The sequence below is a fragment of the Antedon mediterranea genome, chromosome 4, assembly GCF_964355755.1.
Source record: "Antedon mediterranea chromosome 4, ecAntMedi1.1, whole genome shotgun sequence".
Lineage (NCBI taxonomy): Eukaryota > Metazoa > Echinodermata > Crinoidea > Comatulida > Antedonidae > Antedon > Antedon mediterranea.
The window spans coordinates 25126242-25198330 of NC_092673.1; the positions used below are offsets into that span (position 1 = coordinate 25126242).

The following is a 72089-nucleotide window of genomic DNA, read 5'->3' on the forward strand; positions in this document are numbered from 1 at the left end:
TCGCCCGGGTCGTTGGGGTCGTCCAATTCGAGGTCGTCGCTTTCTACACACCCTATCGCAGTTGTGTAAATCACTTCTTGTTGCTATACGCTTGGGTGCACACGGAACAACAAATTTAACTGATGAATTATTCATGTTTATTTTGTGACGTTTCATGAGGGGTCCCCAACTTATGTACGAAAAAAAAAAATCGCCTCCCGCCCGCGTAGAGTTAATAACGAGCTTTCGTTGTAGTACGGAAGTAGTTCAGTACGGTAATTTGAACCGAAATGTGATCCACGCATGCGCAGAAATTTGAGACTCACCGTAGCGTTAAATTTGAGAACGGTAGTGAGAAGAAATAGCGTCCTGTCTGAAACGTACGGTACATTCAGCTGTGTATTTTAATTATGGAGGACACGATGGAAGTAGTATCGTCAAGAGTAAAGCAGTTTAATCAGTCGTTATTTTAACTTATTGTAATCAAACATGGACTAGGCTATAGCATATTAAATGAATGTTCATTAATGTCAAGTTTCAAGTTTATTGTTTCACACAATACAATACAATATAATACAGAAACATAAATTAATAAATACAATTGTGTGAGCAGGACGCATTACTAAGCCAAGGCTTTAAGTTTGGTCCTCCAGAGAAGTAAAAATATATTTAATTATTTAATTTAAGCATTACTTACTAACTAACAATGTAGTGCTCTAGATCAGTGATACAAAATATAAAATAAAAAAATTGGCTTAGAGATTCGGCCTAGGCCTAGCCTGAAATAGCCTGAAATAGCTTTTGCATTCATCATCGTTGAATTTATCTAAGTTGAATTGATATTCATCGCTTTTATACTGAAAACTTGGAGAATTCATACTATACAACATAATGAATTCTTCCTCGTCTAGAACATCTGAAATATAGGCAGCAACAAGAGCGCTGCATCTCGTAACCTATGTAGGTTCGCCATGTTGTGTGAGATGCTGAAAGCCGAGACAACTGATGATGATACCTGATCGCACTATGACGTCGCGCACATGTTCCCGTCGCGTGAACAAAACGAAACAAACAGACATGACGGGAGCCTAGTAAATGAGTACGGTCACGGTTGGTTAAACCGGCCGTACTGCACGTTTACCGTCCCGTTAGCGCCCGTTACGAAAGCTCGCTAACGCCACTGGCGCGGAGTAACAGCTCCCTAACGCTAATCCGCGGCATGGTTCAGACACAAAAATAATTAGATTTAATTCGTCACTATGACGAATTATAGGTTATATGCATTGATTTAAATAAAGATAATTGATTTTTAAAAAATATATTGATTGATTGATTTTCTCAGAATCTTTAATTATTTATAATATATGATAGGACCTTGCTAACGCGAACACCATAGCCGGTATCACAATCCGATCAAAGATCCATATGCGTATAATGTCATTAACCACATTTGTTGTTACATAATAATAAAGACATAAGTTAATTTTTATCTAGATTTCATTATAAATCATGTGTATAATCTATACACTAAGAAATAAATTTGAACAAACAATACGGATAATAAAAAAAAACTTATTTTGTTTCGTTTCCCAAGGTGAGACTCGATCTCGGTACTTGAATGCTATAGACACGAGCAAAGACCACCGAGCCATACACAACTGACTAAAAGTTATGGAAAGATTCCTCCGTGTATTTACTATGCAGTAACCACTTTGGTGCAGATAGATTATTACATACCGCAATGAATTATAATGTTTTACTATGATGACATCTTTAAAAATTAAAAAAAATGATGCACTGTCAAACTATATACTTTTAACTTTAATATATGAACTTCTTAAGGAAGAAAGTTAACATTAAGTTTGTTATTTTGGCCTAAGAAAATGTTATAATTTGTTTGATTGTCGAAATTAATTTTGTTAAATTTAATATGCCATTAATGATGACTTAATCAACTTTTGTTCTTCTAATTTCATAATAAATCATACATATGATACATACACTTCAAGAAAATTAAATAAAAAATAGGTGTTCCCGAGCATTCTAACGATATATATTAATTTTAAAATTTAGCATATTTTCACCATTTTGTTAACTTACACGTGCGTAGCCCGTCACTTTTGACGTGCTCGTATAACGCTGTTTCGCGTTGAAAAGTGAATAAAATATGATGATATTATTAAAGAAAGGTTATACAACAGTAATCGGACACAAACAGTGCGCATTAACGTTTGACGCGCAGTGCGCGTGCAAAAATCTGCGCACTCATGGCAATTTTTTAAACGCTTAAAATTGCCTGAAACGTACTCTAATTTCATCGAAAATAAATTCTGACAATTTTCAACATTTTAAGCGCGCGTACGCATGCGTTATATGAGCTACGCACGGAATTGTATTGCCATATGATGAAATATGACCTGAAATTTATGAGTACCAAATTTTGTTTAAAAGTGATTCATGTTTGTGAAGATATGACTACAAACGTGATTTCGTTAAATCGCGCGTAGACCGCGTAATTTTTGATTGCGCATCGTGAAAACATAACCACATCGATTCCTGGCCATAAGGAATATACTCTGAAAAATTGACTTAGATAGATGAAACTGATGCCAAGATAATTCACGGACAAATAGTGCTAAGGAAAGAATAAATAAATAAACTAGATTTAATTCGTCACTATGACGAATTATAGGTTATATGCATTGATTTAAATAAAGATAATTGATTTTTAAAAGATATATTGATTGATTGATTTTCTCAGAATCTTTAATTATTTATAATAAATGATAGGACCTTGCTAACGCGAACACCATAGCCGGTATCACAATCCGATCAAAGATCCTCTGCGTATAATGTCATAAACCGCATTTGTTGTTACATAATAATAAAGACATAAAGTAACTTTTTATCTAGATTTCATTATAAATCATGTGTATAATCTATACACTAAGAAATAAATTTGAACAAACAATACGGATAATAAAAAAAAAAATCTTATTTCGTTTCCCAGGTGAGACTCGAACTCGGTACCTTGAATGGCATAGACACGAGCACAGCCCATCGAGCCATACACAACTGACTAAAAGTTGGAGAAAAATTCCTTCGTGTATTTACTATGCAGTAACCACTTTGGTGCAGATAGATTATTACATACCGCAATGGATTATAATGTTTTACTATGATGACATCTTTAAAAATTGAAAAAAATGATGCACTGTCAAACTATATACTTTTAACTTTAATATATGAACTTCTTAAGGAAGAAAGTTAATGTTAAGTTTGTTATTTTGGCCTAAGAAAATGTTATAATTTGTTTGATTGTCGAAATTAATTTTGTTAAATTTAATATGCCATTAATGATGGCTTAATCAACTTTTGTTCTTCTAATTTCATAATAAATCATACATATGATACATACACTTCAAGAAAATTAAATAAAAAATAGGTGTTCCCGAGCATTCTAACGATATATATTAATTTTAAAATTTAGCATATTTTCACCATTTTGTTAACTTACACGTGCGTAGCCTGTCACTTTTGACGTGCTTGTATAACGCTGTTTCGCATTGAAAAGTGAATAAAATATGATGATATTATTAAAGAAAGGTTATACAACAGTAATCGGACAAAAACAGTGCGCATTAACGTTTGACGCGCAGTGCACGTGCAAAAATCTGCGCACTCATGGCAATTTTTTAAACGCTTAAAATTGCCTGAAACGTATTCTAATTTCATCGAAAATAAATTCTGACAATTGTCAACATTCTAAGCGCGCGTACGCATGCGTTATATGCGCTACGCACGTAATTGTATTGCCATATGATGAAATATGACCTGAAATTTATGAGTACCAAATTTTGTTTAAAAGTGATTCATGCTTGTGAAGATATGATTACAAACGTGATTTCGTTAAATCGCGCGTAGACCGCGTAATGTTTGATTGCGCACCCTGAAAACATAACCACATCGATTCCTGGCCATAAGGAATATACTCTGAAAAATTGACTTAGATAGATGAAACTGATATCAAGATAATTCACGGACAAAATAGTGCTAAGGAAAGAATAAATAAAGAAATAAATAAAGATTCTGACAGAATCAAGAGGTTATATGCATATCATGCATATAACCTAATAAATAAATAAATAAAGATTTTGACAGAATCAAGAGGTTATATGCATATCATGCATATAACCTAATTATGTACGCCGCTTACATAACTCCACCGTAACTCCGTGAGTCTGAACATACCCTTAGTAAATCCTACCGACAGATGTCGATGATGCAATTTTATATTATATTTAAACAAAAAATTATAAATAATCTATTATTTTATTATTTCTGTACGTATAATGTTATAACTATATACATTTATATTCTACACCATATGGCTGTACTTTTTGCGAAAGTGAACCACCTTAGTTGATGATGCTTCAAATGGCAGGTTAAGTTACAATACCACCAGTATAAACAAAAATAAAGTTAATCAAAAGGCTATATAAACGGCGAAAAATATTGATACTTCATTAGTTTTGGGTTGTCAATATCATTGAAGCAGAGAAACATAGATCAAGGTAAGAATAACTCTTTTGATACTTCTAATAAAATATTCTAACTTTGTAAAAGTCGGCTAAACCTTTTGCCTTTCTGGCAGGAAAGGTGTACTTGACATCTTTCACTAGTGCTACTGGATAGTGGTCTGAATTGACTATTGTTGTATCAATAACACTCTTTGTATGTTGATAGCTTAATATAATACCACGACTGTTAGTTATACTAGGTACTATTCAATGGTTCTATTACATGGCAGCATTTTCTAACACTGTGTGTAACGCTAGGCCGTAGAGTACTGCGCGTTTCTAAACCCGTGGTGTGGGCCGTCAATTTACTGTTCTCCGTGGCAAAAAGCCGTAACTTTTAAAATAGCTCAGCCTTTGACATTGATCAATGATGGAACAGACGGTTTCACTTAATAAACATTTATTTTCGACCAGTAGATGACGTGTTAAAAAACGAACAAAAAATGAATGTTTTATATTCGTTAAATAAAAGCCTAACTGAAAACAGTCTATCTTTCAACTCACGAACATTTTCTTCTGATTCAACATTCATTATCTGTATAATATATACATATATATATATTAATAACACTACGTTTTTATAGTATAGGCAATCATTCTGTCACTTAATTATTAGTTTTGTTGAAAAGTATCTATATTGAAAATCGCCATACCCAAAATATACTGTTGATACTTGCGGTACCGTACTTGTCAGACGATAAATGCTATAATTTTCTCGATTTATGCTTGGTTTCCGCTTGGACCCAATGCAACGACGTAGGCACAACGAAACGTGCTTGCGTTGCGTCCAAGTGGGAACCAACTTTTTTGGACAAAACAGAAATGATGATTATAATATACTTTTAATACAATATTCAATTTTTTTTAATCGAACATTAGAGGATGTAGTAGTCAAACATAATTATTGTTTATGAGTGCGATGGTACTAAAAGTATATTCTTGTCATTGTAATCAGATTAAAACGTATGCCTGCTATAATAGGCTAGGATACCTAATTTGTTTTTTATAACATCTAAAGAAGGTATTTATCTGCTTAGTAAATCGCGAAAGAGCAAAACCTGACAGATCAACCGCCTTCCTTCTTTGTTGTTGAGGTCGCGAGTAGTTTCCGGTCTTTAGCTGGTTGATAGTAATTCACCGTGCTCTCGCTGTAGCATGTTCAAAATCGTTGTATCATGAGGAACGTATTGTTGTTATGTTTTGTGCTGTCCGGGCTTTATACGGTAAAAATAAATTGGAATTTACCGCGCTATGTGGAGCGATTGATTGGACACTTACTTTTTATCATGTGACCCACAATCTTCTAATCAAAAGACAGAAATATTCAGGAATATATTTAGGCGTTTCATAATAGTAAATACATTTTATTTAATGCATTTGTAAATTTATTTTCAGAACTATGCCTTGGCTTCGGTTTGCCCTGTTAGCTATTTTAATTGTGTCAGCCGTAAGCGGCGAAACAGTGGAAAATGACGCAGAGAACATTAACTCGGTGTCCCGTCCTGACGCTAATTTGGAGAGTAAATCCGACAGTAGACCTGATATCAGCTTGAGTGAAAAAGAGCAACCATTGGTTGCTTCTCCTCCTCTGAATATAATTACTTCTGAAGGAACTGACAAAGTAAGAGCTTGCTGTAGACGTCGCAGAGTACGTCGATGCAGACGATGCCGCCGCCGATGTCATCGGTGTAGAAGACGACGTTGTCGATGTAGAAAACGAGTAGTACGCCGTCGATGTAGAAGACGAGTAGTACGCCGTCGATGTAGAAAACGAGTAGTACGCCGTCGATGTAGAAGACGAGTAGTACGTCGTCGTAGATGTGGTCGATGTAGAAGACGACGAGTATGCTGTCGTTATCGACTGTTCCGAAAACGAGGCGCCTATTATCTCCGTGTACAATGCGGTAGGCGTGTCCGTGTAGTACGTGTAAAATGCCGAAGACGTGGTGGAAGGTTTTATTATTACTTTGGTGGAAGATGGAGGTTAGCTGGAAGATTTAGAGTACGCACTACGTACAGAGTGTGTTGGAGAAACAATCGTTTCTACCTTCGTATACAATGTGGTAGACGTGTCCGTTATGTCCGTGTAAACTACAGAAGACGTGGTGGTAGATTGTTTTACTTTTACAGAGGAAGATGGATAAGATTCAATCGATTTAGACGAAACGGAAGATGGGTAAGCTATCGTCGTTTTAGAATAAGAGTACGTACCACATACAGAGTTTGTTGGAGACGCAACCGCTTTTACCTTCGTATACGATGTGGCAGACGTGTCCGTTATGTCCGTGTAAACTACAGAAGACGTGGTGGTAGATTGTTTTACCGTTACAGAGGAAGATGGATAAGATTTAATCGCTTTAGACGAAACGGAAGATGGGTGAGCTATCGTCGTTTCAGAATAAGGGTACGTACCACATATAGAGTTTGCTGGAGACGCAACCGTTTCTACCTTCGCATACGCTGTGGTAGACGTGTCCGATACGTCCATGTAAACTACAGAAGACGTGGTGGTAGATTGTTTTACCGTTACAGAGGAAGATGGATAAGATTTAATCGCTTTAGACGAAACGGAAAATGGGTAAGCTATCGTCGTTTTAGAATAAGAGTACGTACCACATACAGAGTTTGTTGGAGACGCAACCGTTTCTATCTTCGTATCCGCTGTGGTAGACGTGTTCGATATGTCCGTGTAAACTACAGAAGACGTGGTGGTAGGTTGTTTTACCGTTACAAAGGAAGATGGATAAGATTTAACCGCTTTAGACGAAATGGAAAATGGGTAAGCTATCGTCGTTTTAGAGTACGTACCACATACAGAGTGTGCTGGAGACGCAACCGTTTCTACCTTCGTATACGCTGTGGTAGACGTGTCCGTTATGTCCGTGTAAACTACAGAAGACGTGGTGGTAGATTGTTTTACCGTTACAGAGGAAGATGGATAAGATTTAATCGCTTTAGACGAAACGGAAAATGGGTAAGCTATCGCCGTTTTAGAGTACGTACAACCTACAGAGTGTGCTGGAGACGCAACCGTTTTTACCTTCGTATACGCTGTGGTAGACGTGTCCGTTATGTCCGTGTAAACTACAGAAGACGTGGTGGTAGATTGTTTTACCGTTACAGAGGAAGATGGATAAGATTTAATCGCTTTAGACGAAACGGAAAATGGGTAAGCTATCGTCGTTTTAGAGTACGTACAACCTACAGAGTGTGCTGGAGACGCAACCGTTTTTACCTTCGTATACGCTGTGGTAGACGTGTCCGTTATGTCCGTGTAAACTACAGAAGACGTGGTGGTAGATTGTTTTACCGTTACAGAGGAAGATGGATAAGATTTAATCGCTTTAGACGAAACGGAAAATGGGTAAGCTATCGTCGTTTTAGAGTACGTACCACCTACAGAGTGTGCTGGAGACGCAACCGTTTCTACCTTCGTATACGCTGTGGTAGACGTGTCCGTTATGTCCGTGTAAACTACAGAAGACGTGGTGGTAGATTGTTTTACCGTTACAGAGGAAGATGGATAAGATTTAATCGCTTTAGACGAAACGGAAAATGGGTAAGCTATCGCCGTTTTAGAGTACGTACCACCTACAGAGTGTGCTGGAGACGCAACCGTTTCTACCTTCGAATACGCTGTGGTAGACGTGTCCGTTATGTCCGTGTAAACTACAGAAGACGTGGTGGTAGATTGTTTTACCGTTACAGAAGAAGATGGATAAGATTTAACCGCTTTAGACGAAACGGAAAATGGGTAAGCTATCGTCGTTTTAGAGTACGTACCACCCACAGAGTGTGCTGGAGACGCAACCGTTTCTACCTTCGTATACGCTGTGGTAGACGTGTCCGTTTTGTCCGTGTAAACTACAGAAGACGTGGTGGTAGATTGTTTTACCGTTACAGAGGAAGATGGATAAGATTTAATCGCTTTAGACGAAACGGAAAATGGGTGAGCTATCGTCGTTTTAAAATAAGAGTACGTACCACATACAGAGTTTGCTGGAGACGCAACCGTTTCTACCTTCGTATACGCTGTGGTAGACGTGTCCGTTATGTCCGTGTAAACTACAGAAGACGTGGTGGTAGATTGTTTTACAGTTACAGAGGAAGATGGATAAGATTTAATCGCTTTAGACGAAACGGAAAATGGGTGAGCTATCGTCGTTTTAAAATAAGAGTACGTACCACATACAGAGTTTGCTGGAGACGCAACCGTTTCTACCTTCGTATACGCTGTGGTAGACGTGTCCGTTATGTCCGTGTAAACTACAGAAGACGTGGTGGTAGATTGTTTTACCGTTACAGAGGAAGATGGATAAGATTTAATCGCTTTAGACGAAACGGAAAATGGGTAAGCTATCGTCGTTTTAGAATAAGAGTACGTACCACATACAGAGTTTGTTGGAGACGCAACCGTTTCTATCTTCGTATCCGCTGTGGTAGACGTGTTCGATATGTCCGTGTAAACTACAGAAGACGTGGTGGTAGATTGTTTTACTTTTACAGAGGGAGATGGATAAGATTCAATCGATTTAGACGAAACGGAAAATGGGTAAGCTATCGTCGTTTTAGAATAAGAGTACGCACCACATACAGAGTATGTTGGAGACACAACCGTTTCTACCTTCGAGTACAATGTGGCAGACGTATCCGTTATGTCCGTATAAACTACAGAAGACGTGGAGGTAGATTGTATTACTATTATGGTGGAAGATGGAGAATATTTTCCCGCTACAGAAGAAACGGAAGGTGGGTAAGCTGTCGGCATTTCAGAATAAGAGTTCGCACCACATATAGCGTATGTAGGAGAAACAACCGTTTCTATCTCCGTGTATGCCGTGGTAAAAGTATTCGTTATGTCCGTGTAAACTATCGTAAACGTGGTGGTATATTGTATTACTACTATGGTGGAAAATGGATAAGGTTTAACCGCTTCAGAAGAAACGGAGGATGGGTGAGCTGCTCGAGCTTCATTTCTAGTTCTTCAGGTGGTTCAAGTTCAAGCGGTGGTAGCTCTTCAGTATCAGGTGGTGGCTCAGTCTCCGGTGGTGGCTCAGTCTCAGGTGGTGGCTCAAGCTCAAGCCACTCTTCAACTTCAACTCACACTGTTAAAACTGCTGGTGGGACGGTAACTACCTATACAAAAACATATTCCTCTGAATCATCTGCTTAAGTGAGACTACCGATATAAATAATTATTAAAAGAAGTCTTTCTGTACATAATTATGTTATAAGCTAATAAATTTCATTAAGAATACTATTAGCAGTAATTTTGTTTTCATTATTTTGACTCGTTTCTGGTTCAGCCCTACCTCCATCGCCTTTGTTAACATAAATGCAATTATTTGTCGTCCTCCTTCTATTACCTAAAAGGCTGGAATACCACGTCGTCTCTTGATACATTGAAATCGTTTTTTTCTTATTCAAGCACCAACCTAACTTCGCTAAACAAATTGAAACAAGGCCATATACATGGCTGCAGTCGCGTGCTCAAGTTAGTGTTTACCAACCAACCGACCGACCGACGAACTGACCGACATAGTGAGCTGTAGAGCAAAACAACAGGCCTACACGCATAGAGGCAGTTTTCCATTAGCATTGTTAGCAAATATATTTTTGCGAATCAAATATTGTTTAGTTCTGATTTGTTGCGTTATTTTTTCACGTCACAAAAATAAGCATGCGCTTTAGTCAACGTTTTTGATTCACTTGAATAAATTCGCCTAATGGAATACAGTCTTTAGATGAGTTATATAAACTATCCTTCGGCAATAAGCCCTCATGATTGAAGTCTCGCTACACTTTATGAGACAGAATAGAAAATAAACTAAATAAAAGTAAAGTAAAACAAAACAAATCTAGACTGAAGTAAATCAAAATACAGATTTGCAAAGCAGTAACGTACTAGGCCTATAAAAAGATCATGGCTGAAGGTGGCTTAAGAACAGAAAACAGAGTTGTGGAATTGTGGCAAACTAACAAATGTATCCATAATAAATCGAACAAGCAAAAGTTATAGAACTACAGCTGTGTAATACTATTTGGTCGATGCAGATAATGTGCTACGGTACTTGTTGTAATGACGGTGTTTCACTTATATTACCTACTATAACGAAATTATAGACCTCAAAATACAAATTCCAATATAGGATATTAAACAAGGTGATAATACAATTAAATGATTACACTGTTGGCTATTCAAATCATATTCAAAATTAAAACACAATACAACAAACAATCACATCAATTAGGCCTAAACGACCAAGAAGCATTGGTCTGAAGTTCGTTCAGACTTAGTCATTATGTTCCTCTGTGGTTACACGTGACACGCGACGGGTTGTGTCGGTGTGTGGTGGTGGTTTTGAAGCATATTGATATACCTATTAGGGTGATTATGCCAAGCCTCCTAGGCCTAGCCTAGCTACACTACTACTAGCTAGGTATCGAGCCGGTCTGATTATTTTGGCCGCTGTTTATGAACGCCTACATGATGAACTTTTATAATTTACTCACCATCGGTTTTACGTACAAGGGTTATGCCGGTGGATTACTCTAAACATCATCGTCTTTATTCACCAAAAAATCACCGCGATCGTATGAAACAAGCACGAATGTGCAATACTCGGGGTACAGCGAAAGAAGCTGTAATGACGTAACTGTAACGTCACATACACATCAATAACCGCGCTACCAAATACGGCTATACGGTACCATCATCTCAGTCTGGTGTTCCTCAGGGATCAGTTTTAGGTCCCATGTTATTTAATATCTTTGTTTTTGATATGCCAGCTGTTATCTCATCTCATATATTGCAATATGCAGATGATACAGTTGTATATAGAGCTATTAGATCTCCTGAAAACCATCAGTCACTTCATAATGATTTAACCTGTATTCTTCAATGGAGCATAACCAATAAAATGCTTCTGAATTCAACAAAATGTAAATGTATGCGCATAACAAGGTCATCTAGGTTAAGTAAACTTGGTAATAATTATAAAATAGGGGTTGACACCTTCAGCCAGGTTACCTCATACAAGTACATTGGGGTAACTTTTACGTCAAAATTAGATTGGGGATTACATGTGTCTCAGACAAGATCAAAAGCTTCGAAATTAATTCAATTCAATTCAATTCACATTTATTTACTCATCGTTTATAAATACAGTTTCATAGCATAAATGATGGCAAGGATCCTGCATAGAGAAGTTTACACTTCTGTTTTCGCAGGACCCTTTTACATAAAAAAACATAAAACAATAAACACAACATAATAGATACAAAATAAAAAAAAAACATTTCCTATATACATTTTAGAGTTGTTCATCATCAAAAAGCGATACTGTTTTTCTAACATGATTATTTATACATTTTGTCTTAAAAAAGAAGATATTTATTAAGCGCATTGTTCGTTGCAGCAGGGACACTATTGTAATTCCAAAATTATTCTGTGCTATTGTACGTCCGATTATTGAATATGGTATACCTGCTTGGTTACCTTACCAAAAAGGACATCTCTACTCATTGGAACAAGCCCAACGCCGAATGACTAAAATTTGTTTCTATGAGAACGATATTTCCTATGAACGACGTCTTAATGTTTTAGGATTAAGTTCACTTGAAAAACTTTCCAACTCTTATCCATGTCATTTATTGTCAAATGTCTTTATGGCATATATACTGTGGACATTTTAAACCATATTTCAATCAACCCTCGTCACGGTGATCATCTCATATTTGTACACCCTTTCGCCCGGACAAATTCTTTAAAATACTCAATTTTCCACATTTTGCTACTCGGAGACAGCGACGATTAACAAACTCATAGAATACTAAATAAAGATGCATACAACATAAGTTCTGGCTTAAATAGTTTATTAGTAAATGAACATTCGCCCATGTAAAACTGCACATAAAAGTCATAAGCAAATATAAGTTATATATAGCAATAATTTTCCAATTCTAAGTAAGCACAACAGGGATGCTCAGAGAAAAAATAGCCCTTATTTAAGTGTCTAAATATTGGGCGGGAGGGAGGGAAATTTGTCTTCAACTTAAAGTGATCGTGTTAACAGAGAGCGTGCTTGATCAAAGAGGTCGAAAACCCGCCCTCTCCGTTCTCAAAATAGAATTGTGTTCACAACCCAATTCTTGATTTTTGCTACTCGGAGACAGCGACGATTAACAAACTCATAGAATACTAAATAAAGATGCATACAACATAAGTTCTGGCTTAAATAGTTTATTAGTAAATGAACATTCGCCCATGTAAAACTGCACATAAAAGTCATAAGCAAATATAAGTTATATATAGCAATAATTTTCCAATTCTAAGTAAGCACAACAGGGATGCTCAGAGAAAAAATAGCCCGCGGCAGGTGCCAAGGCACCGCCAAGAGCAGCCCACCAAAGTGCAGGAAACAAGGAAGAATGTTCATTTACCCACTTGAAACTGAGATTTTAAAAAAAAAAAAAAAAAAATGGTTCAACCAGGACTCCCTGGGAAAGTCTCCAAAGAAAAAAAAAAGAAATCACCATTAATACAACGATGCTCCCCATGAAAGTATACGCAGATACTTCATGGCAGTATGTTGAGCATCAGCACCTTCCACCCAAGGCTAATCCGAGGGCTCCACTACCGTGCACTGCAATGGGAGCAAAGTTGTACTAACATATCGCCAATAAACAATACTGAAAGAGAGAAACAAAAAAAAACGTAAATAGTCGCGTGGATGTAAGTGAGTTATAATGTAAATTTACATTTTTATTAGTCATTACTAAGGGTTATGCAGTGGGGTCGGATATACCGTTTATATGCGTCGCTTTTCCATCTTCCGGTAGCTTTAATTTCTTGTTCATCTGCGCCCAGGTCCCTAAGTTGCGTGGCCCTTCCGATTCTGAACGAGTGTGTGTTGTACCGGGTGTGGTCTAAGTTGGCGTGTAACGCGGCTTCTTTTAACGTATGACTTAAATGTTTCCTAAGTAGTGGAGCTCTAGTTTGAAATATGAAAAATTGCCCCCGAGTCGTAGGCCTGATCGAATTGTAATCCTGTAACGCTTTTACCGGGCATAATATGCTGTTTCCTTTTTTGTTAATGCTGAAATGTTGGGAATCGCCCTTGTGGTGTTTGAAGGAGTTAAATTGGAAGGTGACCTTGGTGTGTGAGATGGTAATGTCGCGAAGTTTTAGGACGTGTTCCGGATTATTGGTCCGTACCATTTCACTTGCCCTCGCACAAGCGTAGTAACAGGTGAGGAACAAAGCTTTATAAAGTTTCCTTTCGTATTCGTTGCTCTTAATAAAATTGAGTTGAGAGAGAAGCTTCTCCATTATGGTAGTGGTAACCGGGTAAAGGCGTCGGCGGCGGCTGGCAACGTTGTATAGCTTCCCAGCACCTCTTGTGACAATAGTTAACAATGGTATGTTAGTAGGGTCTGGATTGTTGGTAATTTTGTGCATGAATGCAATGGCACTTAGATACGTTCTTATGGTATTTTGGTTGAGACCTGTCCGAAAGAGGTGGCAGACGAATAGTGAGATGTGGGGTGGTGAGATAGGCATTTGATGTGGTAGGTGGTGGCTTTGTAGGAACATAAGTAAGATTGACCACGCCCTGTTGTATGATTTTCTGGTTCCAGTCGTGACGGAAGCTCGTATCAGGTTTTCTTGAATGCAGCGAAGTTCTCTGGTAGCAGATGTGGTGGTATTGTTAATGGGTTTTGATGCATTCCGAATTGTTTGAGAAGTTTTTTTTGTTACCTGTGAACGGGAAATTGCATCACTTAGTACATTTTTAATACCTGGTATATGCCTGGCGGTTAGATGTATATTATGTGTAAGTAGTACTAATACTAACGGCCTGATTATGCGCATTACATCAGAATTAGAACTAGTTTTGTTGTTAACATGATAGACATTGGGTAGGTTATCGGTGTGAAATACTACATGAGTGTTGGCCAGTTGGCTTGAGTACAGTGATATCATGAGATAAATAGGGTACATTTCTAAGACCATTATATCTAACTTCTTCCAACGTTCTGGCCATATACCGTGTACCCACGTAGCCCCAAATGTAGCACCAAATTCCCTTTTGGAAGCATCTGAAAAGAAGTGAAGGCATTCAGAGTCCTTTTTTGGTAGTACGTTGATGATAGTGGTTCCATTGTATTGGTCAAGAAATTGTATCCAAATTTTCAAGTCTTCACGTACTCCTTGGGTAATACGTATTTTTGAGTCGGGATTTGTCTGACCTTTTGTGAGTGTATATAGTCTTGTAAGGAAAGCCCTGCCGGTCTTAATAACGCACGTGGCGAACTGAAGTTTTCCGGTAAGAGATTGAAGTTCTCGGAGTGTTATGTAATGTGAACTCGACCATTTTTTTACTTCGGACCTATACTTTTCTAGTTTGTCCTTGGGTAATCTGGCTACCATAGCTCGCGTATCCAGTTCGATCCCTAAAAAGGTTAATTTTGTAGTTGGCTCCACTGTTTTGTGAGGAGAGAGAGGAAGGCCAATGGCATCTGATAAGGCAATGAGATTGTTAAGGTACCTTTGGCACTCATGTTTTGTATCGCCTATAAGCAGGAAATCGTCTAATACCTTGACTACGTTTTTTCATGCTAGTTTATTTGTCAGTATCCATTTTATTCCGTCTGAAAACGATTCAAAAATTCTACAAGAGGATCCACACCCTTGTGGGAGGACCTTATCGTAGTACAGTTTGTTTCTCCAAGAAAACCCGGTAAGGTGATACTGTGTTTTGTGCAGGGGAATGAGCCGGAAAGCATCTTGAATATCGCTTTTGGATAGGTAGGCTGGGTAGGTGGATTTTTGAATGATATTTACGGCTGTGGATATATTTTCGTAGTGGACTGTTTTGTAGTGTTGAGGAATATTATGATTCACTGATCTTTCGTCGTGCGGATATGATAAGTTATGAATTAATCTGTATTTTCCTGCAACGGATTTCTCCCTCAAACTTAGTGGTGACGATTTGAAATGTAGAAATGGGGGCGAATCGAATGGGCCAGCGATACGCCCTGTAGCAATCTCTTTAGCAATCATCGGTTGGATAATTTGAGGTTTCTGTAATGCCGATGCTGAATTTTTTGCAGTAAAACCGGCTTCAGGACCGTCGTAATTCAGGAAAAAACCATTTTTAAAGCCGGAAATGAGGTAATCTTTGTTGGAACATCCCGAGAGAAGGGTTTCGAGTTTATCTACCCTTAGGGGGGTTGGCAGTGGGGTTAGCAGGGGATGTTGTTGTTGTTGATGGGTGTCGTGATTGATTTGTATCTCGTTTGCACAGGAAATATGGGTGTGGCCTGTCTTCGGAGCATTTAAAGCATTTATGAGAGAACTTACAGCGGTATGGTTGTGAGCACTTTCGCGCTGGGGTGTGGTATGCTTGGCAGTATCCGAGTGGTATTTTAGACAAGTTCTATTTCCTCTGAAATATGATGTAAGAAGCATTTTTGGGTAGAAGCTGGGATCCACTTGATTTAGGATATTTCGACCTCGCTGATTACGAATATGGCGGATCCCAAGCGAAATTCGGCCATCTAAGCCCTTAATTTGCATAATTAAAAATGGCGGCCATTTTTTATAATTACCCTATATCTCGAGAACCACTAGTCACAGATAATTAATTTTGGTGTCAAAATGTTTTAAATATATGTGTTTATATTCACTTTAATGACACATTTTCTCAAAAAATGGATGCAAGTCTTATTTCTGACATTTTGACCTTTGACCTTGATTTATCGTATCTCAGTAACCAATAACCGGAGAGACACGAAATAGGGCTCAAATTGTTCAGAAACTATACATTCTTATTTATTATAATGAAATGTTTTTACAAAAAATGGCCGATTCTACAACTATTGACCTTTGAACTATTAGTCAAATATAATAATATAATAATAATATAACTTTGAAAATTGTGGTCTTATGAATTTTTTTTTCTTTTTAAATTGTTTAAAACATGTGTGTTTCTATACAGTCTAATGGCACATTTTGTACAAGAATGGCCGATAGTATGGTTATTGACCTTTAAACTACAGCATAGGCCTACTGTATACTGAATATAATATAATTGCATAACTATGAAATTATTTATACTCAATAATAATTAGTAAAATTATAAAATTCACTGCCATCAAATATGATGTGTTATGATTTATATAGATTAAAAAAAAAATTGAACACGCAAGTTACATTTGTTGAAATTTGAAATTACCTGCCATCAATATGATGGAGTATGATTATAGATTTTTTTAAATGTGAACATGTCAGCTACATTTGGAAATTACCTGCCATCAATATGATGGATTATGATTATAGATTTAAAAAAGAATTTGAACACATAAGCTACATTTGAAAATTACCTGCCATCAATATGATGGATTATGATTATAGATTTAAAAAAGGATTTCAACACGTCAGCTACATTTGGAAATTACCTGCCATCAATATGATGGATTATGATTGTATAGTACCTGCCATCAATATGATGGATTATGATTGTATAGGTTTGAAAGAAAAGTGAACACGTAAGCTACATTTGGAATGGACATGTTAAGGGCATCAGTTTTGATCATTCATGCAAAGGTTTCCGTCATCTTTAGCGTTGTTACAGTAGCATATTAAAGCTGTACATGGTAGTTTTGACTTTTTGCACCTACATCTATATGGTTATGCATCGTGTCTTGCATCAACAATAAATCATCTCTAACGAAGCAGTAGGAATAGCTCCATTTTTCAGAAGCACTGGTTGAAGTTTACCATTAGATAGCTCCCAACCAAAATATGTTGGTGATGGCAAATGCTGGATTGGCGATACAGCTTTTTTCAATACGAGTGCTTGGAAGTGTGCTCTTTTTATATGCTGGTGCACTGCATCGCTTGTTGGAGATAATGCCTCTGGTTTTTTGGTTTTTTTTAACATGGCATGCCTAACTTAAAACTGTCGATAAAGGACACCACCAGACAAAGATGAACCAAAACACAGAGACCAATTCGTCGAATTATAGAAAGTGGTGAAATACCGCTGCCAAATTGCTGGTCAAACTTGTTGGCATTACAAGATAATAATGCAGATCTGACACGATTTCTATCAGAGGAGTTGATTCGTCAAGCTCCTGTAGACAAAGAAATTGTCACAGCTGGTGGATTTATGAAAGAATCAGTTGTTAAATCATCAAAATTGTACACGAATACGTTGTCTCTGGTCAGACCATGAAGAATGGGACACGAGACTTGTCATGCTGCCAATGTCCGATACGACACAGTTGTAGTTGCTTCTAGGGATACAGACGTACGTAATAGTGATTCTAGTGTCTCGCTACCAAAGCATGGTATCCAAATGGATGATGACAGGGACATCCAAAAAAAAGTATCTATAAAAGACATTTTTCAAGCCTTGCCCGAGGGTTCTGCAATAGCACTGATTCCATTCCACACTATTAGTGGATGCGATACTACCTCATATCCAGGGAAGAGTTAAATTATATTAATACATACATACAGTAATTTAACTCTTCACTGCTCATATCTAAGTGATCACTCAAAGGCATCGGCATGGGAAGTATTAAAAAAAGGTATGAACTAATTAAAGACCTGGGAGAAAACCTATCAGTGACCAAGTTATTATGAAATCGGAAAGATTCATTTGCTACGTTTACGGTGTTGGTCAAGTTAAAAGTACCAATAAAGTTAGGCTTTAAAAAAAAAAGGCATTACCTCCAACAAGCGATGCAGTGCACCAACATATAAAAAGAGCACACTTCCAAGCACTCGTATGGAAAAAAGCTGTATCGCCAATCCAGCATTTGCCATCACCAACATATTTTGGTTGGGAGCTATCTAATGGTAAACTTCAACCAGTGCTTCTGAAAAATGAAGCTATTCCTACTGCTTCGTTAGAGATGATTTATTGTGGATGCAAGACACGATACATAACCAATAAATGTAGGTGCAAGAAGTCAAAACTATCATGTACAGCTTTATGCCGCTGTAACAACGCTAAAGATGACGGAAACCTTTGCATGAATGATCTTAACTGATGCCCTTAACATGTTCATTCCAAATGTAGCTTACGTGTTCACATTTTCTTTTAAATCTATACAATCATAATCCATCATATTGATGGCAAGTAATTTTCAAATGTAGCTTACGTGTTCAAATTCTTTTTTAAATCTATAATCATAATCCATCATATTGATGGCAGGTAGGCTACTATACAATCATAAGCCATCATATTGATGGCAGGTAATTTCCAAATTTCCAAATGTAGCTGACGCGTGTGTTCAAATTCTTTTTAAAATCTATAATCATAATCCATCATATTGATGGCAGGTAATTTTCAAATGTAGCTTACGTGTTCAAATTCTTTTTAAAATCTATAATCATAATCCATCATATTGATGGCAGGTAATTTCCCAATTTCCAAATGTAGCTGACGTGTTCAAATTCTTTTTTAATTCTATAATCATAATCCATCATATTGATGGCAGGTACTATACAATCATAATCCATCATATTGATGGCAGGTAATTTCCCAATTTCCAAATGTAGCGGACGTGTTCAAATTCTTTTTTAATTCTATAATCATAATCCATCATATTGATGGCAGGTACTATACAATCATAATCCATCATATTGATGGCAGGTAATTTCCAAATTTCCAAATGTAGCTGACGTGTTCAAATTCTTTTTTAAATCTATAATCATAATCCATCATATTGATGGCAGGTAATTTTCTAATGTAGCTTACGTGTTCAAATTCTTATTTAAATCTATAATCATAATCCATCATATTGATGGCAGGTAATTTCCAAATGTAGCTGACATGTTCACATTTTAGAAAATCTATAAGCACACTCCATCATATTGATGGCAGGTAATTTCAAATTTCAAATTTCAAAAAATGTAACTTTCGTATTCAAATTCCTTTTTAAATCTATATAAATCATAACACATCATATTTGATGGCAGTGAATTTTATAATTTTACTAATTATTATTGTGTATAAATAATTTCATAGTTATGCAATTATATTATATTTAGTATACAGTAGGCCTATGCTGTAGTTAAAAGGTCAATAACCATACTATCGGCCATTCTTGTACAAAATATGCCATTAGACTGGATAGAAACACACATGTTTTAAACAATTTAAAAAGAAAAAAAAATTCATAAGACCACAATTTTCAAAGTTATATTATTATTATATTATTATATTTGACTAATAGTTCAAAGGTCAATAGTTGTAGAATCGGTCATTTTTTGTAAAAACATTTCATTATAATAAATATGAATGTATAGTTTCTGAACAATTTGAGCCCTATTTCGTGTCTCTCCGATTATTGGTTACTGAGATACGATAAATCAAGGTCAAAGGTCAAAATGTCAGAAATACGACTTGCATCAATTTTTTGAGAAAAAGTGTCATTAAAGTGAATATAAAAACATATATTTAAAACATTTTGACACCAAAATTAATTATCTGTGACTAGTGGTTCTCGAGATATAGGGTAATTATAAAAAATGGCCGCCATTTTTAATTATGCAAATTAAGGGCTTAGATGGCCGAATTTCGCTTGGGATCCGCCATATTCGTAATCAGCGAGGTCGAAATATCCTAAATCAAGTGGATCCCAGCTTCTACCCAAAAATGCTTCTTGATTCGTTTTCTAGGCCGTTTTTTTGAGAAATGGAACCTGTCTATTTGGGAATCGGTGGTCTTCCTGTTGAAAGGTGGGGTGTTAAAGCCCCGAAAATGACTTTGTGGGCGATAGCGTTGTAGCATTAAGTTGTGAATAAGGTCGCCCCGTACTGTGGCCCATGAGCATTTGGTATGTTCCCTAGCTCTCCGAAAAGCCTCATCGTATGACCGCCAATTTTGTGCGTTGTTTCGCATCATGATTTGAATTTGCTTTGCGTAAGTGAAAATGTCTTGCATATCTGTAGGGTGATAGCTTAGGTGTATGGTGGCGAAGTCGTAAAATGCCATGGACCATTCATGTTCGGACAAGAATCGTTTTTTCTTTTTTGGCACCATTTCAAGGCCCCCGTTGAACTGTAACGCGAATGTCGCTATCGTCTGGGTTAACGATATCTGAAAATTCAACATATTTTTGGTCTTTAATTTTTATTTTTAATTTGTCAGGGACCAAAGCTCCGGCCTTAATTCCCCCGGTATACCGGAGAGGGGGTTTTGAGCTGCATCTCCTTCAACAATAGTATATGGAATAAATGTGTCTTTAGCTGGTGTGGCAATAGTGTCTGGTGCTTGAGTGAGTGGCATGGCAATATCTGATATATTAGGCCTACTTGGTGTTGTGTCGTCGAAGAACCGAGTGCTGTTTAGTTCTCCGTCGTTAGCTATTGTAGTAGTGGTATCGGATATGCCTATATTAGACTCCCCACACTTACTCAAATTAGTAACTACCTCGGCCAATCCAGAAATCATGTGCTCCATTTTTTCCAGCCTTTCCGAGACCTCGGCGGGAACCGCCGAAACGTTACTTGTGTCAGTATTAGCTGTAGGCCTACTGGTAGAAGCAGTGGTAGGGAGCTTTTTCTTCTTAGCTAGTTGTTTAGGTGTAGTTTGTGCTTTCCTTTTTGGTGCACCAGAAGCCCCAGAAGTGCTGTTGGATTGTTTGGGTGCTGTTTGTTGTTTCTGTGTCTTACGTGCTGTCCGTTTGGCCATTATGAACCCCTAGCAGAAATCGATATAAGAAGACAATACAACAAAATGTTAATAATGTTTACCAAACGTAGTATGTATTGCCGTTCGATATAATTTTTATAGGTATTATACATATGTATAATGGAGCTAGGCTGAATTCAAACTTCAGTTCGTAGACGTTAATATAGAAAGTTAGCTTATATTTTTTTTTACTAAGAAGTGGAAGTGTGTATATATTAATATATATATAAAATAACATATATTATTAAAACTAGAATTTAACTCGTCATTTTGACCTAATGTATATAAATGAAATAAATAAGCAACAGTGTCCTTAGTAAATATATCACACAGTAGGGAAAACTGGATACTGGAAGTTTTAATATCTGATTACTAAGGCGAAAATGCTAGTCTGTTATCGCCCGACATACCATACCAATGTGTAATGTGGGTTGCGGTTACTATAGTGCCTGTCAGTTAAAGCACGCCTGATTTCAGTATAAATCGTACTCTTTGGCCCGAACCTGATACAGTACTGTTAAAAGAGCTTTTATCACAAAAATGTTTGTGTCGTTAATCGCACGACATACAAGAGAATTTATGTATGTGCCTTGTCTTCGACTAAGGCGAAAGTAAATGTGCGAGTCTTTATCGCACGACATATAAAATTCATGTGCGAGTCGTTAATCGCACGACATACAAGAGAATTTATGTATGTACCTTGTCTTCGACTAAGGCGAAAGTGAATGTGCGAGTCATTATCGCACGACATATAAAATTCATGTGCGAGTCGTTAATCGCACGACATATAAGAGGATTTACGTATGGGCCTTGTCTTCGACTAAGGCGAAAGTGAATGTGCGAGTCATTATCGCACGACATATAAAATTCATGTGCGAGTCGTTAATCGCACGACATACAAGAGAATTTATGTATGTACCTTGTCTTCGACTAAGGCAAAAGTAAATGTGCGAGTCATTATCGCACGACATATAAAATTCATGTGCGAGTCGTTAATCGCACGACATACAAGAGAATTTACGTATGGGCCTTGTCTTCGACTAAGGCGAAAGTAAATGTGCGAGTCATTATCGCACGACATATAAAATTCATGTGCGAGTCGTTAATCGCACGACATATAAGAGGATTTACGTATGGGCCTTGTCTTCGACTAAGGCGAAAGTAAATGTGCGAGTCATTATCGCACGACATATAAAATTCATGTGCGAGTCGTTAATCGCACGACATACAAGATGATTTATGTATGTACCTTGTCTTCGACTAAGGCGAAAGTGAATGTGCGAGTCATTATCGTACGACATATACGATTCATGTGCGAGTCAATCATCGCACGACATATAAGAGAATAATTATGTGTATAAGTATACAGAAATATATATATATATGTATATATAATATATATAATGTTATATGTATAAAGTCAAAAAAAAAAAAAAAACAAAAAAAAACAAAAAACAAAAACAAAAAACAAAAAACGTGTGTTAAATCACAATGGCGACCGAACATTAATACAGTTGGCCCTCGTGTAAACTGGAATCACACCAGTCCGGACACACCCTAAAATGCACTCACGTTACCACACATACAGTACATAGGTAGACTTTCCATAACGGAAAGGGCTGTATTTGTAGTCGTGGAAATTATGAGTAGGCTAACTGAGTTGTGTCGCATAAGGTGCCGGATTGTTAGAAAACTTACTTGTAAAAAAGTTGTCGTGTTAGGATGGAAATCGGTGATGGAAAAATAAGAAAATTTTGTCTTCAACTTAAAGTGATCGTGTTAACAGAGAGCGTGCTTGATCAAAGAGGTCGAAAACCCGCCCTCTCCGTTCTCAAAATAGAATTGTGTTCACAACCCAATTCTTGATTATTTCCTCGTGCATGGGAGGAACTACCGGTAGAAATAAGGGATTCATTAATTTTAAATACAGGTATTAAGACTTTTATAAATAAGCTTAAAATATATTTTAAGTAAGATTTTGGTATGTATTGACGATTTTTAATGATACTGTAATATATTTTAATTTATTTTGATATAGTATTATATGCAATTTTAATGTTTAATTACAAATTTTATTCTAAATGTTTTTTTATACAATCAGTGCAATAGGAGACCTACTAGATAGTGATTAAGTTTGCTTTTTAGGAATCCTGTCTCTGCCTGGTTTTGTGTGATGTTTTCTTGTTCTTGTCCATGTTTTTTTTTATATTGTATTATGAGACAAAATAAATGAAATGAAATCTTCGAGACGTCATATGGCTGCATCCGGTTTGAAATTTAAAAATCCGGCTGTATAGATTTGAGGACATGTCCCTGTAGTATATTCATGCCAAATCCCAGCTCAATACTACAAATAATAAGGGAGGAGCAGTACTTTAAAAATCGCACTTTTTACTCAATAGTGTCCAGATGGAGGAGGAGAAAATGAGTAAGTCCTAGACTCGGGTACCCCGAGTAAAAAGTATTTAGTTTGATGTGGTTAAATGATTCCAGAGCATCATACGTCATGTTTCTAGCTATTCTTTCAGGTCAATTGATAACTCTTGCAAAGCGCGAACATTTCTAGTAAACATACTTTTTAAATAATGAAATGAATTTTTTGTATTGTTTCTTTTGTCTATCTGGATATGAAGTGTTTTTTCAAAATACCAGACTAAACATTTTGGCAAATTTAAGCCTAATACAGGTCAAATTAGCAATTGAAGTGACGGTACCTGTTGTATGTTAACAAGAGTGAAAACTCTTGAGGTAGATTTTTCTATGCACTTGCGACGTCACAGCAATCTACGGCGACGGCTGTACGGCGAGCGCGTGCGGCGATACCGTACGTCTCGCGATTGTTCGGAAATCATATATGTACATTCCTAATACGTTGTTAAAATATGGTTCTCGGTAAAGTTGTCCTTTAAGTGTAACAAAGATTTTAGTAACAGTAATTAAATTTTGTTATAGAAAGGCGTTTGGACTTTCAAATGCAATTAAGCCACATTTGTATTTAATGTACTTGAGGTCTACCGACGTATTTATCATTTTAGGATTACGGTAACCCAAAGTGGACACAGCAAGTGGATAAGTGTAGGAAGAATTCCGGGCTCTTCTTTTTAAAGCAGACTACAATCATTTAGTATATGTTCTACAATAATGGTTCAGTTTTATAAATCAGTTGTTGAAAGTGTTATATTATACAGTTGTTCTTGGTTTGGTACGGCTGTGAAAATTATGACGATAAACACGCTATAAATAAAATTGTTAACAGTGCTTCTCCTAAGCAATGTTTATCATAAATGGCCCATTCATCTCGGTAATTCCCACAATGTGGAGTGGTTAAAAAGAAAACTCATCATAAAAAAATGGTTTTCTGGTGGGACTATCAATCTCCTCATACAACCATCACCAGCTTTGAATCATACATTTCCAAACTTTCTTAGCTAGGGTCAATATTTAATTGTAGATAAACCTACGTTCACACTATGTACAGATTCCACCATTTTTGTGTGTGGAAAAAAGGGGTGTAGTATTTCAGAATAGAACCGTTCACAGAATGGATTCCGTAACAAAAATCAAACAATTTGGTACCGTACATAAACACGTACCGTATTTAATCGAATAAACGTCATGTGCTTTTTTTGTGCAGGAGTGTTTTTAGGGGAATTTATACGAGAGAGGCTGTAATATGGTAACATGTATACTCAAATAAATAGCCCAAGATATGAAAAAATACAACACAATTAATATCGAGAAGTGATAAAATACAGTAAAAATTGTATCAAAGTGCTTGATAAATTGTAGATTATGTCAATCAATGAATTCTAATACAAATAGAAAAAATACAACACAATTAATATCGAGAAGTGATAAAATACAGTAAAAATTGTATCAAAATGCTTGATAAATTGTAGATTATGTCAATCAATGAATTCTAATACAAATAGAAATGGGTTTTAATACAATGTACTGGGGCATTTATTCGAAAGGGGGATGCGTTTATTCCAAATGATTTTATATGGGGTGGCGGGGGTTCGTGTAATAAAAGCGGGGCGTTTATTTTAATAAATACGTTATATAGGCCTAAACGTTTTTAATAGAATTTATAAACTGATCTAACATGGATATTTATGTCTGTGACTTCAAGTGCTGACGTTGGACACTCAATTGTATTTTTTTTGTACCAGCATTTAAGGTCTATTATCAATATTACCGTCTGTTACAACATTCTAAACTCATTGTAGCTTTGTGAGTTGGAGCGCGTAGTTCGTGGTTGCTGTAACCGGTAAGTAATTTTCAATGTACTGTATATGCCTACCACACGTATAAAATAAAGTAGGTTTATTGTTTATGGGAATAATTTGCGCACGGGGTAACATTGTCAATATCAGGATTTTCAATAACTAAATTTAAACTGTTGATTTGCGATATTGTTTGTTGTTTCTTTGGACATTGTCGACAAAGAGTAGATGTTTAATATTGATGATTAATGAATATTTATAATAAGAACCTAATGGTGTTAAATACATTTTTGTGTTACTACACAAAGATCGGTGTATATAATTAAATGTTAACACTATTACTGCTAAAATAATTAATGGAATCCAGAAAGGCTTAGTTATATTTTTAATAAGGCTTTTACTAATCTTCAGCAATGACAAATATTGCAATTTCAAACAAGTTATTATATTGTGTGTGTATTCACTCAACAGCAATGTTTCGACACACGGTTGTTTGTTTGTGGGTGTTAGCAGCTACAGCGTGCATCGTATGTGCTCTAAGTGAAGATGTCGCTTTGAAGAATTTCGCCCAGACGTCTAAGCAATCAAAACTAGTTTCAACCAAACAAGAGTCGAACTTGAGGAAAAACAACAATGTTTTCAGTGATGAATCGAAATCAAAAGATATTAAAAAGGATATCAATCGGTACCATGTTTACAACTACCATCGATTCTTCTGGAATAAAGGTCATCTTTATTTGTACATTCGACAGACAATAAAACGTATCCACCGGGGTAAAACAATGTCCTACGCAGATTTCAGACAACGATCTTTTCTCAGACTATTGCAATACCGATGGTACCATCACCGCCTGTATTTCAAAATTCACGACAGCCCATTTTCAAGATGGAGATTCATCAAATCGTATATTCTTAATCACAAGTTGTACACTTACCATAATGGCCGATACCGTCATAATTGGGGTATACACTCTTCAAAACCATTCTTTTTCTGGTTCCGACGTCGTCTTTACTACCGTATCAAACGAGGCCGATTTTTATTCTACGGACACGTTCGTTATAGATGGAAACACGGAAGTCTGTACTACCTTCATCGCAGAGGCATCCATAGTAAATGGGTTCTGGTTCGTACATATAAAAAACATGGCAGTACTTATCACTATCGCAATGGTCGCTACGTACGTAGTCGTAGTCGGAATTATCGCAAGCATCATTATCGCCACAGATTAAATAATCGACGATGGAGCACAAGACGATATCGCACGAATGTATACCAAGTGCATCGCAATGATAAATAAAATTTCTAACAATGTTTCCATAAACCCACTGAAAATCCATTTAATATTCAAAAGTAAAACATCAATACATTGAGCTTTTTTTCTCTGGTATATACGCAACAGGAAAAGTAATCAGGTTTTTTTTGTTATGCAATAGCTAGCCCTAGGCTCTATATGAATCTCATACAACATTTTTCTTTGATTTATTGTGTCAACCGTTTTCATAAAACTATTTCTTCCGTATAATAGAAAGCAAATAAATGTATTATTTTGAAATGGCGGACGAATAAAAAGCAACAAACAGATGTTATTTGTTCAAATATATTGTTTAAATTTCCATAAAGGAAATGTTGAAATTATGAAAAAAACCTTTCTCCGCACTTTTAATAAATAATGTTGACAGCAAACGCACTTTGTGTGTTAGGCCGAGCAAGCCAATGTCTGATTTCTTATTCATTCTTGTCATCGCCTGTTGACTGGATCTTCAAAAGCTGCACGGTTCCATAATCGTTAGTAGGCGGATCATCGTTCGAGGTATCACACAATGTTTCTTCTTCTTCTTCTAGGTCTACTGCAGCCTTACTATGATGATAGCCATATTTTGCATATATAATCAACCCTTTAATATATGAAAAGTATATTATTACCCAAAATAGAAACATTAGGTACATCCATACATTTAGGAAGCATTCGATTTTCGACGACAAAGAACGCATAGGGGGTAGGGGGGGGGGGTTGTTTGGGGGGGGGGGGGGGAGGGGGTTGTTGCGGGGTTAGTGGGACGTTTTTCATCACTGTGTTCTTCGACACGAGTTTTTGTTGTTGTCTTCTACGTCCAGACGACGACCGACGACGCATGCGTATGTCATAGGTCATCCCAAATCTTAATTCAAATGCTGCGGATAGAGTAGCCAAACAAAATAGAGTTTGAAATACCTCACTTTTTGCTTTAGTTTTATTAGTTTTATCGTGATCTCAAATGGTTTTCGATGGCATCATTCATATTCTCGATTTATTGAATGGCAGTGCTGCAACCAAATGTTAAACGTTAAAAGGTACTAACTCTTACCTATTAATACCCATATAGCAAAACGAATCCACGTAAATATCGACAAATTTACCAAAAGCACAATGTTGAAAAGCATGGAAAAAGCTGGAACAAATGGTACATACGGAGTCTGGGAAAAAATAACATTTAAAATAGATTTAGCTACACTTATAAATGCAACTTATGGACGATAACGAACGAAGATAAATAGGTCTATACAAATAGGCCCTATTTTTTCTAACAGAACAAAAAATGGATAAGTTATAATCCTAGATCTATACGATTAATACGGTCTTAGTAAAATCAAATGATGCAGTGATCAATAAGAACAATATGAATTTAATTTTTTGGAATCAATATTTATCGGCGTATATTTGGAAACATATACAGTACAATTAGTCTTTAGACCATTACCAGATCACCAGAAATACTAAGTTTATGAAGTCACGGCGATCGGTCAGATCAGCATTATCATGCAACATTTTAAATTTAAAAATACATTCCTGTTAGGTTTAACCAGACCTTTTGGTAGCCTCAACTATATTTGTGACTTAGGTTCAAATTGCGAACAATTTGGCATCTCTGTCACTATGGCAATGTCACTATGGCAAGACGTTTTAGTTTTTATATTATTGTTTTATGGAGTGCGTTTTCTAAAGAAATAATAGAGTGAAATTAACAAGTTGTATTAGCCTACATGTCTTACCCGAAAAGTCAACTCTTCGTTATTCTGGTAGTGCATCAATATAACAGCAAATGAAAATATGCATCCAAGTATAAATAGGAAAAACAGTATAATATAAATCCAAGACCCTTTCATGACGTCATTGTGGTTTAGCATAACAACTACACAGGCGCAACACAGTGCATACGCTATCGTTGCTATTGCAACAGTACGTCCGGGAACTTCACTCGCCAAGAAATTTAAACATTGAAATTTCGGTTTTAATGTTCCACTTAATTCGCCAACACGGCTGCGACAAAGGTCCGTTGAAAGGCTACATTGCTTGTTAAACATTTTAACGTTTTCTTCTTCAGGTCTGTACCGAAGGTTTATAACAGACCCTGAAACAACTGTGTAACAGATTAAACTTCCAATATTAAGAGATTCAACCAAGGCGTAAAAGTCTACGAACAAAACCACAAGTATTGTAATTCCTCCGAATATTAGAGTTGCTGTAACCGGCACACGATTTCTTGATGAAACTTGTGATAACTGTGTAAACATGAGTCCATCTTTAGCCATTGAATAGACAAATCTTGGCAGCGCATGTAAGGTTACCAACGTGGATCCAGAAACAGAAAATGTCAACGCCACTACAATAACGTATGTTGGAACGACTTCTCCAAGCTGTTGAAAAGCATCTGAAAGTGGCACGATCGGATTTATTTCACACCATGGTACAATCAGCGTTAACGTGCTCACTAATACTAAATTAATACAGGTGTTAACTAAGACGGCAGATAGTAAAGCTTTTGGAACACTTTTTACGGGGTCTATACATTCCTCGCTAGATATACAAATAACTTCAAACCCAGCATAAAGGAAGAACAATTTGGCAGATCCCGACACAACACCACCGAAACCGTACGGAAAAAATCCACCGTAGTTTGACCAGTTAGAAAAGTTGATATGAGGAACCCCATAACCTTCAAGAATAGCTATAAACGTCATTACAAATATAACGACGATTGCATTTATACGCGATGATATTTTAACTCCAAATAGAAGAATTATTGTAAAACATAATATCATAAATGCGGCAAGTAAATCTGGATAGTTGGCTAAAAATGGCGTATTCCATTCCTTTCCATTCAATATATAATTCACTGTTAAATTGTGTAGGACATCGCCAAACATGTTATCGATAGTTGATGACAATGCACGAGATAAACTTCCAGCACAAGCTACATATTCTAATATCATATTCCATCCTATTATAAACGCCCATATTTCACCAATTGTCAGATAAGTATATAGGTAGGCGCTACCAGCTTGCGGAATTCGACAGCAAAATTCTGCGTAGCATAAGGCTGAAAGCAAGGCCGAGGCAGCCGCGATGAGTATTGAGACATCTACAGCTGGACCTGCCAGTGTGGCAGCAACAGACCCACATAAAATAAACACACCAACACCAAGAACATAACTTAATGCAATAAATGTTAAATCAAATGTTGTTAAGCATCTGTTAAGCTTTGTCTTTAAAATATCTGAACGAATTATCTTTCGTCGAATTATATTTGCGAATATATTTTTAAACTTTTCCATATCAATTCAATTTCCGTATCGACCACTGATCACTTTCTAAGAATATAAAAGCATGTAACTGAATTATTACTGGTTTTTGTCTTAATGTAACTTGTTTAATTCAACAGATATGACAATAGTACAATACAGTTTATTTCTTTTACATAGCATTATACGCCAGTTTAGCTGCCTCGGGGTTGAAAATCGGTTCCCTCGAATATAGGCCTATACTTTAGCATAATTGTGAGTAATAGACTTAACTAAAACAACTACAGTAGAGTAAAACAACTACTGGACAGTATAAAACACTTCAGTACCTTATTATGACTGATATGCCTACCGGATATTCCAACAAACTTCTTGATTTGAATAACAATTTTAACCATTAAAGATATCCATTCCCGTCCACTAAAATGACTAAGACGTCATATTATATACAGTGGCTATAGCTCGAATCCATTTGTAAGCATGCATTGCTGGAGTTTTACAATACCCTTTATACTTCTTTAGATTCTTTCAGTTGTTTAATTCAGTATAATACCTCAAATAGCACGTATTCAACGCACAATACAAAAGCACTCTTTTCACTAACAAAAGTATTTTAATATTAAATAAGCGTTGTGTGACGGTACATTTTATCAGGAAGAGTTAAATTAAACTCTTCCCTGATCTTATCAATATATTATGTGTTGTGACGCTTGTGCGACAGAGTTAAATTATAGGCCTACCTTAAACAATTTTGAATTCGACTGTATCATAGACATATGTATGTAGAAAAATAACCGTATATACACCGACACTTCGTTTGTCTGTAGGCCTACTCGTTTTAATGCTTTTTATTTGAGATGCATGCGTTTACACGTGAACCATGGAGGTATAATTATACCTCCAGCGTGAACCATCTGTCATAATATTAGGCCTACGTGTATGAAATTAGTCATTAGTCATTAACTTGTTTAAAGGATAGTGGATATAATGGGTTTTCACATGCGATGCAACAATACGAATTATGTTGGGAGTGGCAATACATATTTGATTTACGGTGGCCTGTAAGTGTCACACATGCAACGACAAGGATTCTGTAGGGATTGGCAATGCATATTTGATTTACGGTGGGCCGTAAGTGTCACGCATGCAACGATACGGAATCTGTAGGGAGTGGCAATGTATATTTGATTAACGGTGGCCCGCAAGGGTCACGCAAACTTTTATAAACATGTCACGGCAATAGAAAAAAAAAACATCAGCGGCATCAATGCTACAGTGAACACTGTAATACTGTTTTTACTGTGGAAAACTTCAACACAAAGAAGAAAACAAAAAAATCCACAATCATCAGTATTTATTTATGAATTAAGATTGTTAATTCAGAATGGTTTTTTTTGCAGCCACCCACCCCAGTGTTAAAAGCAACCAATGGAAAACACCGGAACAATGCCGTGGGTATCGGAACGAAATTGTAACATTAATATAATAATACTGAGCATTTATAAAGCGTTCTTGAACATTGCTGTAAGACCGAAAGTTGTTTTAATTAAAAGTTGTCATTAAGGACTTTGCCTCAACCCCCACTATTTAAATTCAAGCATACAAAACCTACCGAAACGTTATATATAATATAGCTCAAATGTATCTAGTCATTCTGCTCTTTTAAAAGTGTGCTTTTTGCGTAAAATATACATACCAGCATACCATAAAAGAAGATCTACAAAGGCAGGAAGGTTTGTTGGAGAAACTAACCATGAGATGATAGTTTGAATCTCAATGAATAACTGCGTTAATTTTTTATTTACAGTAATATATATAAATTATATAATATCCAATTTGCAGACAGTACTGTTTTGATCTTATCAGATCTCGTCAGTGCATAATATAATTATTTAATAAAAATAATGTTATTTAATGTAATATTCTTAAAGATATGCAACATGAATGTGCTTCTCTTATTCCTTTTGATTTCATTTATTTAAAGGTAGGGCAATAAAGTCAAGCTTGTAAAACCAAAAAAAGTCTAAAAAATATGATTGGCATTTCTTTTTATCAGGGTACTGTATCTTTTCTCCATGCCGTCATAGTTATATCATGGTTATATACAGTAGTTTCTTATCTTCAACACATCTAACATCAAGAAAATCGCCATCACATCATGGATAAACCATGAGGCATACAATAATGATATAACAACAACAAAATTAATAATAAAAACTATGTAATTCTTTTCCAGACTTTAAATTGTAAAATATTAGATCCAAGTATATATATTTATTATTTTTGCTTAATTTAACATATCAGTTATTTACTATATTCCAAATTTTCTTATTCAGATTTTTAATTCTCATGTAACCAATATTTATTTATAGGCTTTTGTTTTTCTTTAACTTTACTGTTATTGTTGTATGTGTATTTTATCCAAATGATCAGCAATTGTTGGATGGATTACCCTTATTTAATATGGTTTTAAAAAAACCAATAAAAAAAAACACGATGTTTATATAAAAAAAGTCTCATTTGAGGCTTAGAAAGTGGTAGAACCAGTTGTTAGTTACAACCATGGCACTAGTTCAGGATTAACCTTGGACTTTTTCATTGAAAGGCATGCATGTTAACCACCAAGCTGCAGCTCCACCAGAATACCAATATAAAGCATTTGGATTGTGCAAGAAAGGTTTTAAAATTCCACTTCATATTTTGTGTAAAAATAAATAGAAGAGATAGAAACAGATACAACAGTCTGTTCTGAAAGCTGTTTTGAGAAATTAAAGAAAAAATTCCTGACCATGCATTATCTATTGATACTGAAACTAACATGCTGATTTACACCACTCCAGTACCTTCACTCAATGCCTTTCGCTGATAACTCAGATTTAACTCGTTTCAAGTACGTTGGATCAGGATAACCATAATTGTCACTGAAAAAAAAAACTTCTTTTTAATTAACTGATCATTAATCTTATTGGTTTATATATGATATAAAAAATTACTGCTTATCGGATTATTGATTTAAGGGTCAAGGCAATAATCATCAATTATTCTAACTATTAACAAATCAAAAGGGTTATAAATTCTTAATTAAAAGAAAATCATCCTTATTCTTTCTTTGATACAAACTATTTTCAATCATATTACTGTATTATTATAATATCATAGATTCCCATCTCCGGCATTATTGGTGGTGGGTGTTTAACAATAACACAAAACTCATTGATGTAAAAACTGATGTTTAATGTTTAATAATGTTTATCCAATCAATGAAATGTAATACAATGTATTAGTTTGAAAACAAATTAAGAACTTACGGTCCACCGTGTGAGTTCGTTTTATGGTGAATATCATTCCATGTCACAACATTTGAGGAGCCTGATGTGGTTGATGTTCCAACAGTAAATATAAGTTGTGCATTGAAAGCTCTTCGTAAAAGTTTTTCAATGTGTTTTCCTTCGTTATTATTTGGAAGGTAAGCTGTACGATGTGTTCCCTGGAAACGACGACCAGGGCTTGGATGGGCTTTCTAAAATTAAATGCAGAAATTGTTATTCAATATCTAGCTCTACCAATGGTATCGAGCACTGAAACCAGACGGAATAGTAATCTCCTACTCGTAAAAAAAATAACGTATAGAGTAGCAATACAGTAGTATTAAATACAGTTTGTCATTAAATTAGTAGTGCAAGACAAGAAACATTACACAAGAAAACGGCACCATAACAACGAATAAACGAAAATACTATACAAGAACAGTCACTGTATTACCTTTCTCTTTATGATTATTCTGATTTAAATGAAAAGGAATTAGGCTCAGAATTTTTTCTGACAATGTGATTAAAAGAAACGTACCGTTTGAGTTCCTGATGGAATCCTGTAATTAATCTCAATTGTTCCCTGTCCTGCATACCCGGGAAGATCCCATCTCTGATGTGTTGTTGTCATTGTTCCTGGAGGTTGATCTCCTTTCATTTGTCCACAAATCATGCCACAAGATGGACAAACTGGTTTTACTTTGAATGCTTGATCGATACAGCCGTGACAAAACTTGTGCTTACAAGGTAATTCTTTGACATCATCATCATCAAGGTCTTCAAGGCAGATTACACATGTTTCTTTTGCTTCTTGTGGACTACTGTGGCTTTTGCTCTCCTCTTTAAAACTTGATTTCATGTCGCCATTAAGATCTTCATTCAGTTTCTCATTAAAGCTTTCTTGCTGCCTATTCGCAATAGTCTTTTTGCATTCAGGACATTTTTTTCTACCAGGATTTTTTGTTATTGTCGATAAACATCTTTCGCATATTGTATGGTTACACTTTAGTTTCTCTAGACTAGGAGCTGGTGTTTTACATGAACAACATAGTAAGTCATGTGATATAGATGTCAGGTTATGTTCATGTTTCTGCAGCTTCTGTTTGGATTCCATAGACTTAGTCTCTGCAAATTCACTTGTGTGATTCTCTGTTGCAAGTCTATTACTGTCTATTAGACCTTTAAATGTGTCTTGAATCGTAAGGCTAACATCCAATAAGTTACTCACAATTCTGATCTCCTTCAAATAAGGCCGTGATTCTTCCTGAAATGAAAATAATGCACTGGACAACACTTCTGCACACACCTGTACATCTCCACCACTTATTCCAGAGCTGATTAAAGGTAATGCTATTGTCCTAGCATTCAGTTGAGAGTTTGCACAATCAAGACAATGGTAAAATGTTTCATAGAGTTTCTTAGAAAAATCATACTCATGTTTATCTGGGCCTACAGCATGGATGACATGTCTGGCCTTAAGTTTGTACCCTGCTGTCACTTCAAATTCAGTAACAAATAGGTTACGACCTTTAACCTGCAAACTATCATAACTTTCATCCTGAATATCTGGTCCAGCTTTCTTAGCAATGGCTAATGCAACACCCTCCGAATGAGTTAAACTGCAATTCGCAGCATTTACGATGACATCCACATCTTCATCTGTGATATCTCCATGTCGTATTATCAGCTTTGTTCCATTCAATAGAGTATACTCCAGATCGTTGATTATACTTTCAAAGTTTGATCTTCCACTCTGCATTTCTTCCCCAAAACTTTCTGTACTGAAAAACTCCCCTTCCAATTCCATTGGAGAATTCCAAGCCATTGTTTCATTGCTGTATCCAAAGGTATCATGAATTGGTAGATGTTTAATAGCATTCAAATCCATGTCTTCACTTTCTGCTCCTTTGCCTGCCATTGAATAATCCAAAGATGTTCTGTCATCGCTGTACCCACAGGTATCATTCATTGGTGGATGTTTAACATCATGCTGCCGATATGGGGAACCAGTAGGGTCTAGCTGTTTATTCATTATACCTTGTTCAACAATACTTTTAAACTCTTTCATACAATCTTCAGTATAGAATAAGTATTTGTTATTGGAAATACGTGTCCATTTAACACCCTCTTGCTTTTTAAGGACTTCATTTATTTTTGGAATTTGATGTACAACATCACTCACTTCAAGAATGACAGCTTTCTTGAAACATTTTACAAATGACTGAAAAAGAAATTTTAAAATGTTATAAAGAAATGCATCCATGATACAGTAGTAGAACATGGTTTATATAGGTAAAAGATGGAGGAATAGTCAATATTATATAACACTGGTGCATTTCTTTGTTAGGCATCAATGATTTGCTGGATAGGCAAATTTACTGTTAATGTTCTTGTAGCTGTCAACTTCTGAAGACACATGGCCTTCATTGACGAATACATAGTATCAGTTGACTTCACTGCTGGTGTACTCGAGATCTACGTTTATACAATGCTATACACTTTTTATTTTAATTTTAACTTTTTGATTTATATAAAATTATATAAAAATGCCTAATAATATAATAGTACTGTACCTAACTGAAAAATTTCAGCTAATTGAATATTCTCTGTTGTAAGGATGAGAATTAACTTACTATACAGTACAGTATGACTAGAAAATATACCTCTATGTATTTCAAAAAGGTGTATTTATATGCTATAATAGTTTCAAGTTTGTGTCCAAAGGTTTTTGAAATAATATGAGAGATTGAAATTACAGCTATTGAAAATAATAAATATGTATAATATTATGACTTATTTTTTTAAACCTTGGGCAGTACAAAGGTCTTATGTAAATATATATAATGTATATAAATATACGATACAATAGTATTTATTGTCATTTATACAACAATGAGGTTCAAATGAAATTTAGTTGGTTGATTTACATTTGCTATAAATACAATAACAAAGAAATTACAGAGATCTAACAAAATGCTATTGTCGGCAACGTTTAGTGGGTTAATTCACAGTGTTCAGTTTGGCTAAGCTTTAAGAATTTATTTAGCTGGTGATCGGGATTTTGACAAATTTTATTGACAGATATAGATAATATATTTATATAGATAGAGTAATAATCTTTGAATAATTTTCTTACCAACACTTTCTTGAAATGAAGTGTAGCTCCTTCTTTGGCAATAATTTTTTCTTTTTGAAGAAATCTATCTGAAACTGAAACAACATTTCTCAATATTTAAATATAAAAAAAACCCATATTTATAGGAAAAATAAAGAAATGGTAATAATAAATAGAGGATTGGTGCTATACAAAATACAGAATACAGAAATTTATTGGTCCAAAAGGAAATTCGTTTCGTTGAACATACATGAGCATGGAGGAATTATTCATAAATACATTCTAAATAGTTCTTCCATGGGTATTAAGGACATCCATTGAAGTATTATTATTGTTATTGTAATCTGCCCCAAATCAGTCACTAGAATCTCAGTTCTAGAAGAATGAGGAAATTTACTAAATGTAATAGAATTAATTAATAGACTATACCTGTATCGTCTTCAAACTTGACAAAAGCGATGTCTTCACTGGAACCAAATGGATAAATAATGTCATCAACATCACCACCCTCATTCCGCTGGAGGTTAATCGTAAGCCTGTCTTTTGTCTGTTCATTTGTAGGGTATTCTTTTAAACCTTTGACCTGTATGCCACCAAGGTCACCCAAATCCTATAAGGAAACAAAGAATAATTAATAATAATAGAAAACGTATCAACTGTTTAATACCACAAATATAGCATGTAGTTGGAAAACATTATTTATTGTTTGGTCTTGAAAATCATATCTCTGTTTTAAAGATTTACATGGCTTAGGTAGTGGTTTTTAGTCTCAAAGTGTAATCCTGTGCATATTCACCAGGGAAATACATCACTTAACTGTAATTGGTGAATGCAATGGTGTACTTAACCACAGCCACCAAAACCTCTTTGAAGTTTCAAAGAAAGAGCAAAAATAAAGTCAAACTATTAAATCACAGAAAAAAAAACCAGATTCTTGACTTACAGTGAGAGCTTTGATGTTAAAGACAACATCGGGAAATTTGTCAGAAACAAATTTTCCTCTTTTCTTCAAATTATTAGCAACTGCAGTAAAATAAAATAGTCACAATATTATAATATATTATATAAATGATATTATTAGTATTATTTTCATAAGTAAAATTTATAATACAAATAATGTTTGTATACTGTGTATATGTTGTTGATTCAAAATTCAGTGAAAAGTGGTTGCTTTATATTTAATATTTTAATTTATTTTTATATAAAAAAACCAAACAAAGTATTTCATGAAGAAAAAGAAAGAAAGTAAATCAAAAGTTGCATCTATTCTTATTAGAAGGGTATGGGATATGTAGCATGTACCTGTATTTACCAAGGCAATCTAACAACAGGACACTGAGCTCACCCCGCCAAGATAGGAACTTGTAACAGTCCTTTGATCTTATGTCTGGCTGCAACAAATACCAACAGTACTGTACTAAGTACCTATTCTCTGCGGCGCAAGGTGTCTGTTAAGAGGTGTGGAACTGATTGTGTCGCAGCCACAGATAAACCCTTTGATCTCCGGAGCTTAGCATCCTGTTGTTAGGATTGCCTTGCTGTAACTATCCTCTCGCTGCATAATATACAAATAATGAATGTTTATGAGTGTAATGGTACAAATAATGGCACAAGGTGAATGATGAAAGGTTATATCAACGAGGCAACGCCGAGTTGATATAACCTTTCATCATTCACCAAGTGCCATTATTTGTACCATTACACGAATACAAAACATTCATTATTTGTTTTATATAACATCTAAATAAATTCTAGTTATTTGAATCAAATAAAAGGTAGCCCTAGCCAAAGCTTCCTACATTTCCTTCACACACATTGATTAAAAACAGTAACATTTGGTTTTTAATAATTTTATATTAAATGTTATATTTATATGGATTTCGTAAACACACCTACTTTTGTGTTAATTATGTCTACAAACGACCAAACAATCCTAGGCCTAGCAAGGCTAAAACGCCTAGGCTAGGCCTAGCCTAATACTAGCATGGCCTAGGCTAGACCTAGTAGCCTAGTACTAGCTTGGCTGAAAGGCAAAACTTCGACAGACAATTGGAACTTATCTAAGCTAATTATGGTTTTTCCAACAATTCCACGTCTTGTAGGGATGTCCCCATTAATTAATCAAAATCCTAAAAACGATCTAAAGCTAATTTAAATGCCTTTTTGAATGAAATTAGTACATAATGTCCAAATCGTACACAAATATCTGCTGCTGTTGCATATCTCGGTGGTGTTTACAAATGAAACTGAGACCAGACGACAGGTGGCGCTGTTGTATTTCAGAGTACAGAGCCATATCATAGGATAATTTGTGTACTAGATTTTTTTTCATCCGCGAGACGTTTTTTTTTTCGTACACAAAAATGTTTCAAAAAGTACTATTAAACGATCGTTTAATAGTGCGTACTATTGCACGCCATGTGACCCACAATCGTCCAATCAAATGACAGGAATTTATTTAGGTGTTATATAATAAACATTAAAAGTGTTTGATATCGTACCATGACTGTCTGCAAATATGGCAATTGCACAGTGATTCAGTGCACCAACTGGATGTATGCATTCAACTTCACCACCACCACTCTTAGTTCTCTGAAGTGCGATTTGAATTTTATCCGATGACATTCCAGCTGGGAATCCAGTGACAAGAAAACTTTGTGAAGTCACATCAACATTCCCAACCTCACCACATCTAGATGTGTACCATGCTCGAAGATATTCTTCTATTTCTTCGGTTAATGACATTGCTATGTATAAATTACTGGACCAGTCATCGCATATTATTAAAGCTCCACCATCACATGTTGACATTTTTTGCGGTCTTTTGAATTGCCGCAAACTCTTCTCGAGTTCAGCAATGACCTCACTTAATTCAATGACACAGACATCACGTTTTGCTTCTTCAATTACCTATGAATAACATTTACTACATTAATGTAATAGTTATTAAAAAATGCAAATTTTTCCCAAATTTACTAGCCCATTGCAAGAGAGGTATTTTTAGAAGAAAGTTTTTTACTAGTAATCACCATCTGAGTTTTCTATGTTAATAAATAAAAAAATTCCTCAGGATTCATAAAAAAAAAAGTAATGGATTTTTATTACCTATCCAATAAGTTTCATAAAATTCTGAGGAAATCATATACACACAAATAAACCATGGTGGAAACATATGTTCAGTTCATAACAGTTTAAATCATTATCTATAGAAAGGCCCAGTGGTCTTATGATAGGGTGTAATAAATCATAATGATAAACAGATTAGAGGATTCCAAGTTTTATTACCTGCTTAGAGAATTTTTTTTTATTTACTGATACTCATATTATTATTCATTCAAATATTTTCAACAGTTTTAGAGTTTCATTCTTTTTGTTTAAATTATAATGGTGTATTCAAACAGTGAGTATCTTATTTGTCTAAGTCTATCTTGATTTATTTTTACTTATTCGAAATATTCGTGATAGAGACTAAAACCTTACATGAAGTTGTTGAAAGTTGAAATTTCCATCCTTGCTACTCCTTGTAAGTAATCTGCCAACTTCTAAAAGCCGAATGAAAAATATATGGAGTTGAAAAAGAATAACTTAATAACTGGTTTTAGCTAATCACAAAACATCAACATTTTTCCCAAACATTACATCATAAATGCAAAAATTTGAGACTCGCATCCACCACAATTGTTTCACAATTAACGATTACATCAGCTCCAGTACGCGAAAGACTTTCCCTGAAAATCTGAGAGAGGGCGTCCTATTTTAGGGAGCATGATATTATGAATATGCATCATGTTTCATCTGCTCTGCTGTTGCCCTCTAAAATGAACTTTTTAATACATTTTGCGTCGAGTCGAATGGATTAGACTATGGACTTTGCATGTCAATGTATGGGGTTTGAATCCCATGACCAACTTCTTTTTACTTTATAGTGAGAGAGATTATTTAGAGGGTTACGTTTAGTTATATTTAGGAAGTAGTTCGCCTATCTTTCACGTATCTTTCAGAGAAAGTCTTTTGAAAAAAAATGTATGCCTCCAGTACAATGCAGTTTGGCCAAAGAAATAAGGAATACATGTCTCACACTTGGTAATTTTTAAAAAGATACATAATGGTCTTACCTTTCTCATGTTTCAAAATAGCTAACATCATTCTTGACTTTTGACCACTAGAAAGTGAGATGACTTCTTCAAAACAAAGATTTTCATCTCGAAGAACATCTTCTAACTGATCCACTCTGAATGGTAACTGTTGTCTATGCTGGACCAGAACACATCGTGTAAGTAGGCCTGCTTTATTCATGATGACTAAAAGATACATAAATATTTATTAAACATTTAAGTTAACATAAAAACTTTAAAACAAAAACATAAGCAGGAATTGTGTGAAAACAAAGTTTAACACGATTCTATTTTGAGAACTGAGTGGGCGTGGTACAATCCTCTTGGACCACGCTGCTCTCACGTCTCCAACAATCATTCAGTAAGATATTTTTTATCTCCCCCCCCCCCTTTTCCCGCCCACCCACATGTAATATCACATGAACTACAAGACGGGCTTTTTCATGAGCATCCCTGTGATATTACAAAAATAAAATCTGCGTCTAACTTTAATTATACATCCACAATCACATGCAGGTTACACGTTTAGAATGTTCATTTTTCCAATAAAATTTTAATATGCCAGAAAATGATGATGTATGCTTATATTCTTTGTATATCAAAATAGTAATACACCTATACACAATGCCTCATTTGACTAGACAAACAAAATTGTAATTGATCATTCAAATTAACAGAATTTAGCTAAAAAACATTGTCTCAATCATGTGATAAATTAATGAATTTAATTAAACACAATCTGCATAATCATTGGTCTTTTACAAAACACATACGGTGTATATAAAAAACATTAAAGTTTACTGAAAGGATCTGTATCTTAATAATATTAATAATATATAGAAAATAAATACAATATAACTTGAAAAATATGTGGCTAGGTAGAAATATTATTTTCTCCATGTTGCCAACTGGCTTAATCACCTCTAATGCACTTGTCAATTGTATGACCCACTATACGACCCCCGGGAGAGGTGCATCATGGGTGCGTCATTTACAAATAATTACTGACGTAGGGGTACGTAAAAAAACCTAGAAGGTACGTCACATCAATGAACGATGGTGTGTCAATGTTCGTCACTTTACCATTCAAAATATCATAAACATGGTCACAGTGCGTCAAAATGGGTGCGTCATGGTCATCTAAAGGTAAGTCAAATTAGTGACGCATGGGTGTGTCATGGTATTCATAATGTATGACACATATCGGACAAATGACGCACCTCTTCTGGGGGTTGTATAGTGGGTCGTCATACAATTGACAAGTGCATAATCATACTATCTAAACTAGGCCTAAGTTTTATTTACTGTCTTTACTCTTTAAAGATGTATAATTGTTGGCCAAAACATGATAAAAAAATAAGATGAATAAAATCAAACTTTGAATAGGCCAATTTGCAGTTTTATTTTAATCAAGATGATTTCGCTATTTTTATAAGGGGAGAAAATTAACTGTTAGTGTTAGTGTTACATACTGTTTAAATAACCACACAACCCCGTTGTCAGGATCTAGGAATTTTCCAGGGCATAACAACGACATACAGTACTGTACTGAGTATTTCAGGCACGGCCTCCACTCTAGAGGCATAGCCTATGCCATATAGGCCTACCTAGGCCCTATTTATACTAGCCCTGGCCCCTAGAGGCCTAGGCTTCTGCCTAGCTACTAAGTACTATAGCTAGGCCTCTATCTAGATTCGTTAGCAGTGGCACCTTGACCAATTTTCAGGTAATAAAAACATAAATAGTTAAACAAAATAGAATTATTAAAATAGAAAGTAAACACACTCTGAGCTGTCCTTAATTAACTATCAGCGGATCGCATACGCCATCTTTTTAAGAATAATACTCGGAAATTCCAACTTGAATTTGATTGGACAGTACACACAGCAGGCCTTATGAGTCATAGCGGGGAATTTCCAGAATTGCATTTTTTTTACCAGTGGATTTTTTAGAATCATCACAATTTGGACACAATTTGATAACATTTCAAAAGCATCATTCATTATTAGCGCTAGCCAAACATGGCAGCTAAAGTACCTCCAGCCGTCTGTGTGAGATTTGAAGGTCTTTCACAACCATATCCAACGAATCTAAATGACAAGCTTCAGCTTTATTTTCAAAGTTACAAGAAATCTGGAGGAGGTGATATAGATTCTGTGAAGATACACAGTAACACACAGGATGATGATCCATTTGCCATTATCATTTTTGATCAACTAGAAAGTGAGTACTGTAATTTTACATTTGGTTACTTTTCATAAAATGGGAAAAAAAAGAATGGATTATTTGATTTGATGCCTAATTAGTGGTGGTGGGGCCTGTGGCGAAGGCGAAGCGAATTTTGTTAAATGACAGATGGCCGGAAATGGCACACTCCCGCTCGTAAAATTCACGATAAATGGCACCTAGGTCGTGTTCGTACGGTGGTTAAAATAAGCGCTTAATTTCACCCATGCCTCGGGTTATAAATTGAGCGTTGTTCGTACTTGAAATATTTAACCGCTTAAATGCTTAATCGACGAATCACAAACCGGAAATTACGTTTTAAGGTCAGTTGTCTTTACAACCTACGACCCCATTTTCGCACGCTAGTTTCGTGTTGTATATTTTTTACTCGCGATCTTTCTTTACAATAACAATTACTTGCTACCTTTTACATTGCTTATCCTTGCGACAAACCTTATGCCTCTTAACGCCGATTAATCCTGCCGAAATATGCCTTCTCCTGACGACCATTATTTTACTTATTGACGAAGAATTTGAGCCCAATGTTACACGACGGAAACACCACCGACCAGCGGCTCCCCGACCAGCTAGGCCTACTAAGCGGTCTACACCAACAAGGACAGCACCAGCTGACGATCGCCCTCGAAGCGTGTATGGAAGAGCTTCGTAGGAGAAATGACGGGCCTAGGCAGCGAACGTTTGTCAAAATTTGACACATTGCCTCTATCGGAGATTTATTATCCTCGAAGGCCGAGTATAATTGGATTATCGCTGAAATAACCTGCAAATTTGGTGAAGATTTTACCTCGAATTTTTTGTAGCCTGAGGCAAAAGTTAATTGGATCACGCGAACGGAAATCGGGAATAAGCTGGTATTTTCAACCCCTATGAACAGGCCCCTATACTAGTTCGCCGGAAATGACAGGGTGTGTAGAAAGCGACGACCTCGAATTGGACGACCCCAACGACCCGGGCGACCTCGAATTGGACGACCCATAACACGAAACCGACGACCCCTATAATAGCCTAGCCTAGCCTAGGCCTAAGTATGGTATAACATCCCGAAGCCGAACATAACCAAAGATCTTTAAACCATACCTTATATAATACTCGCAAGCAAGCAATTGATTGAAAAAATACAGAAATATCGACATTTGATACTGAATGTGTCGACACGAACAAACGAACAGATATGGAACGCCAAGAGTGCATCATTAAAACTGCATTCGACTCGATTAGCACACGAAATATCATAAACATGGCAAACCAGGCCCCTTTTTCAGTGGCAGGTAAGGTTTGACCATGGAGGTATACCTCCATGGTTTGACCAGCTCCATGGTTTGGTAAAAATATTTTTATACCTCCATGGTTTGACCGTATACAATGCATGTGTGAAATGTAAAGCTTTCTTATGGCCCTCCCCATGCAGGATTAGGCCAAGTTGAGCCGCCGACAAGTTGAGGCGCCGCCAGAAAAACGTTATTTTCTATGAAACGCCAAATGCTTACTTTCGCCGGTGCTCGTTTCTATTTAATAGAAATTCTATTTATATTAATTATTAGATATAACGATGTATATTCCAAAGTTTATATATCACGGTTTTTAGTATATATTATTAAATATTATAATTAAAGAGAAATAATTATGAATATCTGACTTGTAGATTCCAAAATATAAGGCCTAAAACATGACCGAAAATGATCGTTTTTAGCCAAAAATGACGTAAACATGTTGCCCCCTCAGGCGGCAGTTGAAGTAAAATAATTGCATAAAATCACCGTTTTTTAGTAAAATATTTTGTGTATTAACATTGTAAAATTCAATAAAATATGATATTAAAAGATAGTAAATAAAAAATAATAATTATTTAACCTCATTCGAAGAATATCAATACTCTATTAGTCCTGAGAGACAACGTGATTTTACGTGGTAGACATACACGCGAGAAAAATATTATGGAGTGCACTGCATTTTTACCTTGAAAGATTAAAAACAATTAAATTATTAAATATGACTACTTTCCTTTGCTGTTTCAAACCAACAAAATTGTAGTATGTAATTATTATTTATTTTCATGACACAATAAACCTAAAGACCATATGAACTTATGTAGGGCCTACTAGGACACCACTCTATCACTACGCGAAATGTCGTAAAAGACGCACTGGCCGTTTCATAGAAATTACCGGCGGCTCAACTTGTCGGCGGCCCAACCGGTCATATCCCCCCATGCACATGTTACGCTGCTTGGTAGGCCTATAGTGTTCGTTATAAGAAGACGAGATGTAATTATACGTCCATGGTTTAACCATGTATTGTATAATATTTATTTCTTTTTAATTTATTTTTAATATGTCGAATGCAGTTTTAATGATGCACTTTTGGCGTTCCATATCTTTTCGTTTGTTCGTGTCGACACAATCAGTATCAAATGGCGATATTTCTGTATTTTTTCAATCAATTGCTTGCTTGCGAGTATTATATAATAAGGTATAGTTTAAAGATCTTTGGCTATGTTCGGCTTCGGGATGTTATACCACACTTAGGCCTAGGCTAGGCTAGGCTATAGGGGTCGTCGGTTTCGTGTTATGGGTCGTTCAATTCGAGGTCGTTCAATTCGAGGTCGCCCGGGTCGTTGGGGTCGTCCAATTCGAGGTCGTCGCTTTCTACACACCCGGAAATGACACTCTATATCGGGCTACCAATTACCACCAACCTATTTTTTCGGCCAAAACACACGCGACATTTTTAACGTCAGAAGTTTCCGACGAAGGTACTTCCGGTAAGTTAATACATTCTGGCATTTATAATAATATTTATTCGGCAAAAGTTCTTAAAAGTACGTTTTACATTCATCTTGCCAAGAGGAAGTAGGCCTAATAGTAATAGGCATGAGCCCAAACAGAAAACTGCTCTTATTACTCCATCATTATTATACAATACAAAAAAAAAGGAGTACAAATTAATTTTAAAAAAAACAAAATTATAATGAAATAAACCAATTAAGAATAAGCTGCATTGAATAAACACTATAAATAATTTAATATTTTGAGATCAAATGTTTGGTGAGTTGGGGTTAAAAGTCTGAAATTGTAGCATATTGGTTAATTAATTATTATTATCAATTAATAATTAAAAAAGTTAGACAACAAATATGAAGCTGCTGCTATAAATATATTGAGCAAAACGTTAAATTGTATTATTTTGATCAAGTCAGTAAAACCACAATTTCCAAAATTCATTTTCATTTATTACAGTAGTTATAAGGGTCAGTCTAATTACCGAAAACAACCGAAAATAACCGAAAACAACCACAAACAACCGAAAACAACCGTAAACAACCGAAAACAAACCGAAAAAAAAATGTAAAAAATCTAAATACCGAAAACAAATTTTTTTATAATATTTTTTTAAATGTCGCCCTCTATTAATGGGTGTTTCTAAAGCTAAGACCATACAGAGGCGCAAAAGTCATGGAAGACCCTAAGAAATGTGCACAAAATACAACTCAAAATCATACAATTCAATGAAATACACCGTAGATTACATTTACTTACAAAATCTATAAACACATTTCGTTTTTAGTCTTTTAAAAAACAAAGCATGATTTTACCTTAACTTTGCGTTTTCGTCCCCGGTTTTCGTCACTTATTAAGTGAATACTGAAGCGATTAAGGATAAAAACGTTATTTACTCGACTACGGTAATTCTACTGAATAGATTTTATTGTGAATCCTTTATAGTGAGCTTGTTTTAAGTATACTTTATAGTCCCTAGTATCTTTGTATAATTATCTTTGAAAATCTATAATTAAATCGATCATGATTAACCATAGTCAATTTACTTTCTCTACTATGGATTAACATATCACAATTATTGTAAGGAGTAATGCGCTGGTTTCTGGATCAAAAATCGAAAGACTAAAATTAAAATATTTTTATAGATTCTGTAAGTAAATGCGATGTTATCATTGATTGATTGCACGATTTTTAGTTGTATTTTGTGCACACTACTACTACCATCGTAGGGTCTTCCTTGGCTTTTGCGCGCGCGGTTTTGTCTCTGTTATGGTCTTAGATTTAGAAACACCCATCAATAGAGGGCGACATTTAAAAATCATTATACAAATTTGTTTTCGGTATTTAGATTATTAGGTTATATGCATTATCATGCATATAACCTCTTGATTCTGTCAAAATCTTTATTAGGTTATATGCATTATCATGCATATAACCTCTTGATTCTGTCAAAATCTTTATTTATTTATTTATTTATTTATTCTTTCCTTAGCACTATTTTGTCCGTGCATTATCTTGATATCAGTTTCATCTATCTAAGTCAATTTTTCAGAGTATATTCCTTATGGCCAGGAATCGATGTGGTTATGTTTTCAGGTTGCGCAATCAAACATTACGCGGTCTACGCGCGATTTAACGAAATCACGTTTGTAATCATATCTTCACAAGAATGAATCACTTTTAAACAAAATTTGGTACTCATAAATTTCAGGTCATATTTCATCATATGGCAATACAATTACGTGCGTAGCGCATATAACGCATGCGTACGTGCGCTTAAAATGTTAAAAATTGTCACAATTTATTTTCGATGAAATTAGAGTACGTTTCAGGCAATTTTAAACTTTTAAAAAATTGCCATGAGTGCGCAGATTTTTGCACGCGTACTGCGCGTCAAACGTTAATGGGCACTGTTTTTGTCCGATTACTGTTGTATAACCTTTCTTTAATAATATCATCATATTTTATTCGCTTTTCAACGCGAAACAGCGTTATACTAGCACGTCAAATGTGACAGGCTACGCACGTGTAAGTTAACAAAATGGTTAAAATATGCTAAATTTTAAAATTAATATATATCGTTAGAATGCTCGGGAACACCTATTTTTTATTTAATTTTCTTGAAGTGTATGTATCATATGTATGATTTATTATGAAATTAGAAGAACAAAAGTGGATTAAGTCATCATTAATGGCATATTAAATTTAACAAAATTAATTTCGACAATCAAACAAATTATAACATTTTCTTAGGCCGAAATAACAAACTTAACATTAACTTTCTTCCTTAAGAAGTTCATATATTAAAGTTAAAAGTATATAGTTTGACAGTGCATCATTTTTTTTAAATTTTTAAAGATGTCATCATAGTAAAACATTATAATTCATTGCGGTATGTAATAATCTATCTGCACCAAAGTGGTTACTGCATAGTAAATACACGGAGGAATCTTTCCATAACTTTTAGTCAGTTGTGTATGGCTCGGTGGTCTTTGCTCGTGTCTATAGCATTGAAGTACCGAGTTCGAGTCTCACCTTTGGAAACCAAACGAAATAAGATTTTTTTTATTATCCGTATTGTTTGTTCTTAGTGTTAGATTATACACATGATTTATAATGAAATCTAAATAAAAACACAAATGTGGTTTATGACATTATATACGCAGAAAGATCTTTGATCGGATTATGATACCGGCTATTGTATTTGCGTTAGCAAGATCCTATCATATATTATAAATAACTAACGATTCTGAGAAAATCAATCAATCAATATACCTTAAATCAATCAATTATCTTTATTTAAATCAATGCATATAACCTATAATTCGTCATAGTGACGAATTAAATCTAGTTTATTTATTTATTTATTTATTCTTTCCTTAGCACTATTTTGTCCGTGAATTATCTTGATATCAGTTTCATCTATCTAAGTCAATTTTTCAGAGTATATTCCTTATGGCCAGGAATCGATGTGGTTATGTTTTCAGGGTGCGCAATCAAACATTACGCGGTCTACGCGCGATTTAACGAAATCACGTTTGTAATCATATCTTCACAAGCATGAATCACTTTTAAACAAAATTTGGTACTCATAAATTTCAGGTCATATTTCATCATATGGCAATACAATTACGTGCGTAGCGCATATAACGCATGCGTACGCGCGCTTAAAATGTTGAAAATTGTCAGAATTTATTTTCGATGAAATTAGAGTACGTTTCAGGCAATTTTAAGCGTTTAAAAAATTGCCATGAGTGCGCAGATTTTTGCATGCGCACTGCGCGTCAAACGTTAATGCGCACTATTTTTGTCCGATTACTGTTGTATAACCTTTCTTTAATAATATCATCATATTTTATTCACTTTTCAACGCGAAACAGCATTATACGAGCACGTCAAAAGTGACAGGCTACGCACGTGTAAGTTAACAAAATCGTGAAAATATGCTAAATTTTTTAATTAATATATATATCGTTAGAATGCTCGGGAACAACTATTTTTTATTTAATTTTCTTGAAGTGTATGTATCATATGTATGATTTATTATAAAATTAGAAGAACAAAAGTTGATTAAGTCATCATTAATGGCATATTAAATTTAACAAAATTAATTTCGACAATCAAACAAATTATAACATTTTCTTAGGCCAAAATAACAAACTTAACATTAAAGACCCCTTCCCTGCAATTTTGGACGTTTTTTGGAAAATAATACATATATATCACTTTAAAAACATTAAACCATGTCATTCCTTGTCTTAAATGTACGTTTTATGGTAAATTATGATAAAAAGTGAGAAACAATGCACTACCTAAGTAGCTCGCGGCAATCGACCTCTCGTGGACGGTCTTAGGCCTAGCCTAGCTAGGCTTAGTTTTGTAGGCCTAGCTTGTAAACATCGATAACGTACGAACATCGTACGCTAGCTATATACCTAGCCTGACGTTGTATAGTTGCTGCATTAATTGTCTTTTTATTTTTGCCAGAATCCGTTGATACAAATTGGGGAAAACCCGGTATTTTCGCTGAAAAGTTAGGAGTCTTCCATTTGTTTTGGCTTCACGATCGATCGAAAAGTGGGCGAATTACAGGTGAAAAACAAAAATATCAATCCGCGCGCAATGCATTTTGGGATTTATAGCGGGCCGCTATAATTATTAGAATCGATTTATTTTTCACATTTTTAACCGTTTAAAGACGAAAAAAGTTATCGCAATAGGACCATATAGTATTATTTTTACATTAAATATAGTTTGTGATCTTAAATTAGATCTAAAAAACGTAGGGAATGGGGCTTTAACTTTCTTCCTTAAGAAGTTCATATATTAAAGTTAAAAGTATATAGTTTGACAGTGCATCATTTTTTTTAATTTTTAAAGATGTCATCATAGTAAAACATTATAATTCATTGCGGTATGTAATAATCTACCTCCACCAAAGTGGTTACTGCATAGTAAATACACGGAGGAATCTTTCCATAACTTTTAGTCAGTTGTGTATGGCTCGGTGGTCTCTGCTCGTGTCTATAGCATTCAAGTACCAAGTTCGAGTCTCACCTTGGGAAACCAAACGAAATGAGATTTTTTTATTATCCGTATTGGTTGTTCAATTGTATTTCTTAGTGTTAGATTATACACATGATTTATAATGAAATCTAAATAAAAACACAAATGTGGTTTATGACATTATTATACGCAGAAAGATCTTTGATCGGATTATGATACCGGCTATTGTATTTGCGTTAGCAAGATCCTATCATATATTATAAATAAACTAACGATTCTGAGAAAATCAATCAATCAATATATCTTAAATCAATCAATTATCTTTATTTAAATCAATGCATATAACCTATAATTCGTCATAGTGACGAATTAGATCTAGTTTTATTTTGTTTTCGGTTGTTTATGGTTGTTTTCGGTTGTTTGTGGTTGTTTTTGGTTGTTTATGGTTGTTTTCGGTTATTTTCGGTTGTTTTCGGTAATTAGACTGACCGGTTATAAGAACAGACATATTGCCCACTGAGGTTGTGATTTGTTGGATTTAAACCTCTGTACATTTTCATAGTATACAAATCGTATATAATTCAAATTTTTAAATATAAAAAATATTTTCATGTCTCCACATGATCCCATGGAATTCTGGAGCCACATGCCTTTCTTTAGTTTGAATGAATGTGTTGTTGTTGTGTTATGCCATGATAAAATTACCATTTTTGTTGATATTTCAGAAATTCCCACCCCTGTCGAAATATTGATTTTGAAAACCATGGGCCTGTTGAAAAGTAAAAATAGTAAAATAGTCGCACTGATATAATATAATAGTGGAGGAACCACCACTAGGGTTACAGAGAGCTGACTCATGATTTTTTAAATAAAATAAGAAATACATTTTTTTAGTATATTTTTTAACACATTTGTTACAAATTCTTTCTCTTTTATTGCTACTTTCCTTTTCTAAAATCATCGGTGTTAATTTTAATCTGAAGAGCTGATGCTATTAAATACTGAAACAATTCTTATTTGAAATTGCATTTATTGTATTAAAAATAAGTCAAATTTATTTTGTAGGTGCAAAACGTGTTTTGGTAAAGAAAAATCATTCATTGCTCATTGGCAATATGGAAATTGGATTATTAGTAGAAGGAGCTGAAATGTCTGAGGTAGGTTGTCAAGGATACCAAGCTTCAACTTTACCAATAATTATTAGTTTGGCAATGTATTAAGGAGGATGTACACATGTTATCAAAACAATTTCCACTAACTTTCCCATGTGTTCATAACGCTGCAATTGCCTTTTTAACGGCAGACAATTCAAATTGGCTGTGACGTCGCTACTGCATAGGAAAATCTACTGATAGATTTTCACTGTTGTTGTTAACATACAAGTATAGCCATCACTTCAATTGCTAATTTTACCTGCATGTATGCTTAAATTAGCTGATGTTGAGTTTGTTATAATTTGAACATTTATTTTATAAAACAATCCATATAGACTGAAGAAAGAATTTAAAAAAAAAAAAATGTTAACGAGTTATTTATTAAAATGTGTTCGTAAATTAAGCAATTGTTCTACTGTATGGTTTTCATGAAATATATGTTTTCTTTGTTTATATATATTTTGATATTTTAGGATATACCAGTGGACCATACTAGTCCACCTTCACCTCAGTTTCAGTCAACATCTTTTGGCAATAGCAGTTATGCTGAAGACATTTATGGCAATGACCAGCAAGGTGAAACTAGTTGTTCCAGAGAAATATCAATGACACAACAACATGTAGATAATTCTGAAGATTTATTGAACACTCCAAATGATGACCCACCAGGTGATGGTGGTGATAATGCACAGTTGTTTATAGAAGTATCTTTTGGTGGTCTCACCTTGGATACGGTATTGATGTACTTTGAAAGTAAGAGACACTCTGGAGGTGGATCTATTGGAACTCATAAGCTGGTTAAACCAGGAGTGGTACACATTGCATTTGAGCAACAAAAAAGTAGGTCTTTTATTATTCATTCCCGAGTTGTAAATATTGAACAAAGTTATTTGAAAATACTGTAATAGAATAATAGTGTAATAGAATAATAGTGTAATAGAATAATCATTTCCTGTTAAATTTTCCCGTAGCAGTAATAGTTTAGGTGATCATTTCCTGGTTAATTATCCTGTAGCAGCAGTAGTTTAAATGGTAAATTTCTTGGTAGATTATCTTGTAGCAGCAATAGATTATGGTTGTTTCTTCATTCTTACTTAACCAGTAGTAGGGCCTAGTCTTCATGGTTTCCTGATAATTTATTGTGTGTCCTTTGCATGGTAGTTTCCTGGTAAATTATCCTAAAGCAGCAAGTTTTTGCAAAAGGACTATATTGCAATTTTTGCTCTAAAATACATATATTTATTTTGTATATAAGTTGCGGAATGTGTTTCTACAAGGCCCCATTTATTGGAGAAACAACCTTTAGTTGTTTCCTTAATGGAAGAAAGAGATCCAGAACCAGACACAATCGAAATAAGTGGTTTTACTTCTTCAATTTCTGAGTTGGAGCTGGAACTATACTTTGACAACCACAAGAAATCTGGTGGAGGTGACGTTATACATGTTACTATGAGTGAAGACAAAACTAAATGTACCATCAAGTTTTCAGAAGTAAAAAGTAGAAAACATGTTTATTTGTTATTAATTAGAACTCTTTAAAGTGATTATCAATTACAGTATCTTAACACTTTTGCGTTTTGTCAGTTTTTCAAAATACATTAAACAAATTTAACTTGTGTAATTTTGGGTTGCTTTTGATATTGTTTTCAGTTGTAGAGGAAGTTCTTTTGCGAGAACACGAGTTACGCAAATGCAAACTTACGGTTAAACGTCCTTGTAAAATGATCTATCATAGAGAAGGAAAAGGATTGTCAATAGTTACTGCTGATTTTGAAAGTGAACCAGCTTCTCTAAAGGATGAAGATGATGCACATATTCTTGTCACCTTTGATGAAGAAAAGATTTTGGAGGAAACACTTTTATTGTACTTTGAGAGTGAAAAATATTCTGGTGGTGGAGCCATTTCAAAATCAAATTTATATCTACCAGGAAATCTAATAATAAAATTCAGCAATATTGGAGGTAGTATTTATTTTTATTACGGCACATGTGAAAGCATTTTTTCCTATAAAGTATTTTGGTTATAAATTCTTTACATTTTTAATAAAATGAATGTTACAAATTGATTCTTATTTGAAATTGTATTTATTGTATTAAAAGTAGTCCAATTTATTTTACAAATTAGTGGCAAAGAGAGTGTGCATGAGCCAGTCACATATTTGTCAAGGGCAACATTTAGATGTTTCACTAGTTGAGGAAAATCATCCCTCACCTAACACTGTTGAAGTGAGTGGTTTTCCTCCTATGATTGCGGAAGAAACTCTTGAGATGTATTTTGAGAACACAAAGCGATCAGGTGGAGGAAGTATAGTGTCTTCTAAATTGAGTGAAGATGAAAGTAAATGTATTGTAACATTTGAAAATGAACAAAGTAAGTATATACACCGTTTATTCAAATTTTTAGTAAACCTTTTTTAAAAAGATTTATCAATGTGATTAATTATGCCTAAAGCATGCAAATATTGTTTTATAAAAATACTGATGATTGTGTACCCTTGCCTTTCTAGCTTATGATTTTATACAATGCTTATGTTCAGGGTTGAAAATAGGAGAAGTTAGACATCATCAAGAAAGTTTTTTGGCCAAAAATGCTCAATTCATGAATATAAATGAGTAAATGAAATTATTTTTTAAAATGCTTAAAAAGTGATATTGTTTACATTTCAGTTGTGAAAAGAGTTCTTGCACGTAATCACAAGATACAAAAGTGTCCTCTTGTTGTAAAACGGCCTAATAAAAAGTGGAAGTTTAAGGATAGTGTGGATAAGTCAGTACTTGAAGTACATGGAGCTGATGAAAACGTTGACACAGAACTTATACAAATGTATTTTGAATCCTCAAAATCAGGTGGTAATGGTTCAGAGATTAAGGCTGAGTACCATGAAGATAGAAAAGTTTGGAAAATCAGGTTTTCAAATTCTGAAGGTAAATTCTTTCATAATACGAACTGATCTGGTAAAATGTAGCTTAAACTTGCAAAACAGTTGTTAAATTTATAATATATACCATTTAGACATACTGTAGCTTTATGTTGTGTATGTATTAAGAGTTTCTTATTCTAATATACATGTTTTATTGTTGAAGAATATACCTTTAAATACCTAATTATTCTGGCTCAAAGCACTTCACTTCTACTTTAAAAATTCTATCAAAAAATATATACAGCTTATAGATTATTCTATTGACATGACAAATTTTTTCCCTATCATTTATTATACAGTATACTGTAGAATATACATTCACATTTTAATTATATTGGTTTTAGTTGCTGATAGTGTCTTGAAAAAATCTCATAAATTGGGAAAGAAAGATATAAAAGTTCTGAGGCCACAACTAAAAAGGAAGATTTTTATCAACAAGTCGAATGCTAAGAAAGCAAAAAAACTGGAAGAAGAAACTATTCCATTGGTAGTGGAGAACGTGGACGAATCTTCAATATCTGAAGATCATTTGAAATTGTACTTTGAGAACAAGAAGAAATCTTGTGGAGGACCAATTGCTTTCATGCAGAAAGTTCATTCCAAATGGATCATACATTTTCAAAAGAATGGAGGTACACATTTACATGTTATTTTATGTCTGCTTTAATCATGAAAACGTTATACTTTAAAATATTGAGTTTTAATTGTAAATAAGAGATATTTGAGTTATTTGACAATTGGTTTTATTACTTACATTCTAAGAACCATAAACATGTAGTTTAAAATATCAAATATGCTATGATCAGAAAACGTTTTGCTTAATGCCAAAATTCATAGCCTGTGAAATGTGAGTAGTTTCTGTACTTGTAAAGGTCTGTGAAACAAAATATTGTAGAGGCTTTCTGTGTGTTCTGTATATTTTTAAAAATCAAGATCAAGCCCATATACTATCTAATTGTTACGTTTAGTTTTGTATTACATATATATTTTTAGTTGCTGAGGCAGTGGTTGAACAAAAATATCATGAGGTGTCTCGAACAAGATTGACAGTCAGACTTGGAGTGAAGCAAGTTAAAAGACCTATCAAAAAGAATTGTTTATTGATTACTGATCTTCCAAAACGATTAAATGATGAAATGTTTGATCTCTATTTGGAAAAAGTGACTTCAATGAATAACCCAACAGTCAAGTTTGGAAAAGATCCCACAAAAGCTATGGTGACTTACGCAGACCCTATTAATGGTAATGAATTATTTAGCTGATTAATTTAATTTTTTTTTTTTTATAATTAGTACTACAATTCAACAATTTTATTTTTATGTGTTACAGCGATGATAAAGATATAGCTTTTACTATTAGCATACGACAAACAAAGAACTGTTGGCAATAAATTTAGTAATTTGATACTTGTAAATTGGATAACACTGTTCTGAATGTATTGTTTTGTTTATATTTTTGTTATTAAACAGATATTGATAAGGTGATATTTAAAATTAAAGATGAACAACTTTCTGGTGCAGTAATTAATGCAAATAAAGTGTTTGATGTTGACACAATCGTTGTGAAGAATGTGGATAAGTCATGTACTGAGGAGATGCTGAAACTTTATTTTGAAAATTCTAGTAGAAGTGGTGGAGGACCAATTCTAGATACAAATCTGGAAAAAGGAACAATACAATTTGCAGACTACAAAGGTATGGAATGTGGAAGATTATTTCAATCTTATTGCACCAAATATTAAAAAAAAGAGTGATACATGTGGAAACATGCAAGAAAACATATATTTAGTTCTAATATCTGAATAAAATGGACAAACTAAAGTGAAATGATATTCATCTTCAATTGATTGTAAAGCACATAATTTTCATAATTTTTTATTTCTATTTATACAATTCCATCTTCCTTTCTTAATTCCTAATTATAATATTCCTAGTCTTATCTTAGTCATAATTTGTCTATGTTTGTAAATAAATACATCAGTATGTAAAACTTTAACATATTGTTAACATACATGTATTTAACTTAAAAATAATTAACAATTGAACCATGTTTTATTATTATTTATTGTATTTTTTTAAATGTTGGGATTTTTTATATTTTTTATTTCATGATAAAACAGAGAAATAACATAATGAACTTTTTATTGTTTTACATTGATTTCAGTTGTAAAGTCAGTCTGTAAAAGAAAACACACACTTCACAAAAGAGATCTGGAAATTTGTTTATGCTATGATGAAATTGGTGAAGTTGTGTCAGATGGTTGTCAATGGACACCAGATCCAGTTTGTGTCAAGGATGATCCTTATCTTTTGACCTTTGCTTCTAAGAAACAAGAATTCATGAATGAACTATCCGCTGCTGGAATACAGATGGAGTTTATTCAAGCTTCTCCTGATGTTGTAAACTTAAGTGTTGATGCTGCATTCGACATTAAAAATATTCATGATTGGGATGACTATGCTACAAGCACTTTCAAACGCCTCTGTGACCAGTTTGATATAAAGTGGTTGAATATTGGAGATGAATGCTTTGAAGATTTCCAGCCATACGTTGAAAAGGCAGAGATGGAAGGTGTGGAATTGCAACTACATGACTCATCACCATCCCTGATAATTGTAGGAGTAAGGCATATTGTTAAGGATGTTTTGTGTGAACTTTCAAAACAACTTGATGTTATGAATGAAGACATCAAGAGAAAAAAGAACATTGTAGAAAGACCTGAAAAGTTTGGAGATGAAAAAATCAAAAAAATCCGATTGCTTGATTTTGAAGTAACTGCTAAAAGTAAATTTGGAGTAGATTTTGTAGTTGATGACGATAGCAGTACAGTCATTTTTAAGGGACTTCCTGGTGACATAGATTCGGCATCTTTGTATCTTTACAGAGATCTGGAGAACATTGTTGAAGTATCTTTTCCATGTGAAGCTGAAATTTCAAAATTTCTATTAAAATTCTATGATGATGTCATACGTGTAGAAAGGGAAGATAATCATTTCCCCATTGAATATATTATTGAGGAAAACCGTGTAAAAGTATATTCAACTTCTCTTGACCATGCCAAGGCTGCAAGATCATCCATTAAGAAAATGATAAAAAACCAGAAGTATCAACTTTCAACTGATAAAGTTAAAGTAATGAAATTAGATGAAGGCAAAGCATTACTTGAATCTTTCAAAGCACTAGAATTGGTGACAGTTGGAATATCTCAAGTAAAGGGTGAATCCTGCATCATGATTACAGGATTTGACATGGTTGTCAGTCAAGTTATAAGTAAATTGGATGAATTTATACTCACCAACCAGATATTAGAGAAAAAACAAGCTGTAGACAAAGGAGTAGTCCTGTTATTAGAAAACCATCATTCACAAGAAATTAGTACTCTAGAAAAAGTTCTGGAAGCATTTTCTGTGAAGTTAACAACTAAAGGAGACATTGGTTGTATCATAATCAGAGGTAGTCGTAGTGGTATTGATAAAGCTACTGAAGAAATAATAGCCTTTGAAAGGAAGGTCCAGACAGGCAAACATTTGATATCTCAACCAGGTATGGCAAGTTATTTTAAAGAAGAGAAAGGAAGAAGGGCTTTAAAGTCTGTGGAAAATATGTTTAAATGTATTATAGAGGTTGATGGCAAGTTTACAAGCAGTGAATCAATGCAAGTACTGTTACGACACAGGTTGCAAAGAGGAGTTGAGTTGACTATATGCAAAGCAGATATGACTGAAATGAATGTTGATGTTATTGTGAATGCTGCCAATGAACAACTTCAGCATGTTGGTGGATTAGCTAAAGCTATTGTTGATGCAGGTATATAAAAATAATCCACTAAAAAGTGTATGTATATACATTATATTATATCAAGATAGAAATGTTGAAAAATATGCTATTTTTATATGCATCTGGAAATTATTTTGTACATTGACTGTATATCTGTTTATTATTATTATTTGTTTAGGAGGAAAAGAAATACAGATAGAAAGTAATAAGATAATTGCAGCTCGTGGTCGAGTGGTTCTGTCGGGAGAGGTTGTCGTAACTGATGCTGGTAAACTTCCATGCAAAAAGGTTATTCACACTGTAGGTCCAAAGTATAACCCACACCAGTCGAATTTGAAAATTTTGCTCAGGAAGTCAGTGTCTGGTGCCTATGAAGAAGCAGATAAAAGTAGATTCAATTCTATTGCGTTGTCGGCCATTAGTTCTGGGATATATGGCTACCCTTTAGCACCATGTACACAGGAAATCTTAGAAGCAACTAAAGAGTATTTTAAAGATAATCCTAGATCAACACTACAGCACGTGTACTTTGTAAGTGTTGATATTAAGGTTTGCAAAGCCTTTGAATCAGCTACGAAAAGTGTCTTCAAAGTTATGCAGGACGAAGAAGATGACATTTTAATGGTTGAAGATTATGATGATTTTGTTGGCCTTGCGGCAGCTTCTGCCATACCAATTAGTTCAAATTCTGGACTGAAGATAAGTAATGATGTAGTAACAACGAAAGAAGGCTTTAATATTAAGCTAATCAAGGGAAAAATTGAAGATTCTAGGGTATGATTTTCTTCCATTTCCATAATTCACTTGCACACAACTCCAATTATTGCACTCACTAAGTATTAAAAATGTATTAATTATAGATACCATAAATTTATTTCTTTAGGTGGATATCATTGTAAATACAACTTCAAGGGATCTTAATCTAAACAATGGTAATGTTTCTAATGCTCTCCTTCAAGCGGCAGGTGCCCAACTTCAACAGGAGTGTGATGTTATTAGAGCTACTACAGGAAATATTCCATTACACAAATTTGTTGAAACAGGTCCTGCTGCTTTGAAATGTCGGAAAATATTCCACACAGCATCACAAAATTATCAAGGACCAACCTCAATGCAGGTTTGCTATTGTACCAAAATGACTTCTTGTTTTTATCCTAATTTTTAAAATTAAATCAATTTACCAGTTTCTGATTAATGTGTTTTTACAGCACAGAGATTCTATATAATATTAATTATACACATTGTATAGTAGTCATCAAGATTTGTAATAGACAATTTTGGAATTACTGGAATTTTTTATATTGCTTTTTTCAGAATATAAAAATTCTTCTTAAAACGATTTTGTCATCGGCATCTAACATGAGGTCAATTGCCATTCCTGCACTAGGGACTGGAAATCTACAGTATCCAGCTGATCAAGTGGCCAAAGTCATGTATGAGGAAGCTATAGACTTTAGTGCAAATTATCCTCAAAGCAATCTGAAGGAAATACATTTTGTGGTCTATTACAAAGATACCAGAACTATTCAGGTTTGTGAATTTTTTTCACATTTATTTTATGTTTAATAATGCAAACCTACAGTAAGTGCTGTTTCAGCGGCATGATTTCACAATATGTCTATATAAAAGTTATGCTTGCATAATGCTTGTTTGTATAATTATCTTGTCTTACCTTCTTTTCAGGCATTTGACTCCGAGAAAAACAATTTAAAATATCCAGCAATAGAAGAAGAAAAAAAACTAAAAAAACCACGACAATTGGAAGAAAATTCTGAAAATAGAAGTAGGTGTATCTTCGTTTTAAAACTTCAATTATAAAAAAATAATTGCTATATTTTTTTACACATTTTACAATTATTAATTTATTCCAGTATCAATCAAAATAATTGCTGTCAACATTTGTCATATAAATTACTATTGCTAATATTTACTTCTAGAAATGTTAAAGATTTGCTTTTCATTTATGAACAAATTAATCATTGAATAGTCCATTACATAATTAATATACTATTAGAAAGATAGATTGATTGAAAATACAGATAGATAGATAATATCAGGAAACATACCTCACTTTGTATTAATTATTAAAAGTTCTACAAATAATTGTAACACAGTGTACCAAGTTAACTGGAGACAACCTGTAGCTGACCACCTTGCAACCTCATCACCATATAAACATTTTAGGCGGCTGAGTCCACTTCAGGCAGAGATGGACATTGGATGTGTAACTGTGAGAATTGAACAAGGAGATATAACAGCTTGTGATGCAGATTCTATTGTCAATTTAACCTCAAGTGCTTTTGATTTGCGTGCTGGTAAGTCTTTCTACAAAACATATATTGAATGAACATCAGTAGTATAGTATATCATCATTGTTGCTTTCACTTTTAACTTTATTACTTTATTTTAGTCATCATCGACTACAGTATACGCTAGTATAAAGTTTATTTCCAAGTGGGAAAATTGTGATACACTATAATTAGGGCTACAGATGATTTTCGTTCCATTTACTTTTCTAAAACCATTTAAGTGATTTTCCCTTTTTTAATTTTCAGGCGCTGTCTCAAGTGCAATTCTTAAAGCAGGGGGAAGAGCCATTCAAACAGAATGTACAAACAACAAGAAATGTAAGATTCCCTTATTCTCATTTAAAATTTTTAAAATTTAATTATTAATTTTCATATTTAAACAAGTTTGATGACAATGAGAACAACCAACTAAAACATCAAATTTAATATAAATTTGTATATTTTGATACTTTACAAAACCTGACAATAATAGAAAAAAATATCTAATTTTAAAATTATACACCTGTTTAACATGTTAAAGGACATCATTTGGCTATGTTATTATGAACAATCTACAATTTTGAAGTGTACTATCTTATGTTATATTAAAAAAGTCTTTACTTTCTCAGCTCGCTCAGAAGAGGTGTGGACAGGTTCAGGTAGCCTAAGCTGTGGTGCAATTTGTCACCTTCCTATGCCTAACAGCCTAAGTCAGCTTAAAGCAATGTTAGTCAGAATAATGGCAACAGCTAACAATTGGAAGAATGATACAATGGCATTTCCAGCTATTGGTACAGGTAATAACATTATTTTACTATATTGGAAGATTTTGGGAGAATTTAAGTATTTACAGTACTTCTTACTAAAAAAAGGATGAACGTTTTGGTAAAGAAGTAGATTAAGGAACAAAGAATGCGATGTGAAGTTTGTTATCTTTATCCAAACACTTGTTATAGCATATAGTGTGTTTTGATCTGTCTGATGTTAAATATATGTTTGTTTTCTTTATTTTTCTGAGGTTTTGACATGCATATTGCATTTGTTAATTTGTTATTGTAGGAAACATTGGACATTCGCCTAAAGAAGCAGCTACATTTCTTTTCGACTGCATCCTAAAATTTTCAAAGAAAGAAAATCCAGGCTACTTAAAGAAGATCTTGATCATTGTGTTTGAGATACCTATGACTTCAGAATTTATTTCTACTATGGAAGCTATCCAGGGACAACAGCCTCACCACAAAGGTTTTCTTCAGAGAGGTTTTGGTAATAATCAATTTATACAATTTTTTACAGACCAATTTTCTCTAGACACTGAAACACTACATTGAACATTTTTTTAAACAAACTGGTAAATGAATAACTTGGTAAGTATAATAGATATTATTAATAAAATAATATTCCTGTCTACACATAAGATAAATCATTACTTTTATTTTTATGATTCAAGATTATATGATGGCAAAGGTACGAGGGACAGAGGAGGAAGCAACTGCTGATGCTTCTACTAGCCCACAAATTGCCTTAAAAATTCTATCACTAGATGAGGAGGGGATAAAAGGAGCAAAAAGTAAAATACAATCAATAATTGCCGAGGAAATGACACAAAAGGTTTGTTTACAATTCAGAATGTTATGCTATTGGTGATTAAATAAATTATATATGTACTGTACAGGGCATCATCTAAATCTTATTAGATTGTTTAGTATTAGAATCAGAAATGTGGGTTTCCAACATGCAAGCTCCGCCCATATGCACGTGCGTTAGTACCTTAGTTACCTTAAATACTGCGCCAAGATGAATAATAATCGAAGGGTATTAAAACATGGAAGAATAAACACATTTCAGAATAATAAAAAACAAAGTGGTAAATGTAAAGTTATGTTTTTTAAAGCCAAGTTTAAAAATGTCTGCACCTAGGATATGCCTCCATGCATTAAGCCTTCCATCTTAAAGCGAAATCAAAACAAACAAGTATGTTAACCCAACTGTATGCTGTTATGCAAATTAATTATACATTGTATACACTTACACAAAATAAATGTTTACTCTATCCTTTTTCTCATTAGTAGTATATTTTATAAGTGTAATGAGAACTTTGAATGTACATACTTTTTTTTCTTTTATTGAAGATTTTACAGAAAGAAATCTTCAGCCGATTTACTCCACAACAGATTGCTAAGTTAAACAAGATTGCTGGAAAATATGAGGTATGAAGTTTTTTTTTTTTGCAATTCCACACACCACCCTATCAAGTTGGAGGATATTTTGCCCATATAGTGAATATTCAAACCTTTTGCTTTTACTTACATTAAAAAAACACATATTTTTATCTCTAAATTTTATGCTTTAGGTTGATATTAACGCCCGAAACATCAAATCAAACACCATTGAATTGAAAGGCAGGCCTGTTAATGTAATGGATGCTCAACAAGCCATATTTGATTTAACTGATAAAATACATGAAGCAGAAAAAGAAGAAAAAGAAAAGCAGTTAATTTTAAAAGATGTGAAGTGGTTCTACACAGGCGTTAGTAATGACATGGTGGAATTTGATGGAGATATTACAGTTTTGCTTGAAAAAGCCTACAAAAACAAAGAGAAGTATGTAACGTATACTGCAAGTAATAATCACAAATACAAGGTGAACCTCAGGGATATGGAAGAAAGTGATTTAACAATGAAGAAAACCTACCTGGTTTTTCGTAATGATTTAAAAGGTATGGTTCTGTATACATATTTGGAATCATAAGACCAGCAATTTTATCTAAATTTAAACCAAATTGCATTTTATTGTGCTATTAAATAATCATGGCAGAGGAAGTTGAAATAAAATATTAAAAATGTAATCACAAAAAAGTTGGACCTAATTTAAAATAAAGCAAATTAAATGGCCCCAAAAAGGAAATGTGACAATGGGCTTTGAACCAGGATTTAGCTGTTATAATTATAAATATAATAATAATAATAATAGATGGCAAAAACATTAAGTTTACATTATCGGCAATACCGAGGTTAAATGCAAAATCAAACAAAAAGATATTAAACTTTGATGTTAAAGATAAAATTATTGATTTATGAGTTTTTATCCTATCATAGCTGTATTGAGTCTTCCTTCTCATTGGAGTCCAATGAAGAAAAATGAGCAACTCAAAGTAGAAGATCTTTTGCAAGGTAGTAGCCAATATAAAAGTGTTGAGAGTAAGTTTACTACTGCATTGGCAAACCAGTTTCAACTACAGTCTATCATCAAGGTTTGTACGTTTATGAACTATTTTAAAAGTGGGCCTTTTTAAATTTTGGTTTTCTTTCATCAGCATTTAAAATAATTTCCTCTCTTTCCAATAGTATTATAATGTTGCATGTTCTCTTCAATGTTTAAAATATGTATTTTATTCTTTTATGTTTATTATTATTTATTTTTTTTAAAAGAAATATTTTTTTAATTTATTGAAACAAACTTTATATACAAACACAGAAGGGTATTGTGACTTAACTGATTTTACAATGGCTTATGGCATATTTTTTTCTGCAGAGTTGTTACCTGTTTAACAGCATTAACTGTTATAAACATATCTACCATAATTTCATTAGTAATATTTCTTTTGTTATAGATAAGTCGCATTCAGAATATTGAGTTGTGGAAACAATATGCTGCTAAAAAAGAAACTTTTGAAAAGACCATGCCTGGTAAATCAGTTGAACAAATGCTGTACCATGGCACTGATGAAGGATCTGTTGACAAGATCTACAATGGAGGTTTTAACAGAAGCTATGCTGGAAAAAATGGTAGTTTAAAAAATTGACATCCTAGTAGATTTAATAATAAATTTATAAAATTGTTTGTAACAATGCACATTAATCTGTTTATTATTGAGCATATGTTCTATTTACACTTTCAGTCACTTTTGCCCCGATTTTGAGTTGGTTTTGTTGTCATTATTCTCAGTACAATTTTGTATTAATCCCTACTTTATTATTTTAACAATCATTTCAGCGGCTGCTTATGGGCAAGGAACTTACTTTGCTGCCATTGCAGGTTATTCTGCCCAAACACAATATTCTCGACCAAATGCAAGAGGAGAAAAACACATCTTCCTGTGCAATGTGCTTGTAGGTAATTGTGGAAAAGGACAAGGTGGCCTGTTGGCACCACCACAAGGCTTTCACAGTGTTGGAGATAACACTACCAACCCGTCAATTGTTGTCATATTCAACGATGTTCAAGCCTATCCTAGTTATCTTATTAAATTTAATTAGACCAAAATATCAATTACTTTAAGTAGATTAACTATTTGAATGTACAGTATAATATTAAACCCTAATAATTATAAGTAAATTCAACAATATATAGGTACAGTATAGACCTAACAAAAGTACTAACACTAAAGATAACTTTTATTAAAAGTAAACTCAACATTACATTTAGGCCTATGAAATCACCTATAAACCTATACTTGTTGTAGTTAATAACATGAATATTATATAAACATTAACATTATGATTACCCATATTAAATTCCTTTATTCCCATTCCTTTTCATTAGCCAATCATAGTACTATTTATATTATACCTTGATGTGTAGTAGACATATTAGTTCAGTCTATTCATTTATAGATTAGTATTGTAGTATTAGTATTCAGTAGTATTTAATTGTAAATGCTGTTTGCTGTTTATGTTTTGCAGTTATTGGAACGTATAATATTGATTGAAAAATAATAATCTATTGGACTTTTAATATTATTAAATCATCAAGCTAAATTAAGAAAAAGTAGTTTTGTTTTACATGCAATATTAAAGCCAATTTGGAAGAACTTAAAAGAAAACAATCTTTTGTTTAGGTACATTTTTAGCTATTTTAAATCCATTGCTTTATCCTTCCTATTCAAATGATAGTTATTGATGACCTCTGTGATCTAATTGTTACGTAAATGACAGTGAATTATCAAATTTGTATCCGGTCATCGCAAAGAAATTGGTTTAAAACCACATTTTTTGCAAACATTTCCTGTTCTAAATCTAACATTTATAGTCCAATGGCTAAACGAGAATTAAAAATTCCCCCAGAGGATATAGGGCTATTATAATATAGATATACTGTATGGTGGTGGTTTTTTCAATTGTATCATTTATATAAGCGTAAGCATAGAATGAAACATTATTACTATTATTATGTTTTTTTATATATGTGAAGCAGGGGTATAGACTGGGGGATTTCCTTCTCCCCCTTCCCCACCAAGAGGTATAAAAGTAATTTATGAAGACCTGCAGCCTGTAGTTTTCCAAATTTTCTTAACTGAGCCCCAACCATAGAGCGGATTCTAGATACTTATGAATTTGGTTTCAAGTCCAATTTCCAGGACCTACAGTAGCAACTCTATTTTTGAAAATGGTGGGCTTGGTTTCGTTTTATATATCAATGTAGTGCAATTTCCGGGGACCTAGCATCTCTTTTTCAAAATTGTATTGGAGATCAGCCCCAGGGGAGGGAATGTGGTGGGGAGAGGAGGAGGTTTGGTTAGTCCCGCATTTACAATATTCGCACTTCCCCCTGACAGCAACCAGCCTGTACCTCTGTGGAGAAATATTGAATAGACGAAACATTATCTTATGAATAAAACTATATGTGAACTGTTTTTTGTTGTTGTTTGTTTTACATTATTGTTTGGTTTGGTTGGTCAAATAAATAAATGAAATACATTAATGAAACTAGTAACAGCTACAGAAACTACAAAGCCAAGGAAGGGAACTTGCAACTGCAGAAACAGAAACTTTTTTAGCTAATTGCCTAGCATACATATTTCTCTAGATTTTTTGGGCTACAATGCTATCTTGAGCATTTCACTAAGTTCTGCATTTCAATAAGTACACACATACGGTTTTCACTTTTGTATGTTATACCATGGAGTTCTTGTTAGAAATATATGTGACCTGCTCTGGCAAAGTGAAACATAAGTCGAAAATTTAAATTTTTCAGATTTGTATTCTATCTGGTAGGAAATGTTATATCCTTTACAATGATACCAAACTTAATATTTAACATGAAGGGGATCCCGAGATACTGTACGTTAAGTCGAAGCATGTATAAAGAAATATACAAATAACAGTTTTGAGAAAATCATGATTGAATTTCAATGTTATTTTATAAAACAACACAAATTAATATTTGTTAATCTAATAGTGTATACTTTCTAAGTATCACACATTCACAAAATATGATACAATGAAATGTTTTTTGGTAGGATATTGATTACTGTGACAATGCATACAAAAAAATATTTCCACATTCTATGTTAAGTACATACTTGTGTTTCTTTTAAGCACTTGCTTAAAATGGTAAAAAAGGGGGTAAATTAATGTTTTTACACTAAAAAAACTGTATTATTCTTTAAGAATTAATTAAATGTATACAATAAATTAAGTTATATAACATTAAATACCATTTCTTGAACTACTGGATTTAAGTACGTTCTTAAAAGTTACTTAAATAATTTAAATTTTAGTTGTGTAGTGCCTGCTGATTAGATAACAAATACAACTTAAATAACATTATGCGATTGCTTTAATCAATTAAATAATGGATATGTTTTAAGCACATACTAATGTATTAAGTTTGTTTTAAGCATTTACTTAAAATTGTGTAATGTTCATGAAATTATGTTGGTGTAAGTGCATAATAATAGCCTACAATAACATGAATTAATACAATACTTATTATGCAAAAACAATAAATATGGTAGGCCTATGTGATATGTAGGCAAATAAAAGTGCCACTTAGGCCTAGCCTACCTATCCTAGCTAGGCCTATTTGCCCTGCAACCTACCTAGCTAGCCTACCTAGGCGCGCCTAGCTAGTCTAGTCTAGACCTGCTAGGCCTACCCTAGGGCCTAGCTAGGCTAGGACAAGTAGGCCTAGAAGGACCCAGCCTGGAGTCCAAAAGGCTACTTAGTAGGCCTAGGCTAGTCACTACACTGGCTGTAATAATTTAATATCATAGGTCCTTTGCTACTCTCATTATGTTTTTATTTTTTAGTCATTATATTTGGCCTAGGCCCTAGACTGGATCCATTGATTATCTTAAATCTGAATTGTTTACACTCTCTTCTCCGCGTAAAAAGTAAACAGGTCAAAGGTCATTATAAGGATAAGCCAATTACAGTACTGTATTTCTACTACGCGCTAGCCATTACATGGCGTATCCTTGACAACGGATTTCTGTTGTGTAAAAATCACGTCAGAGAAGCTTTTTACCTCCTCTAATTCCCGCTGAAGAAGCCAAAAATATTGAAAACCACTTGAAATACCCACTGAATATGGCTTATGAATATTTAAATTTTCAGACTCTACCATGTTTCTAAAGGTAGCTATACAAATATTTTCATAAACTGCACAGTTTTCTAACAGTGTTTCATGCACTTTATTTCATTTTTTTGCAACAAAATGAAATCAAGACAAAAAAGGTACTCATTAAAATCACTTATTTAGCCCTTTTATAAACTTAATTCACACAAAATGAAACGTGATCTTGATTCTTAAATAGTTGTAGATTCCAAAAAGGGGAAAACCCTATTTTCACCAAGATAGTGATTTTTAACGTACATAGTACTTCTATAGGTCAATACACTGAATAAAGATCAGCGAGTTATGTTTCACTATGCCAGAGCAGGTCACATATACTGTATTGATATTTTATGTGTAATAGTTTTGCTGCTTATGGCACCTCATATAAAACAGGGAAATTCCAGCTTAAATTTGATTGGACAGTTCAGTTTTTACGTCATAGCAAAGATCTGATAATTACAATCTTTTAGCGATTTAATAATTTTGGGAATTTCCAGGCTTAGGAGGAAAGAGTCATTAGTTTACCACAAAATAAAATAACAATTTTTAATGCTGTTTAATGACCGAGTGTTAGCACAGGTTGAAGTACGTTGTGCTCACAAAGGAAACACAATATTATATTATTATTATATTAGGCCAATAGATCGGAGTTAGCTGTGCGAGAATTAATTGTTGAATGATTTTGGTACCACCACACACAGGCCTGAGTGAGTCTAGGCCTAGCTAGGCCTAGGTCAAATTACCAATATGGCAGCATTTAAAAACCGTACAGGTGAAGCAGCAGTTTATGTAAGGTTTGAAGGTCTTTCAAAACCATACCCACCTAGCCTAAGTGACAAGCTTCAGCTTTATTTTCAAAGTTACAAAAAATCTGGAGGAGGTGACATAGATTCTGTGAGCATACACACACAGGATGATGATGCATTTGCAATTATCATTTTTGACAAACTAGAAAGTAAGTATTTTATTTAATTGTGACTCCAAACACATTGATTTCCTTAGACTAACTAGAAGTTTATTTGTACAGTTTGCAAAATGCAGTGATTAAAATATGGTCGACCAAAAGTATACTCAAACAGTTAAGCCTGTCTTTCACTGTCATTCATGGCAATTAGTTTCCAAAGTTGTGCATTATATCTAGACCAGCGCTCCGCATACTTTTTATTTCGTGACTTAATATCCCATTCCCAAGACTCTGTTGAAGTTGGACCAAGTTAATTAAGCTAATAATAATATGAAAGAATCTGCCATGGATGTCAATATTCCTAAAATTATCCACCGCAATAATCCTCATTTTCAGGAATATGGACCTTATTGTATTATTTCTTTCAGCACAGCTTTCCACTTTATAAATTTAGCAATGGTGTTATGGTATATTTACAAATATTTTCCGCAAGAAAACCACATAAACTCTGACACAATTTGGTTAAATCAAACACCATTTATCATCACTTACAGTTTGTTAGAAGCTGCATTTTGCTAAAATATTTTTTTTTTAAATTTCTCAAACCACCCCATAGCCCTTGGAAAATGTTTTGCAGTCCATAGTTTGTGGAACGTCGACAACCAGGCATCCAAATAAAATATACAGTACGCCTTCAGTAAATTTGAACAACCACGTCCATGGGTTGGGATTAGAATTGTTGGCAGTTCAGTCAGACTTTGGGGACAGATTCCGGGGTTTTTTTTTTAAAGAGGAGTGCAAACGTTGAATATTATTAATAAGGTAGAATTATATATACTAAAGTAACCTACCGTATGTTAAATTATAGTATTTTATAAAAAAATTATTTAATACGAGACAAGCTTGGTTTTCGAAATTAAGTCAAGGCAATCTGGATATGTTTTTATTTTAGAAAGATATCAATCCGAATCCACTGGATGAATGAATATTCATTTTCGAATTGGGATATTATTCAAGTTGACCTTTAGTAGAAGGAACCTAATCATCATGTGTTTATTTCTAGATGCACAAAATGTTTTGGCAAAGAAAAATCATACATTGGTTATTGAAAATATGGAAATTGAGTTAATAGTAGAAGAAGCTGGAATATCCAAGGTAGGTTTTCAAGAACATAGGCCTACCGGTAGGTGTGACATAAGAGAGGGATTGTGGAGGGATCCTTGCTGCAATTTGTCTATCAATTATTACTTTGTTCACTTTTTTAAAAAGTGCATAGCCGGCTCATTTGAGTTACAGCATGTTTGATTAAGCTGCCCCTGCCCAGCATTTTTCCTCTTTCATGTTACTACAGTATTATATTGATGTTATGCTAGGATCTGACAAAAAGTAAACAAATTTATGTTTTCCAATTAATGTGTCTTTTGTGGAATCAAATTAGAGCTACAATAGTAAAGAGTTTATTGCGGTAGTACAGTAAATATGTTTGCAAGATTGTCGATTATGTAAGGTTAAAGACCCCTTCCCTGCAATTTTGGATGTTTTTTGGAAAATAATACATATATATCACTTTAAAAACATTAAACCATGTCATTCCTTGTCTTAAATGTACTTTTTATGGTAAATTATGATAAAAAGTGAGAAACAATGCACTACCTAAGTAGCTCGCGGCGATCGAACTCTCGTGGACGGTCTTTAGGCCTAGCCTAGCTAGGCTTAGTTTTGTAGGCCTAGCTCAGTGGTAAACATCGGTAACGTACGAACATCGTACGCTAGCTATATACCTAGCCTGACGTTGTATAGTTGCTGCATTAATTGTCTTTCTATTTTTGCCAGACTCCGTTGATACAAATTGGGGAAAAACCGGTATTTTCGCTGAAAAGTTAGGAATCTTCCATTTGTTTTGGCCTCACGATCGATCGAAAAGTGGGCGAATTACAGGTGAAAAACAAAAATATCAATCCGCGCGCAATGCATTTTGGGATTTATAGCGGGCCGCTATAATTATTAGAATCGACTTATTTTTCACATTTTTAACCGTTTAATAAAGACAAAAAAAAGTTATCGCAATAGGACCATATATTATTATTTTTACATTAAATATAGTTTGTGATCTTAAATTAGATCTAAAAAATGTAGGGAAGGGGGCTTTAATGAACTTCAGCAATAGAGAGGCCATAATTGGGTTGGAATGCATTCTGAATTATGAATATAAAAAAAATCATGACCACAGACACTGTTTGAGTTTGGATAACTAAATGCATTTTCCATACAAGTAAGTATCCACAAAAACATATAGAAATAAACTATGATGGTAAGTTTATAGAAAAACATTATCTTATAAACTTGTGTATCATAGTTGAATTTGATTTTTCTATCCATGGAGTAATAAGTTGATTAACTTATTTCTCCATGTTCTACTGATTCCACCTATACAGAAGCCATGATGTATCCTTTATCAATTACAATCATCACTGAAACAGAAAACAATGTTCAATAGAATGTAGATATGTTTGACTTTGACCCACTGTAGTCATGAGACTAATCAAAATTGATAAATATTCATGAGTAAAACTGTAATCAGTTAATAATTTAAATTGTTTAAACATACTTGAAAAAACAGAAATCACATTCAACCGAAAGATACCATTACCATTTACCCCAATTGAAATGAACAGATAAATAAAACAATGAGAAATATTATGAAATAAAGACCCATATAAATTGTATTAAGTGATTAATAGCAATCCCAACAATTATAATGAGATTATAATTAGAAAGAGATTCATTCAATTACATTCAATCATTAGGCCCTAATTTTATTTTAATGTCCTATTAAAATAAAATTAGGGCCTATAATTTTTTAAATATTGCTGTTTATCCTCTGTTGATATGTGTTCCAAATATGATAATCAATGTTTTTCTAAACTTTTTTTGCTGAAGTTTAGTTAAAGATGTATTGTCCCGCTGAAAAATATTTTTTTTTCAATTTTTTTTGTTGAATATGCCATTTTTATGTCACATAATAGTTATTGACTTCGACCAAAAATTGGACCAAACCAGTACCTGAAAAAATTGGAATTTAAAGCAAAAAATGGTCAAATTGGCTGCCAGTCAATGGATTTTTGGTGGAATTTAACCATTTATCATGTTATTTTATAAGTGAAAACATTATTTTTTTCCGTTTATTTTTTCTACGAAAGTGATTTACTTTTTTTAAACTACAAAATAACCTATTCAAAGTCTGATTTTATTAATCTTCATTTTTCATAGTATTGATTTAATAATAATAGGATGTACCAGAACTTTCAATGGAGGGTGGTGTACATGATACTAGTCCACTTTCACCTCGGTCACCATCTATTGACAACAGCAGTGAAGACCTTTATGGCAATGACCAGCAAGGTGGAAGAGCTAATTCTAGTGAACAGCCAATGAGATCAGAACATGAAGATAATGCTGATGATTCACTGGACACCACAAATGATGACCCACCAGGTGACGATGGTGATGATGTACGGCTATTTCTAGAAGTATCCTTTGGTGATCTCTCCTTGGATACATTGTTAATGTACTTTGAAAG

General features: G+C 34.1%; 6 protein-coding genes and 1 long non-coding RNA gene across 8 annotated transcripts in view; 5 read left to right on the plus strand and 2 right to left on the minus strand.

Annotated features, from left to right (window-relative positions):
- Window positions 1-4521: 4521 nt before the first annotated feature.
- LOC140047026 (uncharacterized) lies at window positions 4522-9819 on the plus strand. Its single transcript, XM_072091822.1, has 2 exons — window positions 4522-4553; window positions 5955-9819. Exon 2 carries the CDS (start codon window positions 5959-5961, stop codon window positions 9730-9732), a length of 3774 nt encoding a protein of 1257 aa, XP_071947923.1. The 5' UTR covers window positions 4522-4553; window positions 5955-5958; the 3' UTR covers window positions 9733-9819.
- Window positions 9820-25433: 15614 nt separating this feature from the next.
- On the plus strand, window positions 25434-27079 carry LOC140047030 (uncharacterized). The gene is made up of 2 exons (XR_011844899.1): window positions 25434-25541; window positions 25969-27079. It is a non-coding gene; the product is annotated as an uncharacterized lncRNA (long non-coding RNA).
- On the minus strand, window positions 27070-31283 carry LOC140047029 (cationic amino acid transporter 4-like). Its single transcript, XM_072091825.1, has 3 exons — window positions 28529-31283; window positions 27844-27952; window positions 27070-27393 (listed from the first exon to the last, which is right to left on the minus strand). Exons 1-3 carry the CDS (start codon window positions 30089-30091, stop codon window positions 27224-27226), a joined length of 1842 nt encoding a protein of 613 aa, XP_071947926.1. The 5' UTR covers window positions 30092-31283; the 3' UTR covers window positions 27070-27223.
- Window positions 31284-31288: 5 nt separating this feature from the next.
- On the minus strand, window positions 31289-40664 carry LOC140047028 (uncharacterized). 2 transcript variants are annotated; one of them, XM_072091824.1, is made up of 9 exons: window positions 40597-40664; window positions 39962-40023; window positions 38983-39391; window positions 37425-37504; window positions 36911-37091; window positions 36503-36570; window positions 33905-35587; window positions 33367-33578; window positions 31289-32979 (listed from the first exon to the last, which is right to left on the minus strand). In XM_072091824.1, exons 1-9 carry the CDS (start codon window positions 40625-40627, stop codon window positions 32904-32906), a joined length of 2802 nt encoding a protein of 933 aa, XP_071947925.1. In that variant the 5' UTR covers window positions 40628-40664; the 3' UTR covers window positions 31289-32903. The 2 variants fall into 2 exon arrangements, with proteins under 2 accessions (XP_071947925.1, XP_071947924.1); XM_072091823.1 differs by having other exon boundaries at window positions 36503-36576.
- Window positions 40665-42556: 1892 nt separating this feature from the next.
- LOC140047727 (uncharacterized) lies at window positions 42557-52265 on the plus strand. Its single transcript, XM_072092762.1, has 4 exons — window positions 42557-42819; window positions 51192-51283; window positions 51754-52120; window positions 52252-52265. The coding sequence occupies exons 1-4, from the start codon at window positions 42618-42620 to the stop codon at window positions 52263-52265; spliced, it is 675 nt and encodes a 224-aa protein (XP_071948863.1). The 5' UTR covers window positions 42557-42617.
- A 1259-nt stretch (window positions 52266-53524) lies between these two features.
- LOC140047728 (protein mono-ADP-ribosyltransferase PARP14-like) lies at window positions 53525-65977 on the plus strand. Its single transcript, XM_072092763.1, has 20 exons — window positions 53525-53651; window positions 53948-54205; window positions 54546-54833; window positions 55195-55443; window positions 55671-55895; window positions 56365-58008; window positions 58157-58752; window positions 58862-59095; window positions 59293-59508; window positions 59662-59761; window positions 60093-60293; window positions 60534-60605; window positions 60896-61063; window positions 61326-61529; window positions 61714-61874; window positions 62396-62473; window positions 62617-62983; window positions 63363-63517; window positions 63878-64052; window positions 64261-65977. The coding sequence occupies exons 1-20, from the start codon at window positions 53525-53527 to the stop codon at window positions 64521-64523; spliced, it is 5781 nt and encodes a 1926-aa protein (XP_071948864.1). The 3' UTR covers window positions 64524-65977.
- Window positions 65978-69622: 3645 nt separating this feature from the next.
- LOC140047730 (protein mono-ADP-ribosyltransferase PARP14-like) overlaps window positions 69623-72089 on the plus strand; it is a 19714-nt gene continuing 17247 nt past the window's right edge. The window contains exons 1-2 of the mRNA XM_072092765.1: window positions 69623-69664; window positions 71800-72089. The exon at window positions 71800-72089 is cut by the window's right edge and continues 86 nt beyond it. Coding sequence (XP_071948866.1) covers window positions 69623-69664; window positions 71800-72089 — 332 coding nt within the window. The remainder of the gene's footprint in view (window positions 69665-71799) is intronic.

Bases quoted from the DNA above. Each gene is read 5' to 3' on its own strand.
- LOC140047727 (XM_072092762.1), top strand. From the start codon at position 42,618: ATGGCAGCTAAAGTACCTCCAGCCGTCTGTGTGAGATTTGAAGGTCTT. The intron at 42,820-51,191 runs GTGAGTACTGTA...TTTATTTTGTAG, and splicing joins CATTTTTGATCAACTAGAAA to GTGCAAAACGTGTTTTGGTA. The intron at 51,284-51,753 runs GTAGGTTGTCAA...TTGATATTTTAG, and splicing joins AAGGAGCTGAAATGTCTGAG to GATATACCAGTGGACCATAC.
- LOC140047028 (XM_072091823.1), bottom strand. From the start codon at position 40,627: ATGATGTTAGCTATTTTGAAACATGAGAAAG. The intron at 40,024-40,596 runs GTAAGACCATTA...TTCGGCTTTTAG, and splicing joins TATTTTGAAACATGAGAAAG to AAGTTGGCAGATTACTTACA. The intron at 35,588-36,502 runs GTAAGAAAATTA...TTTCTTTTTCAG, and splicing joins TTCATTTCAAGAAAGTGTTG to TCATTTGTAAAATGTTTCAA.
- LOC140047728 (XM_072092763.1), top strand. From the start codon at position 53,525: ATGATTGCGGAAGAAACTCTTGAGATGTATTTTGAGAACACAAAGCGA. The intron at 55,896-56,364 runs GTATGGAATGTG...CATTGATTTCAG, and splicing joins ACAATTTGCAGACTACAAAG to TTGTAAAGTCAGTCTGTAAA. The intron at 59,096-59,292 runs GTTTGCTATTGT...TGCTTTTTTCAG, and splicing joins AAGGACCAACCTCAATGCAG to AATATAAAAATTCTTCTTAA.
- LOC140047029 (XM_072091825.1), bottom strand. From the start codon at position 30,091: ATGGAAAAGTTTAAAAATATATTCGCAAATATAATTCGACGAAAGATA. The intron at 27,953-28,528 runs GTAAGACATGTA...ATTTTTTCCCAG, and splicing joins ACGAAGAGTTGACTTTTCGG to ACTCCGTATGTACCATTTGT. The intron at 27,394-27,843 runs GTAAGAGTTAGT...CATATATTAAAG, and splicing joins TGCTATATGGGTATTAATAG to GGTTGATTATATATGCAAAA.
- LOC140047026 (XM_072091822.1), top strand. From the start codon at position 5,959: ATGCCTTGGCTTCGGTTTGCCCTGTTAGCTATTTTAATTGTGTCAGCC.